The 69,552-nt window shown below is 55.7% G+C and overlaps 1 protein-coding gene across 1 annotated transcript; it reads right to left on the bottom strand.

Moving 5' to 3' along the window:
- Positions 1 to 9,726: 9,726 nt before the first annotated feature.
- On the bottom strand, positions 9,727 to 60,942 carry DCHS1 (dachsous cadherin-related 1). Its single transcript, XM_063127757.1, has 20 exons — positions 59,194 to 60,942; positions 37,559 to 37,747; positions 36,895 to 37,126; positions 36,445 to 36,681; positions 35,014 to 36,018; positions 34,342 to 34,529; positions 33,826 to 33,922; positions 33,187 to 33,344; positions 32,007 to 32,844; positions 26,020 to 26,259; positions 24,647 to 24,772; positions 23,229 to 23,438; positions 22,039 to 22,902; positions 21,103 to 21,216; positions 15,098 to 15,309; positions 14,728 to 14,882; positions 14,276 to 14,406; positions 13,738 to 14,024; positions 12,620 to 12,758; positions 9,727 to 12,365 (listed from the first exon to the last, which is right to left on the bottom strand). Exons 1-20 carry the CDS (start codon positions 60,940 to 60,942, stop codon positions 9,811 to 9,813), a joined length of 9,726 nt encoding a protein of 3,241 aa, XP_062983827.1. The 3' UTR covers positions 9,727 to 9,810.
- Positions 60,943 to 69,552: the final 8,610 nt, after the last annotated feature.

Below are 69,552 nucleotides of genomic sequence, written 5' to 3'. Positions count from 1 at the left end.
GACTGGATGAGGGCTAATAAACTGAAACTCAATCCAGACAAGACTGAGATGCTGCTGGTGGGTGGTTCCTCTGATCGGATGGGGGGTGTTCAACCGGTTCTGGATGGGGTTGCACTCCCCCTGAAGGAGCAGGTTCGTAGCTTGGGGGTTCTTTTAGATCCATCAATCACACTTGAGGCTCAGGTGACCTCAGTGGCACGGAGTGCTTTCTACCAACTTCGGTTGGTGGCCCAGCTACGCCCCTATCTGGACAGGGATAACCTAGCTTCAGTTGACCATACTTTGGTAACTTCCAAATTAGATTACTGCAATGCCCTCTACATGGGGCAGCCTTTGAAGACGGTCCGGAAGCTGCAGCTTGTGCAAAATGCGGCGGCCAGATTGATAGCTGGAACAGGGAGGTTTGAGCATATAACACCGATTCTGGCCCGCTTGCATTGGCTGCCTATATGTTTCCGAGCCCAATTCAAGGTGCTGGTCTTAACCTATAAAGCCCTACATGTCTTGGGACCACAATACCTGATGGAACGCCTCTCCTGACATGAACCTACCTGTACACTGCGCTCAACATCTAAGGTCCTCCTCCGAGTGCCTACTCCGAGGGAAGCTCGGAGGATGGCAACAAGGGAGAGGGCCTTTTCAGTGGTGGCCCCCCAACTGTGGAATGATCTCCCCGATGAGGCTCACCTGGCGCCAACATTGTTATCTTTCCGGCGCCAGGTCAAGACTTTCCTCTTCTCCCAGGCATTTTAACAGCATTTAACAACGTTAAGGTTGTTTTTAACGGCCTCCAGAATTGTTGTTTTTAAATGGCTACTGTTGTTGTTTTTATACTGTTTTTTATGTTTTTGATGGTTTTTAAATTTTGTATACTTTTAATGTTTACTATTTTTAATTGTTGTAAACTGCCCAGAGAGCTTCGGCTGTGGGGCGGTATATAAATGTAATAAAATAAATAAATAAATAAGGCATGAACTCTCTAATTGGAGCTGCTGGACGCGGAGAGTGAGTTGTAGCTGTGCTGCAGGCTGCTGGGGCACTTCGAGGAGGGGCGGGCAGGCAGGCAGGGCAAAAGGGAAAAGCATGGACACATGGCTGCGGTGACAAGGCCGAGGCAGAAGATGCCCCCTAGTGCACAACGGTCCAATCGAAGGGAGGAACCTGATGGAGCTGGCTGGGCCGCCCGCCCGCCTGCCTTGTTGCTGCGGATCTCACCCCTTCTCCCGGCGGCGGTGCGTTCCACAAACTCCCTAAGCGTCAAACTCTGTTTTGAGAGCGTGGCGGCAGCAGCGCAGGGTTCTCCTCGTGCGTCAGGGGCATCCCCACCTGCGTGTGAGTTTTGGCTCCAGTCCTGCAACGTTACTGCCCGCGCCCCTTTTTACTCAGGAAGGTTGCTCAGTTAACCAGTACCGTGTTCGGATGCTCCCCATGAGGAGACCCAGCGTATAAAATGTTGCCTCCTTCCAGCACACTGCCGAGGAGGTAGGGGCCCCTCCCTCCTTTTGGTACTCACAGGCGAGGTGAGGGAGTGGCTTTGAAGCCCAGCTGGGAAGCGGGCAGCAGTGAGGTGGGCGGAGGGGCAGGAGCAGAGAAGCGACCATCGATGGGCAGCAAAAGTGCAGGTAATGGCCAGGATCTGGCAGAGACCAAAGAATCCGCCCTGAGTGTGAGACAGGCCAATCGGAGAGATGCAGGTGATGTAGACACTGGGATTCAGTTTCCAACGCAAAGGAAGCTCGGATACCGTCCCGGCCGAGCGGGAGAACTGTAGAGGGAGGAGGGGCGAAGGCAGGGAAAATCAGCGACGCACAGGCGCTGATTGGCCCGATTGTGGGGGTGGGTGGGGTGTCACAGCAGCTTATTTTTCAGCATAAGCTACCCTGAGTAGCTTGTCGATCATCATGGTTTAAGGGGACAGGGGAGTGTGCCCTTCCTCTTGGCAAATGCGCAACCATCACCTTCGCCACCCAGGGGAGCAGGGAGCACAAGTGTGCAAGCGAGGACAGCCACGCTGCAGTCCGACCAAGCCTGGCAGATGCCACCAGCCCCCCCCCCCCATGCTCCTCGCCATGGTAGCCCCTGGTGGGCCCTCTGGGGACCCAGGCCCTGCTGCACATCTCTTCTGGAAGAAATGCTCAGTGCCGCATGGGCAGGTGCCACAGAGATATCCAGAGTGACGTCTGCGTTTCTGAATGCAGCAGCTTTGTACACTGTATGCTTGAGCTGAACAGCTGCTATGGAGCAGGGAGAGACCCCCAGTTTTTACCATTCCAAGAGAAAAGATTCCTGAAGTCCCCCAAAGTCCCCCTGGTTAGGACTCATCTAGAGTATTGCATCCAGTTCTGGGATCCACAATTCAAGAAGGACGCAGACAAGCTGGAGCGTGTTCAGAGGAGGGCAACCAGGATGATCAGGGGTCTGGAAACAAAGCCCTATGAGGAGAGACTGAAAGAACTGGGCATGTTTAGCCTGGAGAAGAGAAGATTGAAGGGAGACATGAGAGCACTCTTCAAAGACTTGAAAGGTTGTCACGCAGAGGAGGGCCAGGATCTCTTCTCGATCCTCCCAGAGTGCAGGACACGGAATAACGGGCTCAAGTTACAGGAAGCCAGATTCCAGCTGGACATCAGGAAAAACTTCCTGACTGTTAGAGCAGTACAACAATGGAACCAGTTACCTAGGGAGGTTGTGGGCTCTCCCACACTAGAGGCCTTCAAGAGGCAGCTGGACAGCCACCTGTCAGGGATGCTTTAGGGTGGATTCCTGCATTGAGCAGGGGGCTGGACTCAGAGAATCATAGAATAGCAGAGTTGGAAGGGGCCTACAAGGCCATCGAGTCCAACCCCCTGCTCAATGCAGGAATCCACCCTAAAGCATCCCTGACAGAGGGTTATCCAGCTGCCTCTTGAAGGCCTCTAGTTTGGGAGAGGTCACAACCTCCCTAGGTAACTCGATGGCCTTGTAGGCCCCTTCCAACTCTGCTATTCTATGATTCTATGAAAGGTGTGGGCAATAAGCAGGCACAGCCCCTCCCCCGCCCCAAGCCCAGGCTGTGGTCCCAGAGCCAAAGCACCCCCGAGCCTGACACGGCCCTGCTACAGACTGCAACGACACCTCCACCTTTATTTCTGTGGCTATTCCAGAGCAAAGGCCTTGTGTGGAAGCACCCGTCCTCTCCCTAGCCACCTACCAGGTGTCACCTGATGATACCCCCTTTTCTTAGACTTTCTGAATATGCCACAGAAATGAGTTTAAATCATACATTTAAACATTTAATTTAAAGGAAACACATTGTGGGAGGAGGAGTGACCTTGGTTGGGAATTATGTCATCACGCTAGCTTTGGGTGGCGCAGAGATGGCCGGTCCACAGGGCCACCTCGTTCTGGCCCTATAGACCACATCTCTTGGTAGGTCTCTCTTTGGACCAGTCTTTGGACCTGCTAAAGTCGGATCTGCACGCAGGCAGGCAGGGGTGGGCGGAGGGGATGGAACTGCTGTGGACTGTGAGCAGGCTGCTGGTTTTTGCGCCACTCTTCTATGCAAAACAACAACGGCATGACTCTCTCTGCAAGCAGCCAGCTCATTCATAGAATCATAGAATCGCAGAGTTGGAAGGGGCCTACAAGGCCATCGAGTCCAACCCCCTGCTCCATGCAGGAATCCACCCTAAAGCATCCCCGACAGAGGGTTGTCCAGCTGCCTCTTGAAGGCCTCTAGTGTGGGAGAGCCCACAACCTCCCTAGGTAACTGATTCCACAATCACACTGCTATAACAGTCAGGAAGTTTTTCCTGATGTTCAGCCGGAATCTGGCTTCCTTTAACTTGAGCCCGTTATTCCGTGTCCTGCACTCTGGGAGGATCGAGAAGAGATCCTGGCCCTCCTCTGTGTGACAACCTTTTAAGTATTTGAAGAGTGCTATCATGTCTCCCCTCAATCTTCTCTTCTCCAGGCTAAACATGCCCAGTTCTTTCAGTCTCTCTTCATAGGGCTTTGTTTCTAGACCTCTGATCATCCTGGTTGCCCTCTTCTGAACACGCTCCAGCTTGTCTGTGTCCTTCTTGAATTGTGGAGCCCAGAACTGGACGCAATACTCTAGATGAGGCCTAACCAGGGCCGAATAGAGAGGAACCAGTACCTCACGTGATTTGGAAGCTATACTTCTATTAATGCAGCCCAAAATAGCATTTGCCTTTCTTGCAGCCATATCGCACTGTTGGCTCATATTCAGCTTGTGATCTACAACAATTCCAAGATCCTTCTCGTTTGTAGCATTGCTGAGCCAAGTGTCCCCCATCTTGTAACTGTGCATTTGGTTTCTATTCCCTAAATGTAGAACTTGGCATTTATCCCTATTAAATTTCATTCTGTTGTTTTCAGCCCAGCACTCCAGCCTATCAAGATCACTTTGAAGTTTGTTTCTGTCTTCCAGGGTATTAGCTATCCCACCCAATTTTGTGTCATCTGCAAATTTGATCAGCGTTCCCTGCACCTCCTCGTCCAAATCATTAATAAAAATGTTGAAGAGCACTGGGCCCAGGGCTGAGCCCTGCGGCACCCCACTCGTTGCCTCTCCCCAGTTTGAGAAGGTTCCATTGATAAGTACTCTTTGAGTCCGATTCTGTAGCCAGCTGTGGATCCACCTAATAGTTGTTCCATCTAGCCCACTTTTAGCTAGTTTGTTAATCAGAATGTCATGTGGTACTTTGTCAAAAGCTTTGCTGAAGTCAAGATATATGACATCCACAGCATTCCCACAGTCCACAAGGGAGGTTATCCTATCAAAAAATGAGATCAAATTAGTCTAACAGGATTTGTTCCTGACAAATCCATGTTGGCTTCTAGTAATCACTGCATTGATTTCAAGGTGTTTACAGATTGACTTCTTTATAATCTGCTCCAGAATTTTCCCAGGGATGGATGTCAGACTGACTGGTCTGTAGTTCCCAGGGTCCTCCTTTTTGCCCTTTTTGAAGATAGGGACAATGTTAGCTCTCCTCTAGTCGTCCGACACCTCACCCGTCTTCCATGATTTTGCAAAGATAATAGACAAAGGTTCTGAGAGTTCTTCTGCTAGCTCTTTCATTACTCTTGGATGCAGTTCATCGGGCCCTGGAGATTTAAACTCATTCAAGGAAATTAGGTGTTCTTTGACCATTTGTTTATCAATCTCAAACTGCAGTCCTGCCCCCTCAACTTCTGCTTCACTTTTTCTAGGGAGGTCATAGACCCGCTTTTGGGAGAAGACCCAGGCAAAGTAGGAATTGAGCATTTCAGCCTTTTCTTTGTCGTCTGTTATCAATTTGCCATCCTCATTAAGCAGTTGAACCACCATTTCTTTCCTCTGTCTTTCCTTGCAAACATGTTCCCTAGTTGCACAGACTTTTGTGTTTTGTTTATCATGGGGAAGCATTCAGAAATGTGATTCCCCAGAGGGCTGCCAGCACTTTAATCAAGGGGAGCACAGAGGTGGGGTGGTGAGGGCAGAAGCTGCAGCAGATCCAGTAGGGAGGCCCAGTGTTTGACATCTAGCCCCCAATGGCACAGGACCAGGAAATGTGATGGGCCACAAGCCTCAAAACAACTCAAATATTAAATTCCTGATCTTCTAACCGAAATATGCAATATGTCCCTAAGATCAGCGTCTGTACCAGAAGGACTGGAAAATGGCCAGTGTAACATAAATGTTTAAAAAGGGATTCCTGGGGTAGGGGTGGGGATTACAGGCCAGTTAGCTTAACATTTGTTCTGGGTTAATTGGTTGAAAGCATTATTAAAGACAAAATCAGTAAGCATATAGAAGGATAAGCCCTGCTGAAAAAGATCCAGCATGACTTCTGCTCAGGTAAGTCCTATCTCACTAAACTTTTAAAGTTCTTTAAGAGTGTCAAGAAATGTGTTGACGGGGGTGATCCAATGGACATTGTTCACTTGGACTTGCAAAAGGCTTTTGATAAAGTCCCCCACCAAAGACTTCTGAGCAAACTTAGCAGCCATGGAATAATAGGAGAGGTCCTCTTATGGATCAGTAACTGGTTAAAGAACATAAAGGAGAGAGTAGGAATAAATGGTAATTTCTCCTAATGAAGTGGGGTGTATTGGGACCAATTCTTTCCAATTTTTAATAAATGACCTGGAATTAGGAGTGAGCAGCAAAGTGGCCAATGACACCAAATTAAGATGGTTAAAACAAAAAGGGATTGTGAGGAGCTCTAAAAGAATCTCTCCAAGCTGAGAGGGTGGGCATCCAAATGGCAGATGTGGTTCAATGTAAGCAAGGGTAAGGTGAGGCATGCTGGGTAAAAAAACTGAACTTCAAGTACAACCTGATGGGAGGGGCTGTAGCTCAGTGGCAGAGCCCTTGCTTTGCATGCCAAGTCCCAGGTTTGATCCTGGCAGCATCTCCAGGTAGGGCGGGGAAAACTCTTGCCTGAAACCATGGGGGAACTGCTACCAGTCAGTGTTGACAATACCGAGATAGATGGAATCATAGAATAGCAGAGTTGGAAGGGCCCTACAAGGCCATCGAGTCCAACCCCCTGCTCAATGCAGGAATCCACCTTAGAGCATCCCTGACAGGTGCCTCTTGAAGGCCTCCAGTGTGGTAGAGGCAGCCGCCCCCTCGCTCCCCTCCCCGCAAAAGACATGCCAAAGGCAGAGGGCGGCCCACGGGGTATTTTGCCCCTGCTTCCTCTGCATGCTCTGGCCACCAACTTGCACTCCTAGGCAAAAAGGAGTGCCAGTGTGGTGTAGTGGCTAAAGTGTGGGAACAGGAGTCGGGATCAGGGTTCTAGCCTCCACTCGTCCATGGAAACCCACTGGAGGACTTTGGACCAGTCACAGACTCTCAGCCCAGCCTACCTCACAGGGTTGTTGTTGTGAGGATAAAAATGGAGAGGAGGAGGATTATGTACACCGCCTTGGATTCCTTGGAGGAAAAAAGGCGGGATATAAATGCAATAATAAGTAAAATAAAGGCTGGGCGAGCTGCTCCGTCGCCTCCTTTCTGTCGTGCCCCTCCCCTAGGGGAGCTTGTCGGGGCCGGCAGGCCGCTATCTGAAGTGCTCTCGGGGGTCGCGGCCGGGGGCTGCTGCTGTCCCCCCCCCCCCCGTTTACATCAGTCGGTCGCGTTTAGTTCGGTGCAAACTGGGAGCGGGCGAAGATGAAGGATGGCTGCGCTTCAGGAAGGCGCCTCCGCCGGCTGGCACGACGCCTCGGCGCTGCGGGTCCCGAGCAGGAGGGGCCGTTGCGCTCCTGCGGGCGCCCCGCCGGGGCCTCTAGCGCGGGGGGCCGAGTGCTGCACCAGACTGCCGGGTGCTGACCCCGGTGACCTGGAGGCCTTTCCCGTTGAAGGTCTGCCTGTCCTGTTGGGCCTTTCTCTGCACCGCCTTCCCCGGTGCCCCAGCCCCCTGGAGTCTGGCCCACTCTGCAGGGCTGTCGGCCAATGCTGCAGCCGTGCACCGCTGCAGGCCATTCTGCCAGGGTTGCTGTGCAGGCTGGGCCAGCCCCGTCTCCCTTCAGGCCGCCCTTCCTCGTCTCGAGACAGGGATCAGACCCAGTCGGTACAAACATGGTGTGGTTTATTAAGGCATTACTTCAAAGAATTGGCACTTGGGATCGGGCCCCCTCCGGAGGGAGGCCACGTGGGCTGTGCCCAAGTCTCATGCTGCTCTCCGTGATACAAAAAAAAGGTACAAATGTGGAGAACGAAACAGACAATAAATAAACAGGGCCCAGGCTGGGCGGGGACCAGAATCAAGTGGACTCGGGAGTCGGGAACGCCAAGGCGAAGTGTGCGTCCACCCGTCAGACATACCCGACGGCTTCAGGCAGGGCCTGGTGGCTGACATGCCCGTGGGAAGCGGCCCTCCCTCCTGCCCCAGGGAACGCGCCTGCCCATCGCAGCGGCTCTCGTGTCCAGCTGGATGCAGCGTGCGCGCTTCCCCCCCCCCCCCCGGGAGATGGCATGAGCGGGAGCCCCGCCCCTTGCCCCCCTCCCCTGCACTGACGGGGTGCGCAGCTCTTGCCCTGGAGGCGCTGCCCGGCTTCTGGCACGCAGGGCCCATGCCTTTAACATCTTTTTACAGGCAGCAATTCAGCCGGCAAAGCTTGTCCAGAAGTTTACCCTTGCATTGATTCCCAGAAATAAATGCCCATGGAGCAGTGGCCCGGCCTCCCGTGTGCCATGTGGACTAGGTGCATGCTCAGAGTGGGATGCCAATTTGGTCTTCATCACCCCACCCCCCAGGGGCTCCTCCACTTTACCATGGCCTGAGGTGCCCCCTCCACAGACCAGCCTTTTCACTACCCTGCTACAGCCACTCGGGCGCCTTCCTTGTTTGCAGCATGCACACTTCCATGGCACATTGAGCCACTGATGGACCTGGTAGCAGAACTCTGCTCCCTGATGTGCTAACTTTTCATGTAGAGTTTTTTTATTATTATTATTTGGGAGCGGGACCATTCAAACGTGAACCTTCTTCCCACCTGGAACTGAAGAGGATGGTTTTTCTGCATCACCAAATTGTCACTTATTCTCACTCGTGTGTGTGTGTGTGTGTGTGTGTTATTATTGCTATAGCTAGTACCTTTAGCCACATACACACACGTACACACACACACACTTGACTATGGCATGCTGCTGGTCTGTGCTTTGCAGGTGGCTGTGAGGAGCACCGGGCTCCCGGCTCAGACAAACCCCAACACAGAGGAAAGGACTCCTCAGAAGACCATTGGAGCTGGGCCTGCAGTCCCAGGGCTGCCACAGCCAAAGCCAGGGTGTGCCGTCTCCTGGGCACATGCAGTGCACCCGGGGCACGCGAGCAAAGTGAAGGTCTTCTTCTTAGGGATGGGCGTGTGCGTGTGTGTGTGTGTAGGCAGGCAGGCAGGCAGGCAGGGGGGAAACCAGCCCCACCCCAATGCATGTGCATAGCCCGGAGCAATCCATCCAGCAAGCACAGGGCAGGGTGGGAGGGTCCCTGCTGGGAGGTAGAGTGTGGGCTGATAATGCCAGAAGCTCCCCAAATCCTGGCCTAGGAGGAGAGCAGCTCCGTGTCCTGCACAGGTCCGTGGCTTGTGGCCTCCTCCTGCTCTACTCCTCCATTGCCATGGGCTGGGGTCAGTGGAGCTATGTTTGTGCCATTTCCCTCAAGCTGGCGGCAGCGGCGGGTGGGGGGGGGACATCTCCTTTCATCACAGCTGCTCGCTCCATGGAACAGCAGAAAATTCCTTGTGCGTGGGTGGGAGGGAACGAAGAAGATCCAGCCATGCCAAGGAGGGAGGAAGGGAGCGAACAGCACCTTCTGTATATGTGTGTGTGTGTGTGTGTGTGTGTGTGTGTGTGTGTGTGTGTGTGCGCGCGCGCGCGTGCCCATGGGGGAGGGGCAGTATGGAGGGTGCATTGTGACAAGTAGAGTCTATTATTTGGGGGTGGGGAAGGTAAGGAGACCCTGCTGCTTGCAAGGCGGACTTTTCCGTGGCTCCCGGTGTGGCTCCCCGGCCTGCAGCCTCTTTCCTTTCACTTTCGAGCCTGTCAGACCTCTGGAGAGCGAGCAAGAGAGTCGCTCCCCCAGCACCCTCTTGACCTGCCCTTCGCAGAACCCCTTTGCAATGAGCAGGGGGCTTTGGGGGGTGCTGCTTGCGACCCACAAGGACGCGACAATGGATGGAGAGTCCCAAGCGACTGAGGGAGCCGCTGCCGCTGGGTGCAGGTGCAGCAGCCACTGTCCGGGGGCCCCGAGGAGACAGCGTGCGCCCGGGGTCCAGCTGGTCTCCTGCCCGCCAAAGCGCAAAGAGTATGTGGATGGCCGGCTAAATGCGGAGCTCTGCCTCCTCGGGGGTCTCCGAGGAGTGCTGCTCGGTGCTTATGGCGGACGCCGAAGGCCCCTGCGAGACCCCAAAGGGCGAAACCACGGGGGACCGGGCTGCCAGAGGGGACAGGGAGGGCGAGAAGCTGGGGGACATGGCTGCCGACGAGAGGGAGCCCTCATGGCTGATGGGGGACCGTCGCAGCGAGGACAGGTGCGGGAAGGCGCGCCCCACGGCGGGCTTCGGGGGCACGGACTTGGCCCCAGGGTGGGCCACCGAGGTGATGAGTGGCGGTGGGTCTATCCGGGGCTTGGGCTTGGTGGGGAAGGGCTTGCGCAGGGAGCTCTCGTCCTTCAGGCGTGCGATCTCCGTGAAGACGCTGGCCAGCGGCTGGAACTGGGGGCACCAGTTGAGGAGGTAGTCCCAGTTGTAGCTGCCACGGAGCTCCTCGTCGCTCGCCACGATGGCTGTGAGGGAGCCGTCCACGCAGGGCTTCCCGTCCTCGGGGAAGGAGTAGTCTTTGGTGGAGGAGACATTGAGGCCGCAGCCGGCGCCCAGGAATGCCCCGCCGCCGCCCATGTCGTCCCGGTAGAGCTGTGGGGGCTGGCCCGGGAGCAGCAGGCTGGGCCCCTTCCTGTTCTTGAACCAATGGGGGGCGTCCAGGGTGGTGGGCTCACAGGAGACGTCGGAGAGGCGGTCGGCATCGGTCTGGATGCCGGAGTCGGGGCCCCGGGCAGCCAGGTGCTCCTGCAGGGAAGAGGTGACGCTGGACATGCGGGGGCACTCGTTGATCATGCGGATCTCGTCATCCTCAGCTGCCTCCGCTGAGCCCCGCCCACTCGAGTGGGAGGGGTCCAGCGACCCGCCCCTGGTGGCATAGGGCCCAGCCGGTTCTGTGCCGTAGCCGGGCAGGGCCTCATGGTAGAGGCAGCCTGCCCCAGGCAGGACCGGCTCGGCGTGGCCCAACTTTTGCAAAGAGCCGCTTTGCTGCATGTGGGCCAGGTCCGCCTCCTTGTGGCCGCGGCCTTGCCGAGACCGGATGAGGGCCAGCACGATGGCCACGGCCGCCAGCACCACCACCACCCCGAGCGAGGCGGCCACGGACACCACCAGCATCAGGTTGAGCTCCGGCACCAGGCCGAAGGAGGTGTGCGTCACGTCGATGATGACCTGGGCTGAGGCGGAGCGCGAGGCAGGCAGGGGGCTGTGGGCCTGCACCTCCAGCACCATCTCCCGTGGCTCCCGCTTGGGAGGGCCTCCGGGGGGCGCCTGGCTGTCCATGCGTAGGTAGAGGATCCCGCTCGTCTGGTTGATCGCAAAGAAGGGAGACGATTTGGCCAGGGTGTAGAGCACCACCCCGTCCGGGCCCTCGTCTTCATCAGTGGCCCTCACGTACCCTAGGCTCTGTCCCCGGCGTGCTCCCTCAGAAATCTCAAAGCTGAAGGCTGGGCTAAGGAAGACGGGGTCGTACTCGTCTTCTCCAGAAACCAAGACACGCACAGTGGCCGTGGCCGAGCTGTTGCCGACATCCGTGGCTTGCACCAGCAGCTGGACGGCCTTGGTGCGCTCGTAGTCGAATGGCAGGCGAGAGCGCAGCTCCCCCGAGGTCCCGTTGAGGAGGAAGCCCTCCGAGCCTGCCGTCTGCAGCAGGGCGTAGCGCAGCTCCCCAAAGACCCCCACGTCCGTGTCGACTGCGTGCACGGTGGTGACCAGGCTCCCGGGAGGCAGGTTCTCCCTCAGGCTGGTGCTCAGCGTCTCGATCGGGAAGTACGGGAGGTTGTCGTTGACGTCCTTCACCTCAACAGTGACCGCCGCAAGCGCAAAGTGTCCGCCTGCCCCGTCGGAGGCCTGGACCACCAGCGTGTGCTGGGCCTGCACCTCGCAGTCCAGTGCTTGGGCCAGGCGAAGGGCCCCAGTGGACGGATGCAGCTGGAAGAGCCCACGGGGGTCGCCGGAGCTGATGCTGTAGTGCACATGGCCGTAGGGGCCGGAGTCGGAGTCGTGGGCGGCCACGCGCAGCAGCTCCGTGCCCGGTGCTGTGCTCTCGCTCACAGCCATGTGGTAGGTGGCACGCCCAAAGACCGGGGGGTTGTCATCGACGTCCAGCACCGTGAGCACAATGGGCACCACAGCACTGTGCTGTGGCACTCCGCGGTCAGACACGGCCACTGTCAGGTTGTAGACCGCGACAGCCTCAAAGTCCAGTGGCTCGGCCAACACCAGGCTGCTGGCCCCGCTGACCCGCCCCTCCAGCTGGAAAGCGTGGCCACTGTTGCCACTGAGAATGGTGTAATCCAAAGCTGCATTGTCCCGTGTCACATCTGCATCGGTGGCTTCCAGGGTGAGCAAGGTGGTGCCTGGTTGGAGGTCCTCAGACACACAGGCGTTGTAGCGTGGCTTGGCGAACTGGGGCCCGTGGTCATTCACATCTATCACGTGGATCTGCACGGTGGCCCATGCAGAGAGGCTGGGTGTGCCCCCATCATGAGCCTCAACCAGGAGGTCCAGGGTGGGGCGCCCTGGCTCCAGCATCAGGGGCTCAGTGGTGAACAAGGTCCCTGCAAGGGAAGAGAAAGCGCAGTCAGTCCAGAGGGAGGGAGGGAGAGAGCTGCCCCATTCCGCAAAGGTCAGGCAGCAGAGTGCCGTGCAACTGATGGTGCTATATAAATAATAATAATAATAATAACAACCACAACCTCCACCCACCTGCTGCCCATCCCCACCCTGATAGGCAGGGACCAAGCCTAGGGCCTTTCTTGGGGAAGGATCTGCTGCCCACCCACATCTCCTTGCCCTGGCGCTCTGTATGTACCGTTGCTGGTGTGGATGGCGACGTTGCGGCTGGGCTCAGTCAGTCGGTAGGTGACTTCCCCGTTGATGCCAGAGTCCAGGTCTGTGGCGCTGAGGGTCAGGATGGGGCTGCCGGCTGGGGTGTGTTCTGGCAGCAGCACCTAGAGGACATGGAGGGCGCCCCATCAGTTCTTTGAGCTGGCTTGCCATCAGATGCAAGTCAAGGGATGCCTAGAGCAAAATCCTTCTAGCGGCGATGGACCGCCTGCCTCCCAGAGACCCTCCATAGCCAAACCTCCTGAGCCCTGGGCGAGTTTTGCACTGAGGGCAGGCACTGCTGGAGACAGAGAATCATAGAATCATAGAAGAGCAGAGCTGGAAGGGGCCCACAAGGCCATCGAGTCCAACCCCCTGCTCAATGCAGGAATCCACCCTAAAGCATCCCTGACAGAGGGTTGTCCAGCTGCCTCTTGAAGGCCTCTAGTGTGGGAGAGCCCACAGCCTCCCTAGGTCATGGGTTCCATTGTCATACTGGAGGGGTGGGAGCTTGACATGGTTATCTTATGATGCCAAAGGAGGAGGAGGAAGAGGAGGAAATTTCCCTTTGCCCCCAGAGCAATTCAGATACTGTGCAAAGCGGAGCGGAATGCTTCTACCTCTATAAACAAACCACACTTCTGCCCTCGCTCACCTTCAGGCCATTTTTGGTATTTGGCATCCTTGACTCTGATTCTGCTAGTCCACGAGCACTGAAAATCTCAGTCTTCAGCAACCGCTTTGGTTTCTAAGGCTTCCCAGGGAGTGGCAACCCACTGCCCACCCTGGGCTTGGCTTGCAGCTGAAGGCGGAGCAGCTGGAGAGGCCAGATGCCGTGTCCTCCGCACCACATGCTCCACCACCGAATTCAGCAAAGCGCGCTATCCGAGTTATATCTGCCTAGAATGACCTGCGAGCCAGTTCTGCTTGGCCTCGTATCGTTTTGCCACTGGCCCAGCGCCGTGGCTTTCAAGCAGGCTAGGAGAGGCATGGCGAGGCCAGGGCCTTGCCCACTGCCCTGCCTGGTGGCGCATGTGCGGATGTTGACCTGGCAACGTGAGTGACGGGAGCATGTTGGGCAGTGCTGGTGTGAAGTGCTGGTACCTGATATAGCGCCTGGGCAAAGACCGGAGCGTTGTCGTTCACGTCCTCCACTACCACGGTGACGTTGGCCTCGGTTTCGTGTTGGGAGTCAGAGGCGCGCACCGTCAGAACGTAGCGGCTGCGCTGCTCGTAATCCAGCGGCCCCAACAGCGTAATGCGCCCTCCGTAGCGCAGGATACTGAATGTTCCCGTGGCGCTGCTGTCCAACAGGAGCACGTAGGAGAGCTGAGGCCCACAGTCCACGTCGTTGCCTGTCACCATGGTGATCTCGGTGCCCACCAGGGCATCTGGGTGAGAGGTGAGGGAAGCCGGTCAGGGCTGCGTCTCCATCTGGCTTCCAGGGGAACAAGCGAGGGGCGGCTTGGGTGCTTCCAGCGGACTGAGGGGCTCCTGGGGGTGGGTGGGGGTGGGCCTGGCAGAAACGCCGGGGCTTCGGTTCTCGAGAGCGCCCTGCTTTTGCACGGTGTCCGCGAGCACCCCGACAGGCGAGGCGAGGCGCCCTTCCCTTCCCTTCCCCTGCCCAATGCCCGCTACTCACTCTCCGGCACCCGCACCTCCCAGGGCGCAGGGATGGTGGGGCTGTTGTCATTCACGTCCATCACCACCACAGTGAGAGTGGCTGAGCCCACGAGGGGAGGGTTTCCTCTGTCAGTCGCGGTCAGCACCAGCCTGTGGGGAACACAGACGTCTCGGGGGGGGGCTCAGTGGCTCGCTAGAGCCCTGGCAGTGGGGCAGGGGCACTGCACAGCTCGTGTCTGCCCCGGAAGTGGGGGCAGCGCTAAAGAAAGGGTACTGGCCAGGTGCCTCTGTGGGGTCTCACGTGGGTGTGGCCACTCCTAGCCCTACTTCCCCCACCGGCCCCCCACTGCCTTCCCACAAGGGCCGAGGCTGGGAGCACATGGCAGAGGCGGGAATTGCCCCGGCCGGCTCCAGCAGCCTCTCAAGGCCCAAGAGAGTCCCTATGGAGGGTGGGACGAAGCACCGGCTCACCGCGTCTGGGCCCAGATCTCTCTGTCCAGAATGGCCGCGGTCGTGATGATTCCTGTCTGGGCATTGATGTGGTACAGCCCATTCATGGGCAGCGTCTGGTTGATGGTATAGGTCACCTGGCCGTTGGGGCCCTGATCCAAGTCATCGGCCACAACCTGCAGTGAAAGCACAGTGAGAGTTCCCCCGCCACTCGAGACACGCCCACTGCGCCTTCCACGACCCTCAGAGGTCCCCCCGCCCCCCACTCCTGCCCCCCCCCATGCATTCCACTTGTGCCTCCCCTGGATTCAAAGGCACATGCCGGCCCCATCTTCCCCTCTCCTTCCCTGCAGGCATTGCAGGAGCCGCCTCTCCCCACCCGAGGTGGTACCTGGATGACAGACGAATCGTAGCCCTGGGCCTCCCAGATGAAGGCCACATAGTCCTGCAGCTGGAAGCGCGGGCGGTTGTCGTTGACATCCTGCAGGTTGACGTTCACAGCCATGAAGGCGTAGGAGGAGGCTGACTCCGCCTGCAGCACCAAGCGCACGCGGGGGCTCAGTTCGAAGTCCAGGCTGCCAGGGCTGTGTACGGACACCAGGCCTGGGGAGGCAAGGAGGAGACCCGTTGCCTGGCTTCTCCGGCTGCTGGCGGCGGTGATGAGCCAGTAAGTGGTGCAGATCAAGCAGAAGGCTACATGGGGGGATGCCGGATCAAGGGGCGGGGTGGAACGAAGCTGTCCAACCCGGAGCCTAGAACTGGACGCCGCCCAGTCTTGGTGATGGGGTGGCAGGTTCTGGACAGGCCCAGGCAATGCGCCGATGTCCAGCAGTTGCTGGGGGACACAAGTGGGAGGGTGCTGTTGCACTCCCGTCCTGGTTGTGGGTTTCCCACAGGCTGCTGTCTGGACACGGTGTGAACAAAACACTGGACTAGCGGGACCTTTGGTCTGATCCGACACCAGGGCTCTTCTGATGTTCTTATTTCCTCGTGGAATTGCGTTCGTATTGCATAGAACTTACAGCCTTGGATCCAGACTTAGGGCCTTTCTAGACCTAAGGGCCTTCGGGGAGGGAGGCGGGACGATCCCAGACGTACCTGCTTCCGGGATCGTCCCTGGGTGTCTAAATGGAAGCGCGACATCCCAGAAGGGAAGAGGGACGTCGCGCCAGCCATTAAACAAAAGGAAACACCAGGCTGCGGCGCGCACTTGCACGCCAGCGAAAAGTAAAAACAAAACAGAAAAAGGCCCGCCCCCGCTCCCTGCCCCGATGTCCCTGGACTCCCCCCGGCCCGGCTCCTTCCCACTGCTGACCCCCGCTACTCGCGGGGAGGAGGGAAGAAACCAGGACCGGCACCCACACTGCCCGTGGTCCTCGGGATTGTCCCGGGACTGTGGGTAAAACTGGGATAAGCGAGGTCTCGGTTATCCCGGGAAAATGGAGGGATCGTCCCCACCCGCTTTCGGGATCCCCGGTGCGTCATTTGGATGCACAGGGATGATCCCTGGGGAAAAGGCAGGTGTAGAAAGGGCCTTAGTTGTCATGCTTAGAGTAAGTTAGTCACGGCTTACTGTTTCTGTTTATTTCAATGGGTCTATTCTGTTTATTTCAATGGGCCTCTTTAGGGTGGATTCCTGCATTGAGCAGGGGGTTGGACTCGATGGCCTAGTAGGCCCCTTCCAACTTTGCTATTCTATGATTCTATGAGTCGATGATTCTAAGCATGACGAAGTGTGGATCCAACCCATTACCCTCCTGCTTGCTCCCGTCGGTCATTAGGGTAGGCCTTTTTGGTGGGTCTTCATGCTCCCTGGATTCATCTGGTGGACGCTCAAAAAAGATCGTTGGGTGTAGTTGCCCCCTCTGCCCCCTGCCCTTTGCTGCCCCTGGAAACAAGGCAGACTGCATCAACTAGGATGAGTGTTAGGCACATGCTAAGAACATTCCTCTCTGCCAGCTTAATTTTTGTTGAGTGAGTTTGTTGCTGGTTACTCTTAGACTGGGTTTGGACAACACAATAGTCAATTGTTGATTAACTAGTCCGCAGTAGATTAAATAGTCCATCGTTTCGTTGACTATTGTGTCGTCTGTCCACCCTTTTCCACACAACGCTTGGCTATTTCCCAGAAATAACCAACGCAAATAATCAACAGTGTGCAGAATTGACTGTCTGCACAACTGTTGATTATTGTGTCGTGAAATAGTCCATTGACTATTTCACAGGCCTACAGAGTCGTGAGGCAAGAGCGGCAGAAACCCTGGCCACTCTTGCCCAGCTGGGCTCTGTAGCCGTGTGCCATTCGTCCTGGGAAGTGCTTGGGGAGCCACTGGCCCCTGGGTTCTTCCCAGGACGTGCACAAATGAAGAGCAGGGCGAAGGGGTGTATGGATCTGTCCTGCGGCTGTAACCTCAAGCTGCAGATGGGTTTCTCTTCTACGGTTTGACGCTACAGCCGCAGGAGAGATCCATACACCCTTCCGCCCCAATATCCGAAGCCTGTTTGTGGTTAACGGGACTAGCGTGAGCGACTTCCTCCGCCATCCTGTGTGATCCCTTCAGGGATATCGGCATGGCGCGGAAGAAGACAAAGTCAGAAGCGGGAGCGATGCTTCTGCCACCCCACCCTGCTATCCATTTGGATACGGGGTTGGACCCCATATCCAAAGGAATAGCGGGGCGGTGTGGATGGGTCTCTCCTGCAGCAGGGACATGATCTGCACCCGGCGCCCCTCCCAGGGACGGGATGCACACATCCCGGGGAGCTCGGGGGAGCCGCGATCGTCCCATGCAGCACTGTGGAATGATCTCCCCGATGAGGCTCGCCTGGCACCAACACTGTTATTTTTCAGGCGCCAGGTCAAGACTTTTCTCTTCTCCCAGGCATTTAACAGCATTGAACAACGCTAAGTTTGTTTTTTAACAGACCCCAGAACTGTTGTTTTTAAATGGATGCTGTTGTTTTTATACTGTTGTTTTTATGTTTTTGATGGTTTAAAATTTTGTATACTTTTTTACTGTTTACTGTTTTTAACTTTTGTAAACTGCCCATATAAATGTAATAAAATAAATAAATAAATAAATTATTTTGTTAACTGGCATGCAATTGGTTAAATAAATAAACTCATTACCACAAAGCGGGATGATAATCAGCTTAACGGTGAGACGTTTTTTAAAGGGCACATTCACAGAAGAGAAACACGACTATTGGCCACAGTAGCTACGTGGCGTCCAAGTCAAGAGGCGCCCGCATCCCTGATGGCCAGGCGCGCGCCGGCTTGCAGGTGGAACTGCAGCCCCCAGCCAGAGCAGGAGCCCGCTCTGAAAGCCTGTTCCGCTTTCTGTGGGAAATGGCTAATGCCCCATCTCCAGCTCCTGCAAGCAACTTGCATTTAATGGGTAGCCGGGCTAGAAAGACATAGAATCATAGAATAGCAGAGTTGGAAGGGGCCTACAAGGCCATTGAGTCCAACCACCTGCTCAATGCAGGAATCCACCCTAAAGCATCCCTGACAGATGGTTGTCCAGCTGCCTCTTGAAGGCCTCTAGTGTGGGAGAGCCCACGACCTCCCTAGGTAACTGATGCCATTGTCGTACTGCTCTAACAGTCAGGAAGTTTTTCCTGATGTCCAGCTGGAATCTGGCTTCCTTTAACTTGAGCCCGTTATTCCGTGTCCTGCACTCTGGGAGGATCGAGAAGAGATCCTGGCCCTCCTCTGTGTGACAACCTTTCAAGTATTTGAGGAGTGCTATCATGTCACCCCTCAATCTTCTCTTCTCCAGGCTAAACATGCCCAGTTCTTTCAGTCTCTCTTCATAGGGCTTTGTTTCCAGACCCCTGACCATCCTGGTTGCCCTCCTCTGAACCCCCTCCAGCTTGTCTGCGTCCTTCTTGAATTGTGGAGCCCAGAACTCTAGACGCAATACTCTAGATGAGGCCTAACCAGGGCAGGGGCTTCAGAGCTGGCTGCTTTGGGCTCATTGGACTGAAGGGCGCAGTGGCAGAACATGACCCCCCTTCGGTCACTTCCTGCTGGTGAACGCCAGGCTGGTTGTGGGGACATTGTGCTCAGCCAGGTGGGCCCGGCAATTCCTTCGCCACCGTGAAGATTTCTCTAGACCGAGATGAGTTTTACGACCATTATAACGAGGGAGGGGGCATAATTCATCATTGCATGTAGTTCCATCTGGTGCATGGATCTATCGAGTGCTCTTATCTATAACAGCTAAATGGAACCCCCCCTTCAATGGGGTGGGGGCACAGACTATCACTGAATACCTGGTGCTACGCCCAGCATCTGAGGCAGTATGCCTATGTACACTAGTTGCTGGAGAACATGGGCAGGAAGGTGCTGTTGTGCTCATGTCCTCTTTGTGGGCTTCCTATTGGGGCAGCTGGTTGGCCATTGTGTGAACACCGTACTGGACCCTTGGTCTGATCCCGCAGGGCCCCCCTTGTGCGCTGGCGACAAATGCTGGTGCATGGGGGGTGGGGACAGAGGGCCCATCACCTCCACGGGATGGGCCCTCCAGGTGAATATATCAAGCTGCCTTTCTCCCAAGTCAGGTTACTGGTCTATGAGGGCAGCCTTGACCCCTCTGACTTCAGGGCCTCTGGTAGAGAAAGGTCTTTCCTGCCCTGCCACCCCGTAAGCAAGCAAGCAACTGATTAGTTATAGCCTCCTTCCACAGTTGCCTTTGGCTTTCAACAAAATAAACATTCCCGAAATACAATTTAAAAAACCATTAAATGCAGTAATTTGGGTTGGATCCAACGTCGTCCGCCAGTGGAACAGGGCCTCCCCGTTCTGCCCTCCCCTCCTGCACGCCCTCCAAATGCGCTCCGAACAGTTGGGGAGCCCTCCAGAGCAGATGTGGCGGTTGCACTGGGGAGTGGGAGGGCTGAGAGGACGGGGGAGTTTCGTTCTGCCAGCAGCGTTTGTCACGCAGGCGGAGGTAGGAGCCAAGCCTTCAGTTGGAAACCCCCCCCCCCACAGGGCTAACTGACATCTTCACCCTGTGGGGAAGAAGATGCGAGGGAGACTGGAGCAGGCAGGCACCATCGGAGCCTGCTTCAGTTGGACCCCCCCCCCCACAGGGCTAACATCTTCACCTTGTGGGGAAGAAGGAGCTGTTGGTTTGCCCCTCCATTGGGAGATGAGAGGACGGAGCAGGGCCTTCCCACCAGCCTAAACAGTCTCCTTAATTTCTTTTTATTTTCTCCCTCTTCCCTCCCCATCCACTTTTCCTTGTGTGTCATGTCTTTTTTTTAGAATGTAAGCCTGAGGGTAGGGACTGTCTTCTTTATTGATACATTGTAAGCCGCTCCGAGAGCCTTTTGGCTGAGGTGCGGGATAAAAATACTCTAAATAAATAAATAAATAAATAAATAAATAAATAAAATAAGCCTTCCCAAGCAGGTCAGAAGCATAAGAACATCAGAAGAGCCCTGAGGCTGGTTCAGACCCGGGGTCCACCTAGTCCAGCACCCTGTTCACACAGTGGCCAACCAGCTGTCTGCCAGGGGCCAACAAAGCAGGACATGGTGCAACAGCACCCTCCCACCCATGTTCCCCAGAAACTGGTGCACACAGGCTTACTGCCTTGGATACTGGAGGTAGCACTCAACCATGAAGGCAAGTAGCCATGGATACCCTTCTCCTCCAGGAATTTATCCAACCCCCTTTTAAAGCCATCCAAATTGGTGGCCAGCACCACATCTTGTGGTAGTGAGTTCCATAATTTAGCTATGTGCTGTGTGAAGAATTGCTTCCTTTTATTTTTCCTGAATCTCCCACCCATCAGCTTCATGGGATAATGGGCCCATTGGGTTCGAGTGTTTTGAGAGAGGGAGGAAAAGGTCTCCCGATCCACATTCTGCACACCATGCATCATTTTGCGCACCTCTATCAGGTCTCCCCTCAGCCTCCTCCTTTCCCCCAAGTTAAACCATCCCCGCTGTTGTAAGCTTCCCTCATCAGGGAGATGCTCCAGCCCCTTGATTGTTTCAGCTGCAGAGGCAGCAGACAAATCCTTCAAACTTGAAAAGCCTCTGGAAAGAGAGAGGCTTTCAACGGGGAACAGGATCCTTTCCCTGGAGGCGAGGGTGCTACCCGGAGGCCACTCTGGGGCCGTCACCAGGCAAGGTGTGTGCTTCACCTCTGAGCCAGGGGCCGCTGGCTGGCAACGGCGGATCCTGCTGCCGGAGATGACCGGAGGCTGGGCGAGACGGGCCCACGGGATCTGCTGCAGCAAGGGTGCCGTGGCGTTCCCAGCAGGGCTTGCAGTGCTGGCTGGGGAAGGTTGTGGCTGAGTGACTCAGACCTCAGTTGGCCCACGGGGGGCCCTTGCCCACACTGTGATGCAGCTGCACTCGCCTCCCTGCTCGTTCCCCTACCTGAGCTGGGCTGGATGTGGAAGGATCCCTTCTCGTTGCCACTGAGGATGCTGTAGGTGATGCGGCCCGAGGAGCCTGCCGTGTGCGCGGCTGGGATGCTCACTACGGTGGTGCCTGTGGAAGAGACAGGGAAGAGACAGGATCACCGTGAGCCATATGCCAGAGGGGGAAGAAGAGCAGGAGGCAGATGATCCACAAAGGGGAGCCTCACGAGGGAGGCAGGCAGGGAGGGAGGCAGGCAGGGAGGGAGGCAGGCAGGGAGGAGGAGCCAGCCCTGCAGCATGACTGGTGGGGGAGAAAGGCGGAGGGCTTTGGTACGGCAGGCGTGAGGGTGGGGGGGTGGATCTTGTGCCCGGCTTCCCTGGCCAAGCCCTCCTGGCATGGGGAAGCCTGCTGCTCAGTCCACAAAGACCTTCCGGTGTCAATCAGCCCCTCGTCTCTTCATCTGCCCTCCAAGCACCCTGCAGGCTTTTCAGGAGGAACACCTCCCAGGTGAGGGCAGAGGCTGCAGCGCTGGAGGCCAGGAGGGAGCGGCCGCTTGCCTGGACGGCCACGGGAAGCGCAACAGGAATCCTCACCCACAGGCCTGCCGCGTGCTGGGCGAGCCCCCTCTTTCTAAGGCTGAAGAGCAGAGGGATCTGCCTTGCGCAGAGGCCAAGCCATCGGCCCATCGAGGCCGGTGGTGTCGATGCTGGCTGGCAGTGGCAGGTCCTCTCCCTCCGGGGTTTCAGGCAGGAGATTCTCCCGCCCTACCTGGAGAGGCTGCTGGGGACTGGCCCAGGATCTGCTGCGTGGGACGCAGGGCCCCCACCATGGCGCCCCAGGCCCTCCCCAACTAATCGTGATGGGTTCCTGGCGTGGGGGGTGGACAGGACCGCCCAGGTGTTCCCTTGCTGACGCGCTTTTGCCCAGAGACACACCGCCCTCGGCAAGTACCTGCTCTGGCGTTCTCGGGCAGTGCCACGTCACTGGTGGCGCGGGGGAAGCGCACGCCTTGGTAGATCTCGTCCTGCAGGTGAATGACCACCGCTCCAGTGGAGGACAGCGAGGGCTTGCCCAGGTCGCTGGCCAGCACAAACAAGGTGCGCTGGCGCTGGCTGAGGGTCCCCAGGGGCTGCAGCAGCTGGATGGCTCCCGTGTAGGTGTTGATGGCAAAGGCCTGGCTGGGCGTGGCCAAGCGGTAGAGGAGGGAGGCGTTGGCCCCAGCGTCGTGGTCCTCGGCACGCAGCGTGGCCACCACCCGCTTGGGCGGCGTGTTGCGGGGCAGCGTGACCGCCAGCGGGCTCAATGGGAAGGCCGGGACGTGGTCATTAACATCGTGGACGGTGACGGTGACGTGCACCGAAGCGCTCCGAGGACTCAAGGGGGAGGAGTCCACCGCCAAGGCCAGGAAGCGGTAGCTTGCCCGGCGCTCCCGGTCCAGGGGCTGTGTGCTGGTGAGGCGGCCCGTCTGTGGCTCAACCTGGAAGGTGCCCAGGGACTCGTTCGCTAGGAAGTAGGAGACGAGGCCGTTGAGGCCCTCGTCCGGATCGACGGCTTCCAGCTCCAGCACCAGGGCTCCAACGGGCAGGTCCTCGGCCACCTCCACCCCATAGGCCTCCAGCACAAAGCCAGGGGGGTTGTCATTCAGGTCCAGCACTTGCACGTGGATCTGCAGGTTGGCGCAGCGGGGTGATGAGCCATGGTCACAGGCCTGGACGGTCAGCCGGTAGCTGGCCACACGTTCCCGATCCAGCCCGCGTACTGTCGACAGCTGGCCTGAGACCGGGTCCAGGGTGAAGTCTTCCTCCGGGTCTCCAGCTGCAGGGGGGAGGGTGGGGGAGCAGAAGTGGTGGCTAGACTAAAGGTGCCAGCAAATGGCCACTCTGCCATGCCCTGCCATGCACCCCCCCCCCCGCTGCCCCAGGCAGAACACTTTTCCAGCCGATTTCTCTAAGACGTGACCGGATCCAAAGAGGAAAAACGTGGCTGTGTGGAAAAACTCTGAAAGGAGCGAGAGCGGAGATGTCCCTCCAACCGCTCCGAGCTTTACATCCCATGAGGCTGTGGCCCCGGAATATCCCCACCTTGCCCCCGTGCACTTCCTGGCCTCCAAGAGGGTCCCTCCCACTGGAGGGAGGCCTTACCTGCCAAGTGATAGGACAGGCGTCCGTTCTCTCCTGCGTCGGGGTCGGTGGCACACACAGTGGTCAACTTCGCGTGGCTCTGGTTCTCGGGCACCTCCAAGGAACAAGCATCGCTTTGGAACGTTGGGGTGTGGTCATTTTCGTCGGTCACCAGGACACGCACCGTGGCCTTGGCCTGGTGAGGGGGCAGCCCCGTGTCCCGCGCATACACTGCAGGGGGAAGGCCCAAAGCAGTCATGAGGCACTGGGCGAGGGCACGGCCGGTCCTCGTGCGTGATAGAGAACAACCTGCCTGCATTCCACACCCAGGGAGCCCAGTGGCAGGAGGGACGCTGCTTTTGCACTCGGGTCCTGCTGTGGCCTTCCCCACGGGGCGCCCAGCTGGCCACTGTGAGGGCAGAGTGGTGAACTAGAGAGGCACAGCTCTTCTTAGGTTCTTAGTTCAGTTCTACAATGTGTATAAATTATGCAAATCAAACATATCTGCATCTATTTGTTTATTATACATTATTTGACCTGGTTCTGCTAAGCCTAGGAAACGATTACTATCCTTGAAGCTCAGATGCTTCCAAGACTGCCTCCGCAGTCATGAGAGCTAGGAACTTGGCCTTTCAAAAGTATAAGCAACGGATCCAACTAGACATTACTAGACATTATTAGATTGTAAGCCTATGCGGCAGAGTCTTGCTATTTACTGTTTTACTCTGTACAGCACCATGTACATTGATGGTGCTATATAAATAAATAAATAAATAATAATAATAATAATAATAATAATAATAATACTCAGATGTTCCACTGTGTGGGCAGAGGGGATCTGATCCTTTTCACCTGGCACTATGACCCTGACTCAGATTGCACAGATGCCCTGCGAAACTGATATCTGTTGCGGAGAAGTGGACGTGCCCAGGCATTTGCCCTTCCATGGCTCAGAGGAGGCTTTAGGGCTGGGTGAGATTTAAGTCAGGGACTCAGCTCGGGGGAAGGACCAGGGATCATAGAATCGTAGAATAGCAGAGTTGGAAGGGGCCTACAAGGCCATCGAGTCCAACCCCCTGCTCAATGCAGGAATCCACCCTAAAGCATCCCTGACAGATGGTTGTCCGGCTGCCTCTTGAAGGCCTCTAGTCATTCGGTGTAGGATCTCCTACACCGAAGGCCTGGCTCAAACTGCCCGTTCCCACCCCTGTCGGAGTTGCTCTTTAGGAACGAAGGAAGGGTGCCTGACCCAGGAGCGCTCTGGTGGATCCTGAGATGCCATGGCCCTGGATTGTGCCCTCAGCAGCGCTAAATTGCTGCCTGAGGCCAGCTGGAGCCCCCCCCCCCGAGGCAGCCACGGTGTAGGGAGGGGTGGGGGAAGAACACTTCCTTGGCCTCAGCTTTCCTCCTGCTCCCCGCCCCACAGCAGGGCCCATCACCTGTCAGCACGTGCTCTGCCCGCTCCTCATGGTCCAACGAGCGCCGGGTGCTGATGACGCCTGTGTGTGGGTCGATGGCGAAGTCCTCCCCAGAGATGCCACCATAGGACACTTGCCCACTGCTTCCTGTAGACAGATGCTAATGAGGTAGAGGAAGGTGGTCTGCCCCACCGGAGGGGTTGGAGGGGCCCTCTGCTTCCCACCCACACCCACCCACAGTGTGCCCTGAGTGCGCATGCATCTCTTCCAGACCCCCACCCCCATTGCAGGCCTCTGCACCTCAGCACTGCATGGACGTGTACCGCTTCGCAACTCCCACCCCCAGTGAGTGGGCTTGCTTTGGGTGTGCCAAAATCCATAGCCCGGCACAGCCCTTCCTGGTTGCCTGGTTGGCCTCCATGGCCCACATGGGCATCAGGATGGCAGACCAGCACCACGCCTGCGGAGCCACAGCCCCGGATCCCCCACGAGGACGGGCACAGGAGGCGCTGTACACTTGAATCAGGCCTTGGCAGGAGACATGTGGGGTCAGCCTGGCATGGGAAAGGGCCGCCCGCGTTCCAGCAAAGGACACGTCATCACAAACTGACATCCAGCTATGAAACGGGAGGCCTTGGCCACGCCGGAATTGCAGCAGGACCAATGAAGTGCGGGGGGGGGGGGGAGAGGGGGGAAGTAGCATGCGGCAGCAGGATAGGCTCTAGCCTGGGGATCTGTGGAGGGGGCTGGGTGGGCGGTGGGAGGAAAGCACCCGGGATTTCAGGCATTGCACAGGAGGGCATGAAGGTGCCGAGTCAGGCAGCAAGTGGGGCTCCCTCTGCCCCTTGGCTTTGGACAGTCAGCGGGGCTTGGACGGGAAGCTCAGCCGTCTCTCCTGCTGGCGGGGGGGGGGGGGGGCAAGGGGGAAGCATCTCCTGGGCCCACCTGTCTATCCCCCACCTGCATCCCACCCCTTCCTCCAAGGAACCTAACAAGGTGCCCATGGCTGCCCCCCCCCCCCGCTGCACCTTATCCTAGCAACGCCCTTGCGAAGTAGTCTAGGCAGAGAGCTGCCGCCCATCTGGCCCGAGGCCTCCCTGTGCGCACCCCAACACTTTATTCTTTGGGGGGGGCTCTCCCCGGCAGACTCTTTGCCTTCAGTGCAGCTAGAAAAGACCCACCGCCTGCCCAGGCCCATCCTGCCCTTCATGGGGACTGCTGTGGGTGGCCCAAGAAGGGCACCGTTCCCCAGGCTGAGCCAGACCCATGGCAGCCGTGCCGCCTGGCCAGGTACGACTTCCCGCCCCTTCCTCCTCCACTCTGGAGACCAATGGGATGGGTCCAAATTGGGGGGTGGAGGCGGGAGGGAGGAGCGGGGCGAGTCAGGCGGTTACCTAGGTCCCGGTCCGTGGCATGCAGTTGCAGCACAGGAACACCAGGAGGCAGGTTCTCGGCCACGCTGGCCTCATAGTGGCTTCTCTCAAAGGCAGGCGTCTCGTCATTCACGTCTCGCACGTGCACCAACAGGAGCTGTGTAGCTGAGCGCCGTGGGGATCCGTGGTCTGTGGCTACCACTGTCAAGTTATGCTGGGACACGTCCTCCCGGTCCAGTGCTCGCACGATGGACAAGGCCCCTGAAAGGAGAACGGGAGCCTGAGATTTGGACGAGGGCGCTGGAGGGCTGAGGCCCCACGGGGCTTCCTCTGCTGGCGTTGAGACAGCAAGCAGGGCCCTGTGGTCGCCCAGACACGCCGTGGACCCCATTTGGAACGTCTGGTTCAGGCCGGAGGACGTCGCTGCCCTCAGGCTTTCCCTTCCTGTGGCTGCCCACTGCTATTCCAGCCAGAAACAGGAGGCATCCCTATGCAGAAGGCTCGGGTCTTCAGGCTGCCGCACAGACAAGGGAGAGGCAGGGGCCGTTATTAACCCACGGCCCGGAAGACGGCTGCAGAAGAGTCACTGCCCAAGGGAGAGTGGTCCTTCCGCGGCATCCCTGGCCAGGGGAGCTTTGGCTGAGGCCCAGAAAGTCTGCTCCCCCGGAGGCAGCAAAAGGCACATCGGCTACAGCTTCTGCCCTTGGGGATACATTACACTCCACCCCACCCCACCCCCAAGGTGTTTGGCTTCTGAGAGGGCAAGCTGGAAGCAGGAGGCAGGCCGAGGGCCCCAGAAGGGAGCCGTGCCCTGGGAGGGAGTTTTGCAATTGCCACGGCATCACAGCCCTTCCGGGGCTGTTTCTGGATGGCGGGTCACTCTCGGAGGGTGGCAGGGAGCGGGAACGGCCCTTTTGGTGCTTGGCATGAGGGCAAGCTCCCCCCCCCCCAGCCTCTCTGGAACCTTGGCTTTCCGTGCATTTTATCTGCTGGGGGTGGGTGGGTGCTGGACTCTCTCACATGCTGGCAACGATGGGAGCACTGGGAGCATCCTTCTCCCAAGACAGGCTCACGTCCACCTGGTTCGTGATGGCTCTCCTGGCTGGCAGCTGGGACTTCCCTCTGGGGCTTGCCAGCCCTCCCCAGCAATCCTGCTGGGGGCTGAGCCCAGGCCTTCTGCATGCCGAGCAGGGACTCCACTACTGAGCCCCAGGCTCTGAGCGCTATGAATAGTGGAATTCTGGCAGCGGGGAGTGGCGGGGAGCGGCGGTGGCGGCAGCGGAGGCAGTGGGGGGAGGGGAGCTCCTTCCACCGACTGCTCATTGCCCCGGTCCCTTGAAGACTGGGAACGGAGTGATGCTGGCAGGAGCCGTCACTCCTCCGAAACGCTTCTTGCTGTCAGCTCAGGTCTCCAGACCCTGAGGTGGGTGAGCGCATTCCTTAATTAAGCTTATCAGTCTGAGAAGGGTTGCTTTTATTCTTGCCTTCCAGAGTTGTGGTTTTGCTGCACTCCAGAGTTACCCGAGTGATCCCCCTTCGCTTCCCAGGCTGAGCTTCAAGCCAGAGCTCTGCACCCAAGGGAGGCCACGGGCTTCATTTGCTGCCACGCTTCCTCCTACCAGCACTCCTGAGATGCTCCCCTAGTAACCAGTCAGAAAAGAAAATGTGGCCAAATTCTACAGCTTGAACTAACCTGGCAAATTAAGCTATTTCCAACCATATGCTAAGGCAGGAGTATGCAACCATTTAAGACCCAGGGAGCATGGCCAATTGCGAAGGATCATGGGAGTTGTAGTCCAACACTTCTGGAGGTCAGCAGGTCCCTGACCCCTGTGCTAAAGGACTTTGTGGTGGCAGTGAAGACTCTGCTCAGACTGGCTAAGCAAGTGTAATGTCTTGGAATGTTCACAAACATTCCATCTTTTGGGGGACGTGCTCAGAATCTTTGCATCTCTCCAGCTTTATGAGCTGATGTAAAGGTGGCCACTTGCCCAGCCTTAGGGAAAGGGCAACTACCCGCTACGCCCTGTGTGCAGTGAGCAGTGTCCCCAGGAGTAGGAAAGTCAAGGTAGGGGAGCCAAGATGGAGGGGCCCCAGATGGAAAGGAAAGAATTTGGAGGAACGATAAATGGGGGAGACATGGGCATGAGGAAAAGTAAGGCAGAAGGAAGGCCCAAGGAGAGAGGGTGCTGAGGGAGAAAGGGCAGGCAAGGCTGGCGATAGGAAAGGTGGCAGAGAGACGGGACGACGTGGAGCGAGCAGGAGGTCAGGCTGACGAACGGGCAGGAGTGGGCAGAAGCAGCGCTCTGCAGGGCACGGACTGGCATGGGCGATGGGAGCTTGACGTTGAATGATGGAGGGGCCAAAGAGAGGTGGGGCAAAAAAACCCATGGGCCCCAGGAGCAGGACAGGCTGCAAGCAGATGGCAGGAAGGAAGAGAGGCTGGCAAGCCAAGGGTGGGGGCGAGAAGTCAGGCGGGCAGAGGCTTGCCAGGCCCATGAGCTGAGGCACGCTTGACACCTTTCCACCCGCGGCACCGCTGGGACCGCTCTGCTAGTACTGCTCTTCTCGCCACCCACACCTGGCAATGCTCTCTCTGAGAGGGAAGGGGGCTCCCAGGGGGCCCCCAGAGGCGGAAAGCTCAGCTGGCGGAAGGGAGTGCACAGATGCCGCTGGCAGACAGACCCGTGGCAGTCCGGTCTCCCTTTTACAAATGAATGAGATTTCCAATCAGTAAAGAAATAAAGTGCCAAACAAGCAGAAAAGTGCTTCAATATTCACACGGCATCTTTAAGAAAAAGAAAAACAAAGCACACCTGGCTACTGAAAGGTTGCAAAGCCACCCCAGAACAGACTGCCGTTGCCACCAGGCAGGATCGGGCCCAGCTCCACAGCAAAACTGGCAGCACATGAGAGGGGGGAGGAATGCAGCCCCCTCCCCCCCCTCAAGTCCCTGGCAGGGACTGACGCTCCCCGCTCCGCCGTGACGCACCCACAGGAGCCCTGCGCTTGCCCATGGCGGTTCTGCCCTGAGGGACACCAGCCCACCTCCCCTTGGCCCCATGGGCTGCTAGTGGGCTACAGAATCGGACTCAAAGAGTACTGATCAATGGAACCTTCTCAAACTGGGGAGAGGCAACGAGTGGGGTGCCGCAGGGCTCAGTCCTGGGCCCAGTGCTCTTCAACATTTTTATGAATGATTTGGACGAGGAGGTGCAGGGAACGCTGATCAAATTTGCAGATGACACCAAATTGGGTGGGATAGCTAATACCCTGGAAGACAGAAACAAACTTCAAAGGGATCTTGATAGGCTGGAGTGCTGGGCTGAAAACAACAGAATGAAATTTAATAGGGATAAAGGCCAAGTTCTACATTTAGGGAATAGAAACCAAATGCACAGTTACAAGATGGGGGATACTTGGCTCAGCAATACTACAAATGAGAAGGATCTTGGAATTGTTGTAGATCGCAAGCTGAATATGAGCCAACAGTGCGATATGGCTGCAAGAAAGGCAAATGCTATTTTGGGCTGCATTAATAGAAGTATAGCTTCCAAATCACGTGAGGTACTGGTTCCTCTCTATTCAGCCCTAGTTACGCCTCATCTAGAGTATTGCGTCCAGTTCTGGGCTCCACAATTCAAGAAGGACGCAGACAAGCTGGAGCGTGTTCAGAGGAGGGCAACCAGGATGATCAGGGGGTCTGCAAACAAAGCCCTATGAAGAGAGACTGAAAGAACTGGGCATGTTTAGCCTGGAGAAGAGAAGATTGAGGGGAGACATGATAGCACTCTTCAAATACTTAAAAGGTTGTCACACAGAGGAGGGCCAGGATCTCTTCTCGATCCTCCCAGAGTGCAGGACATGGAATAACGGGTTTGCTGATGAATTTTTCTTCCAAGTAAAAGGAGTAGCGATGGGGAGCCCATTTGCACCTAGCATTGCAAACTTATTTATGGCTAATTTGAAGGAATTATATATCTGCCATCCTACAACAAATCCCTTTTATAAAGAGATAATTGTCTATAAATGTTTTATAGATGATATCGTTTTTATTTATAAAAACCCAAACTCGTTCGAAGCCTTTAAAAATTGGATGAATACACTTCATGATCATATTAAATTTATCTTTCAGAGTGATATTAGGTCAATATCTTTTTTGGATACAATTACATATCGGAAAAATAATGTGTTATGCTTTAAGACCTTTGTAAAACCTACGGATAGGAATTCTCTCTTTCATTTTTCATCTTTCCATCCTCGTCATTTACGAAATAATTTTCCGGTGGGTCAACTTTTTCGCTTTAGACGCATATCAACGGATCACTCAAATTTCAATGATCAAAAAGTAACATTTCGCCAATCACTCCAAGATAGGGGATACCCCCATAGGGTGATTAATGAGGCTGAACGACGCGTGAATGCAGTTTCCAGGAACTCTCTTTTGACCAGATCTCCACGTCCAATCACTGACCGACTATCATGTGCATTTGAGTATTCACCATCCGCAAATGTTATTATGAGAATTATTAATCGTCATTGGCATATTATTAACCATCTTCCAGGATGTGCGGCACCACCACGGATTGGTTGGAAAAGGACTAAGAATCTTAAAGATTATTTAATACGTTCAGATATAGATCCACCATGGTACCCCACACGTAGTATAAAAGGACATTATAGGTGTGGGGGCTGTTCAGTATGCGATTTGGCATTACAAATTAAGAACTTTCAACATCCTACAGAAAATCGCACCTTTGATTTAAAATATTTTTCCAATTGTTCTACAGAGAAGGTGGTCTATATCATAATCTGTCCTTGTCGTTTAATTTATGTGGGCAAAACTATGCGGAGTGTACGGGCACGAATTATTGAACATCGTTCCAAACTTAGAAATGGTACAACGGAGGCACCACTAGTTCAACATTTTATTGAGCACCATCATCATTATAACGATTTCCAGTTTTTTGTTATTGACAGGATCTTTCCCCTTCAGTATAATCATCGTGATTTGAATAAGGAGCTTCTCCAAAGGGAAGCCGAGTGGATACATCGACTGAATTGTATTCAACGTTTAGGACTAAACGCTACTTTAGAGCTCACAGCTTTCCTCCCTTGAGGTGATTATTAGCCAATTAAGTCACTTTAACTATACTATAAGAACTGGGAGCTTTTTCGAAATCTCTTTTAAGTTCTGAGAGCATTTCTGTCGGCTTGGAGGACGTAAGAATTATATGGTGGTAAGCTTAGACAGTTTTTTTTAGCATACCTGTGCATCATTTACTGAGTTTGTGAATTGTTTACAAATGATAAATCTCACTATCTTTCTCTTAGATAAACCCTGGTGGGTTCCTTTCTAATTGTGTAGCCGTGGCTCCTTTTGTAAACCAGTGGGTGAGGACAAAAATTTTCTGTTTTATTTGCATTGCATAACGATGTATGTGATTGGTTTATAAATGTTGAGTATGGTGTTTTTGAATTATCTTTCAGCGTCATACTGAGGAAGAATCTTCGAAACAGCTATTTGTACCGGACTACTGTATATATATATATAGACGCTTTATGTGAATAGTTCATTATATGTATTATATATATATAGACACTTTATGTGAATAGTTCATTATATGTATATTAGGAGTTTATATTGCAGGCTTTGTTGTGAATGTTAGTGTGAATATCCTAGAAATATTGTTGATGTGCCTGTTCTTTGTACATTTGTAAAGTTTTTGAATTATTCATCTATGATAGTTGTTTTGATGTTTTTGTGGTTTGAGTGTTATCACTCCTATTATACTGTTGTTAGAGCAGTACGACAATGGAACCAGTTACCTAGGGAGGTTGTGGGCTCTCCCACACTAGAGGTCTTCAAGAGGCAGCTGGACAAGCATCTGTCAGGGATGCTTTAGGGTGGATTCCTGCATTGAGCAGGGGGTTGGACTCGATGGCCTTGTAGGCCCCTTCCAACTCTGCTATTCTATGATTCTATGCCCTCCCCTCCCCCTGCTTACCTGTGCCAGGGTGGAGGTGGAAACGGCCGTCGGCATTCCCTGCTCGCAGCGTGTAGCTGACGCGCCCGTTCTCGCCCAGGTCCCGGTCCCGTGCCACCACCTGCAGCACCAGGAAGCCCGTCGGCTGGTCCTCAGGAACCTCGACTCCCAGAGGAGAGAGGAACTCGGGTGTGTTGTCATTCTCGTCCATGACGAAGACGCGTGCCGTCACAGCTGCGGAGAGGCGCTGGCTGGCATTGACAGCCTGGTCAGTGGCCTGGACAACCAGCAGGTAGGCGGAGCGCATCTCTCGATCCAGAGTGCTCTGCAGGCTCAGCTCCCCACTGCGTGCGTCCAGCTGGAAGGCCGGGTGCGCGGCCTCTTGGCGCAGGAGGCTGTAGTGCAGCTGGCTATTTGGGCCAGGGCCGTCTCCGTCCACGGCCTGGAAGGTGAAGAGGGAGGTGCCGGGGGTGGCGCTCTCAGGCACCACCACCGTGATGGGGTCCTGTGGCCAGGCGGGGACGTGGTCATTGCTGTCCTGCACATGGATCTCGACCAGCACCAGGTGCTGGCTGGGGTAGCCGTGCCGGAAGTCTTCCACTCTCACTTGCAGGGTGTGCCGCATCCCCGCCTCGTAGTCCAGCTCCCGGGTCACGTAGATCTCTCCCGTGCTTGCATCCACAACGAAGAGGCCATCCTCGCTGCTGCCCCCCACCAGCATGTAGGTCGCCGGCCCACGGGGGAGTGGTTCCGGTGGCGCCACGGAGCCGATGGGAGAGCCAGGCTGCAGCCCCTCCATGGGATAGAGCGTCAGCACGGTGGGATCAGGCCGGGGGAGCGCACGGGCCGTGGACACCACCTGTGGAGGAGACGAGGGGTGGGAAGAGAGCGCTCGGGGGAGGTGGGACATTGTTGTGGACATGCCATGTGGGGGGAGGGGGCCCTTAGCGCCAGCCCCCACCCCCAGGTCCACAGTGCACCTATGTGCAAGGCAGCCAGCCTGTGTGCCCCAGTTGCTGGGGAGCATGGGTGGGAGGGTGCTGTTGCACCGCATCCTGCTTTGTGGGTCGCTGGTCAACAGCTGGTCGGCCACTTTGGGAACAGAGTGCTGGACTAGGCGGGCCCTTGGCTTGATCCAGCCTCAGGGCTCTTCTGATGTCCTTATGTGGGCTACTGAAAAGTCATCAGGAGAAGCCTCTACCTGGATGCGCACAGCTGCCGTTGTGCTCCGGGGCGCAGCTCCTCGGTCCGTCGCTGTCACTGTGAAGATGTATTCACCCCTGTCTGCCTGGCGCAGTTTGGTGGTTGTACGGAGCTCCCCCGTGGCCACGTGCAGAGAGAAGCGCTCTGCCCAGACACCTGCCAAGAGAGGAAGGAAGCAGGGAGGGCGGGAGTCATAGAATAGCAGAGTTGGAAGGGGCCTACAAGGCCATCGAGTCCAACCCCCTGCTCAATGCAGGAATCCTCCCTAAAGCATCCCTGACAGATGGTTGTCCATCTGTCAGGGCCTCTAGTGTGGGAGAGGCCACCACCTCCCTGGGTGTGGTCACACATCTTCTTATGGCATAACGCATTTGTGCTGCTGCTCACAAACGCATCAGTTGCCACCAGACTCTTTGGCCACTTTTGCTGCAACTGAGCGCCACGGCGGTGACGGCTGTTGCCTCTCCGGAATTGGCCACATCTGCACGTGGATCATGGGTTTGGGTGGGGTGGGGGGCAGGAGGCAACTGGCTCCTTCACCAGAGGATCAGCCTGAAACCTCAGGGATAACAGACAGGGGGTGGGGCGGGGGGCGAATCACATCAGATGCCAGGCTTGGTGGTGGTGGGATCTTTACCTGACAGCGAATAGAAGATGGTGCCGTTCTCGCTCTCATCTGGGTCCTTGGCCTGCAACGAAGCAACCAGCAGCCCTGCCGGCTTCTCCTCTGGGACCTGCCACAGAGACAGTAGGGAGGCAGGGGTGTGTGTGTGTGTGTTGGCAGCCAACTTCCCCCTCCAACCCCCCAGACTGGCTCCCCATGGCACTCTGGACCCTAGCAGGCTGCCTCTGTCCTCCCGCCCTGCCCCCTCCCATGGCTCAGTGCTCTCCCGAGATTCCCTCCACGAGCACAAAGCTTCACACATCCGCGACGTGGCCCAATGAGAACCACGGCAATGCAGGGGGTGGCACCACCCCTTCAGTGATGGCCTGGAGTCTCTCAGGCCTGCCTCCCACCCCCTTCTCCTCTGCCTCCCACTTGAGGAACGACTGAGCCCTCTGTGCGCGAGCCAGAGAGGAGTCCCAGTGTGCCTTCCCTGAACCTCAGCCCTTTCCGTGGGTTGCTGCCTGCCCATCCGCCCCCTGCCCCTACCTGCAGGAGGAGCTCGCGCCCCTCGGCCACGTGCAGGAAGGTGGGGGCGTTGTCATTTTCATCCAGCACGGTGACGTAGACGGTGCCCGTAGCGCTGCGTGGGGGCGTCCCCCCATCCTGCACCAGGACTTGCAGCTGGTAGCCGGCTTGCTGCTCCCTGTCCAGGCTCCTCCGAATGCTCAGTTCTCCTGGGGAACATGGGCCCAGTTCAGCGGAGGTCAGGGGCGGGGACCTCCGGAGTCCACTTTGGAGGAGTTCTCGGGGATGCCAAAGTGGCGAGGCCAAAACACCCCGAACACTCAGCATAATGCAACTTCAGGCTCTTCCTGCCTCTCACTCGAGGATTCACTCCGCCGTTGGAGAGGCCTTTTAGAACGAAGGGGTGGGTGGGGGGAGCCGCGCCAAAGCTGTCAAACGACCCCGTGCTTCAGGGAAAGGGGATAGGGCGAGGGGGGTGTGGCTGCCTGCGGAGCCCCGGAAGGGCAGATTTGACCCCGTGGTTGGAAAGCCCCCTCTTGCTTAGATGACCATGCTGTGCCTAGCAGCGCTCTCCTGCCCAGTCAAAGCACACATACACACACAGCCCTCCCTCCCTCCCTCCCTCCCAGAGGGGGCAGCTGCTGAGAAACAGGTGCCTCCCCTCCCCCCCCGGCCCACCCCCAGCTCTCTCACCGGTCTGCGTGTGGATCAGGAAGTGGCCCTCGAGCGGCACCAGGCGGTAGGTCAGGCGGCTGTTCTGCCCGGCGTCCCGGTCGCTGGCCGTCACTCTGCCCACGCTGCTGCCAGCTGGCCTGTTCTCTGCCACGGTGAAGAAGTAGCGCTCCTCACTGAGCCGGGGGCTGTTGTCGTTCTCGTCGGTGACAGTGACCCGCACCGTGCTGGTGCCCGTCTGGCGCCCCTCGCCCTCGCCAGCCACCGCCAGGACTGTCAGCAGGTAGAGCTCCTGCCCCTCCCGGTCGAGAGTTGTGCGAACGTGGAGCCAGCCGGTGTCGGGGGCAATGCCGAAGCTGGCGGCATCCCCGTCGGCACGCAAGTGGTAGGTGAGGGGAGCGCTGGACTGCCGCGCCAGGGCCCGCACTTGCAGGAAGTGAGTGCCCGCCGGCACCCCCTCCCGCACTTCCACCCGGTAGGTGAGCGTGTCGAAGACCGGCCCGTGCTCGTCCTCCGCCTGCACGTGCACCAGGAGGGCGAAGGTGGCGCTGAGTCGGGGGGCTCCGCCGTCTTGCGCCAGAATGACCAGCCTGTAGGGGCTGCCGGCCTCCTGCTGTAAAGCCCCCATCAGCCGCACCTTGCCTGAGAAGGGCTCCACAGCGAAGGCGCCCCCGCCGCCCGAGGCCAGCTCGAAGTGCACCTGCCCATTGGCGCCGCTGTCACGGTCCCCAGCCCGGACGGTGTACACCACAGTGCCCAGCGCCGCCCCCTCCGGCAGCAGCACCGAGTCGGAGGGCACGGGGAAGGTGGGTGCGTTGTCATTCACGTCAGACACGCTGATCTGCACCCGGGCGCTGCTGTAAGCTGGGGGAGAGCCGCTGCGCGCCTGGACTTCCAGCGTCAGGGCAGGATGGGCCTCGTGGTCCAGAGCCAAGCTGGTGTGGAGATGCCCTGAGCCCGGGTCGATGGAGAAGTATCCGTGGGGGTCTCCCGAAGAGATGGAGTAAAGCACGCTGTCCGTATGGCCTGGAGGGAGGAGAGAGCGGGAGTCCGCCACCACTGGAACGACGAGGCCCCTCCCCTGACCTCTTCTCCCCAGTCAGAGGGGTCAGGCCCCGCCGGGAGCCCTTTCGCCTTTGGCCCCCGGTCAGCCCAGAGAAAGGCATTCAGCATGGCCAGCAGTTCAGCTCTCGCCCCTTTCTCCGGCTTCACGGTGTCGGGGCTCAAACAGTGAATGGCTGCCTTTCATTCCCCCACCCCAGACGGTCTCGAGGGCTGGTTTGAAGCCTCTCTGATTCCGAAGGGGAAAGCTTTGCACTGAATCTCTAGAAGCGAACGGACGTCGCGTCGTATCTGGACATGCCTCCGCCTCCCAGGTTCTTGCTAACCTGCCCTGCCAGTGTGGGTTTTGGGCTGGGCCAGGGAGAGGAGGAGGGTCCCATGGTGGCACACCTGGGGGGTTGCGGGCATAGATGGCACCCACGCTGCTGCCCGGCCGGATGTCCTCTGGGATGGTGAAGTAGTACTGGGCACGCTCAAAACTGGGTGGGGAGACCGTGCCGGCTACGATGCTGATGTTGACGTGAGCATTGGGCTGGGCGGCCAGCCCTCCGCCGTCCCGTGCGGCGACCTCCAGCTGCACGAGCGTGTGGGCTTTGCCCATCAGAGCCCGGAGCAAGGAGATGGCACCTGTGGAGGAGGAGGAGGAGGAGGAGGGAGAGAGAGAGAGAAGGGGGGAAGCTGCTTGGGAGGCCGGTGCCCCTCCCCCACCAGGGTCAAGCAGCCCCTCCCTGGGGGACGGGCAAGGACTGGCAGCCCACCAGGGTGGGACCCAGAGGGGCCGCTGCGCCGCCCCTCACTTCCTGCCTGGCTCTTGGGGGAGCCACACCCCCCATGCCTCACCAGTGTCTGGGTTGATTGCAAAAAGGGCGGGGGCACTGCCCGTGGCAATGTGGTACGTCACCCGCCCGTGCAGCCCGTGGTCCTTGTCATGGGCCGTGACCTTCAGCACTGCCGTGCCGGGCTGGCTTTGGGTGCTGATGCTGGTGGCGTACTCCAGGGGGTAGAAGGCCGGCGCATTGTCGTTGACGTCCTCCAAGAACACCTTGACGTAGGCCATGGAGCTCAGCCCGCCCTGGGGAGAGAGGGGGGGGGTGTTGTCGGTGGACGAGCCAGACCCACCAGAGCGCAGCCAAGCCTGCAGAGCCAGGGGTGGCTCTCGGCTGCCCTCAGAGCTGGTGCCCAGATGAGTTCTGCTTGGGTGGGGGCAGAGCCCCAAGCCCCTAGTGTGGTTGGCAGGCAATTGTGGGGCAGGATCAGACCCTGAAAGGGCAGTGGTGAGGCATGCAGGGCACAGCACGGGAATGGCCCTCAGCAGTTGGGAAGGCCTCAGCCAACGGGCCTCCTTTCAGGCAGGCAGCAGCAGTTACTGCAAACCCCTCTGCCCAGCATCCTCCGGAGACACCCCCCTACCCCCGCCCCCGTGTGGCTCTTGGGCTGGCCTGGCAGGTCCCTCCCGCTGCCAGCTGCCTGTCCCCCCCCCCACAGCACCTTGTTCCCTGCTCACCCCATCAACAGCTGTGACGGTGAAGTCGTAGGAGGCGATGCCCTCGTCGCGGTCTAGGTCCCGTGTGGTGCAGAGCTGGCCGGTCTCTTCCCCAAGGCTGAACGCCAAGGGGGCCGAGCTGCTGAGGCCGGTGCCCAGCGAGTAGGAGAGAGCACCCAGGGAGCCACTGTCAGCATCTGTAGCTGAGACCTACGGGCAGCGAAGGGGAACCCCAGCTGTGATGCAGGAGATCGCAGGAGCATTGCCAAGCCCCCAGCTGCTCAGACTGTGACCGTAATTCTGATCCAGGAGGTGGATCAGAATTAATTGTGTTTCATAGGAGTGCATTTTGTGAAAATCTGCGCATGCGGAGTGTAAGTGATCAGTAAACGGACGAGTGCTCTGTGTGTTGTGAGATAACGGTGAGCACGGGGAAGTATCCTTAGAGCTGGAGCGAGGAAGCTTTGCCCCAAGTGAGTGGGTCAATTCTTGGCAGTAAAAGCTCATTGCTTCAGGAGGGAGATAAACCTTCACCAGGGGGCTTCTAAAGCCACCAGGAAACCTGGCTGCACCCAGGAGAGGCGCTACCGAGGTCAAGGGCAGAAGTGACGACTGCATCCCAAAAGTCAAGATGCAAAGAGGTGTGATTAAGTGACGAGGACAAGACCCTATTAGGGTTAGAGGGGAGACCTAGGAGTAGTGCCAGGGTGGCCTCCATAGCACGGCGGGGGTCATCGCTGCAGGACAAAGCTTGCGGGAAAGAGATTCAAGAGTAGCATTCGACACCCCCCCTCACTCCCCCTCCTGGGCAGTATTCCAGGACACTGGAAATAAAGGAGCTCCCAAGAGCTCCCTGCCCCAACCGGGTGGCGGTGGGCAGGCTGTTTGCCTTCCCAGAGAGAGTGGGAGTGACACAGTGTGTGTGTGTGTGTGTCTGTGTGTGTGTGTGTGTCGGGGGAGGGGTGGGGAATGCCAAAGGTCTGTGTGCCCGAGACCCACCCCTCCCCCGCCCTATTCCAGGCCAGGAGGCCCAGGACGCCTGGATTCCTGCTGCCCCTCCTTCCCTGGGCAAAAGCTCTCTACCCCTCACCCTTGCTTTCCACCCACACTTCATCTGTCCCCTTATCTGTGTGGGTGAGAGCTCTGTGGGGCTGCGGAGAGGAGGAGGTGGAAGAAGCAGAAGAGCTATGGGGCCCACAGGATCCCTGCAGCAGCCCCAGAACCAGCCAGCTATATTTTTTGTGTATTTCATGTTGTTGTGGTTTTGTTTTTTTGTTTTTTTACTGATTTCTGTAAGCTGCCCTGGGAAACTTTTATTGGAAGGGTGGATATTCATTCATTCATTCATTCATTCATTCATTCATTCATTCATTCAAGCAACTGCCCCCTCCCCCACCCCACTCCGCAGCTGTGATTGGCTTTGACCTCTCAGCTCTTCCTTGCTTGGGGCCAATAGGTATGAATGGGTGGCAGAAATTCAGCTGGTAGAGAACCACACATTCAGATAACAGAGGCCTTGGCAGACCGAAAATCCTCTGCGAGTTTTGGCAAGGCCTCAGTTTGGCTGCCTGGCCTTCGGCTGGCCTGGAAGCCGGGACCCGTGAAGCGACATTTCAGGCCAGGTGGGTCTGCGCGGGGGGGGGGGGGGCGTTGCCCTCAGGCACTCCATACTTTGAAGCATCTCCTCATGGCCTTCAGAGCTCTTGAGAAAGAAAATGGAAAGCCAAAACCACCAAACTACACTTTCTGCGACGGGTCTCCGGGCATTTTGGACTGCATTAATAGAAGTACAGCTCTCAAATCGAGCAAGGTACTGGTTCCCCTCTATCCGGCACTGGTTAGGCCTCATAGAATCATAGAACAGTAGAGTCGGAAGGGACCTATAAGGTCATCAAGTCAATGCAGGCATTTTGAGTACTTCATCCAGTTCTGGCACCACACTTCAAAAAGGATGCAGACAAACTGGAGGGGGTTCAGGGGAGGGCAATGAGGATGGTCAGTCTGGAAATAAAGCCCTATGAGGAGAGACTGAAGGAACTGGGCATGTTTAACCTGGAGAAGAGAAGCCTGGGGGGAGACATGATAGCACTCTTCCAAGTTGTTGAAAAGTTGCAACACAGAGGAGGGCCAGGATCTCTTCTCGATCCTCCCAGAGTGCAGGACACGGAAGAACGGGCTCAAGTGACAGTTACCTAAGGAGTTTGTGGGCTCTCCCACATTAGAGGCATTCAAGAGGCAGCTGGACAGCCATCTGTCAGGGATGCTTTAGGGTGGATTCTTGCATTGAGCAGGGGGTTGGACTCGACGGCCTAGGCCCTCGAGTCCAACCCCCTGCTCAATGCAGGAATCCACTAACAGTCAAAACACCCTGACTCTTAGAGCAGCACGACAATAGAACCCATGGCCTAGGGAGGTCGTGGGAGGACCAACAGTTGTCTGTGCTGTTTTCCATGGGACCTACAGCAGTGGAGATGGGGAGTTGGGGGGGCTTTTCATTGGGGAAATAGTGTGAGGGAAACTCTTAAGTCTCCCAGCTTCACTCATGCTGGCCACCTCTCCCCACCCCCAGCTCAGGGGCTCGATCTGGATGTGGGACGGAGACCGTGTCCCAAAACGAACGCCCCTCCCCCCACTGCTAGTTGCCAGTAAAGGCGATATTTACTCTGCACAGCAACCTCCAGGGGCAAATAGCAATGTGGGTGGGGTGGGGTGCTTAGGGCTTTTGGTGAGGGTAAGGAGTGCAGTGATGAATTGGAGCACGGCTGCTTTCCCCCCCAAATAAAAGTGGCAGGAGAAAGCATTCTTTAGAAGAATGGCTAATGTAAGTTGCCGTTTGGCCTTCACAGGAGACGTGGCCAGGAGACCCGTGGCCCTCTTCCCTGCCTGCCAGAAGCCCTTTCTAAGCTTTTGCATGAACTGCCCGGTTTGCTCTACATCACAGAACAGAATAGCAGAGTTGGAAGGGGCCTAGAAGGCCATAGAGTCCAACCCCCCTGCTCAGTGGTGGGGTCCAGGGTCTTGCTCTGTGCAGAGGGAGCGGCTCTGCCTCTGGAGCCCCGGAGGGATTCAGAACGGCCTGTTCGCGCCTGGGACTGCCTGGCTGGGGGTCAGCCCCAAGGAACGGGCGTGCTGGGATGGGCGAGCGAGGTGGGAGGCTCTGCAGGCTGCCTCTCATTGTGGTGCAGGAGCGGAGCAGCCAAGGGGAGGGAGGGGGAACCGTCCTCCTGTCACTGCCTGTCCCTGCGGTTCCTCTCTGAGCTCATGCCGCATGGAGGGGGCCGGCAGCGGCCCAGGCGTCCATCCACAAGCAGATCTCAGGTTTCAGAGCAAACTGCTGACGCTGGAGCCCTCCCAAGGACGGCATCCCGGAACTGCCAGGGCCGCACACAACCCCCTGGCTGAGCTGAGAGGCTTCCATGCCCTCCCCCTGCAGACCGCCCCTGCCGCTGAGTTAGGGCTCCTCGGTCAGTCAACACCCCATGTTCTGAGCTCCCCCCACCATTTCCCGTTTGTGCAACTAGTAGGTACAAAGGTCCGCATGCCATGCACCTGGGGATCCCCTTTAGTCTCACAGGTACCCTGTGGTGGAGGCGACTGGGACAAATGCATGTGACTTCCTAGCTGGTGGGCTACGATTTGAACCCAGGTCCCCTCAGCCAGCCACGAGACTTAGCTGGCTGGTCTTAGTGATCATTGAATCATAGAATAACAGAGTTGGAAGGGGCCTACAGGGCCATCGAGTCCAACCCCCTGCTCAGTGCAGGAATCCACCCTAAAGCATCCCTGACAGATGCTTGTCCAGCTTCCTCTTGAAGGCCTCCAGTGTGAGAGAGCCCACAACCTCCCTAGGTAACTGGTTCCATTGTCGTACTGCTCTAACAGTCAGGAAGTTTTTCCTGATGTCCAGCCGGAATCTGGCTTCCTTTAACTTGAGCCCGTTATTCCGTGTCCTGCACTCTGGGAGGATCGAGAAGAGATCCTGGCCCTCCTCTGTGTGACAACCTTTCAAGTATTTGAAGAGTGCCCTCATGTCTCCCCTCAATCTTGTGGGGCATTGCTCTACACAGAGCTGGGGAGGCAGCGCAGGGGGTCTTCTTCCTCGCCCTCATTATTCTTATTTATATCGCATCCCATCAGGGTGTGTGGCTCCTGACAGCGTCAGCCAGGCAAAGTGGCCCTCAGGGTTTCCCAGTCTACAACAGTGAGGAGCAAATGCCATTCCACAGCCATCCAGCGTGGCCGTGGTTGGGAGAGGCATCTCTTCTTGTGCAGCAGCAGCAGCAGCAGCAGCAGCGGAGGGCATCCGTGGCCCAGGCCAAGAGCAGTCCTTCCTGAGCGTCGCTCCTCGCACTGCCCGCCCAGCCATTCACAGGCCCTGCATGGCAGGCTGCCCAGGAGGCCTGGCTCTGCAGATGTGTGCAAAGCCACAGCTCCACATCTGGCTCTGGTTCAGGCCCAGGAATGGTGGGAGCTTGGCGCCAGTGTGGCCAGTGATCCCACACACGCTCCCGGCTCGGTGTGTTGCTCAGCTGCCCTTCCCAGCCCTGGCACAGTGGCTTAGAGGCTAAAAGCGGCGACGGAACAGCCAGCTGGGCTATTTCAGGAAATGATGGTTTCCAGCTCGCAGGCTGTGGGCCTCAGGGGTCAGCTGGGGAGCGGCTGCCCTGCACGGGGCTGGGTCAGGAGAGCAAGGTCCCGGGGGGAACTGACAGCAGCAGCAGCCGCTGCTGCCGCCAGCCATGCGCAGTCAGGAGCAATGCTGGCGTCCTTGTAGTCCGGAGGCTGTTACGCACAGGGCCTGGAGGCCAGCCGGAAGCTCTGCTGAGTGATGTGGGGAGGAGGCCATGCCGAGATTTCAGCTGCGCCCCAATGTCCCAGCAGCCGCTCCAGGCCTATCCAGGCAGCTGCACCGCAGAGCCAGGATGGGGCCAGTGGCTGTGCACCTCCTACAGCCAGGCAGGGTCTCTGCTCCTTTGCAGCACAGGCCATCTGCATGGCGAGGGGGATGCAAGGCCTGCCTGGCCACTGGCACAAGGTGGCATGGTCCTCCCCAAGGCAGCTGAGAGCTGCTGTGGCACTCCTCCTGGGGCGCAGATGCGGCACAAAAGGCCCAGGATCAGAGGCAGTAAGCCTGCATACACCAGTTGCTGGGAAACATGGGCGAGAGGGTGCTGTTGCACCATGTCCTGCTTGTGGGTCCTTGGAGGGTGGGTCGATGTGTGATCAGCATGCTGAACTGGATGGGCCCTTGGTCTGATCCAGCCTCGGGGCTCTTCTGATGTTCTTAAGAGAGGGACACAGAAAGAGGCATGCCTGGAAGAGTGGCCATTTTGTGGCGGCCACTGTTGCCCTGGCCCAGCAACACTGTGTGTGGAAAGCCCACGGCTTCATTCAGAGGACAGCCAGCGGCTGCCCAGCCATCAGCACCAGCCAGTGTGGCAAGGGATCCAGGCTTGCTTACGACTGGAACATAGCATCAACTGTGCATGATCAGGGGTCTGGAAACAAAGCCCTATGAGGAGAGACTGAAAGAACTGGGCATGTTTAGCCTGGAGAAGAGAAGATTGAGGGGTGACATGAGAGCACTGTTCAAATACTTGAAAGGTTGTCACACAGAGGAGGGCCAGGATCTCTTCTCGATCCTCCCAGAGTGCAGGACACGGAATAATGGGCTCAAGTTAAAGCTGGGCAAGCATCTGTCGGGGATGCTTTAGGGTGGGCTCCTGCATTGAGCAGGGGGTTGGACTCGATGGCCTTGTAGGCCCCTTCCAACTCTGCTATTCTATGATTCTATGATTCTAAAGGAAGCTAGATTCTGGCTTGACATCAGGAAAAACTTCCTGACTGTTAGAGCAGTACAACAATGGAACCAATGACCAAGGGAGGTTGTGGGTTCTCCCACCCATGAGGCCTTCAAGAGGCAGCTGGTCAGCCACCTGTCAGGTATGCTTAAAGGTGGATTCCTGCACTGAGCAGGGAGTTGGATTTGATGGCCTTATACCCTTCCAAGTCTAGAATCATAGAATAGTAGAGTTGGAAGGGGCCTATAAGGCCATCGAGTCCAACCCCCCTGCTCAATGCATCCTTGACAGAGGGTTGTCCAGCTGCCTCTTGAAGGCCTCCAGTGTGGCAGAGCCCACAACCTCCCTAGGTAACTGGTTCCATTGTCGTACTGCTCTAACAGTCAGGAAGTTTTTCTACTATTCCATGATTCTATGAAACAGCAGCAGTCGTAGGAGCACCCATGTTTCCCATCCACGGGTCCGGTAGGATGAAGCGAACTGGATCTGTGCACCCCACCTGCCCGCCCCCACTGTGGACATGGGCGCTTTGTATGCGTGAGCACAAATGGGACAGAGAAGAGACTGTTGAGCAAAGGAACCCACCAGGGCACCTATTTGGAAATACTCAGCCCCAAAGGGACACAGAGGTGCTGTGGAGGTGCTAAGGGGCCGGTGGGATGCCAGGTGTCTCTGTCTCTGTGGGTATCCAATTCCAGTAGACATTCAGATTTGGCCTGACTGCTCAGAGCAAGAGGACAGTCAGTTTTCCTCTGCTCAAGAGGTGCCAGTGGGGAAGGCCCAGCTTCTCTCGGGAAGCGTTTCTGAGCTACGTGACCATGGATGCCTCTTCCTTCCTCTGCGGAGACAGGATCACTTTGAAGGGAGACTCATGAGCACAACGCGTGGATTCAGGAGGGGGTGGGAATTAGTCTCATGACTGGAATGCCAGCTCTGGGGGTGGAGGTGGCTGGATGAGGGGGATGGGTGGGGCCCTCACACTGCTCATCAGGAATGTCCGTACTTGGGATGCGGGGTGCGGGGGGGGGGGGGAGAGAGAGAAGTGAGCTGGTTTTGCAGAAATCCCCAGAAGAGAGGGTGGGGTGGGGTGGAGCAGTGGAGGACTCCATAGCCTTTCCCTAGCTGGAGAACAGCAGAATAAGCCACCCTAGGAAAAATATTTTTGAATGGCAGGATATAAACTATATGGTCAATAACAACGCAAGATAAAGAAGACAAAGACATTCCATTCCTGAAAAATGCATTCAGTGTAAGAACGTGCTGGGTGGCAAACAGGATTCAGAATTATACTCCATCCCTGCCTAGAGGCTTATTCCCCAAATGGGAATGGAGAGGAAACAGGCCCTGTGCCCATGGTGAAATATGGCCTACAAGCCATAGTAGAAGATGCACATGCCAGAGACATCTGGGGAGGAATACCACGTAGAAATGTTTCTATGCAAATAGAAATTAGAGAGCCAGTGTGGCGCAGTGGCTAAAGTGTTGGCCTGGGAGATCTGAGTCCTAGTCCTCACTCAGCCATGGAAGCCCCCTCACAGGCTCTCAGCCCAGCCTACCTCACAAGGTTGTTGTTGTGAGGATAAAATGGAGAGGAGGAGGATTATGTACCCCGCCTTGGGTTCCTTAAGGAGGAAAAAAGGCGGGATATAAATGTAACAATAAAAAATGCTAGAAGCCTCCGAGCCAAGTTGGGAGACTTGGGCCTAATCTGCACCAAGCAGGATATAGCGGTATGAAAGCGGTATGTTGTATGTGTCAATGTGCCCCCACAGTTGTCAGTGCACTTCAGTCCTGCTATAAAGCAGTTGTGTGGCTCCTGCCTTTTATATACCGCTTTCATAGTGCAATATCCTGCTTGGTGTGGATTAGGCCATGGACTGCCTGGTTTTACAGGAGAAGCTGGATGCAGTGGGCATTATGGAAACCTGATGGAATGGAGACAACCAGTAGGATACGGTGCTCTCCGGACATAAACTCAGGGAAGGGGAAAGGAAGGGCACACGGGTGGGCATGGGTGGGGGAGGTGTTGCTCTGTACGTCAAAGAGGGCATAGTGTCAGACTAGGAAACCTAAAAGGGGGCCGACTCTTCCACTGAAGCACCGTGAGTGACAACACCGGGCTCCAAAACTGATTTAGTATTGAAGACATGCTACGGCCCCTCTGCCCAAAATGCTCTTGAGATGGAAACTGAAATCAGGGAGGCATCAAAAAGGAGAAAGTGTTCTAGTAATGGATGACTTCAATTACCATTACATCGACTGGACAAATGCATGTTCCAGTCATGACAAAGAGGTTACATTTCTGATGCCTGGAGACAGAAACCCTATTTTCCCTGGGCGAGCATCCCAGGGGCCAAAGGATGGTTCAAACCGCCCTACCTTCTAAGGTTAGAGACGCCCCTCTGACCTCAGAAGGGGGAGCCGGTGTCATGGCCCCTCTGGAGAAATCTTCTGCAGGTGGTGATCTGGCTCCTTGTGAGCCAGATGGCCCCAGGTAATCCTGGGGCTAGCTGAGGAGGTGCTGGGCCCTCAAGAGGGAGGGCGTCAGATCCGAGTCACAGGGTCGTGCTGAGCCACCACTCAGCCCCCGGGAGCACCAGTGCCTGAAATACAGGCTGCTCAGGCCAGGGCCAGGCGAAGGAATGCCTGCTGGCAGAAAAGGTCCCCTTGGGAGCATGATCCTCCTCACAAGAAGGGTTTTTGCCAGCGGGCCTGTAACACACTGCAGCTGGGGCTCAGGAGGTTCTGGCAATATAAACCTTTAGTTTCAGCTAGCCATTGAAGGAAACAATGTCTTCTAACAGTCCCCTTGCCTTGTACCTTTGATGTTGTGCTGTGATTGGGTCTTTGTGCTATTGACCTTGGACTCCTGCTTGGCTCTGCTTCTTGGACTGAGCATTGCATCTGACTGCTTCTCTGTATTGAGGCCTTGGCTGCTCCTCAGACCTCTCTCTTGGATCTCTCCCTCTTGCCTGGTAAGAGTGTGCCTCTCACCATTGCCTATTCGTTGACTGGCTTTTGGATTGAGCCTGATCCAGCCATAGCAGGACAGTTGGAGATTCACCCCACCCCCCGCAGACCTTGGAGAGAGCGGAAAGGGCATGTCCTGGGGAGAGAGGAGGAGACTGGAGAGGCCAGGATATGAGTTATCCTGAGCCTCCTGCAGCTCCTCCCCCCCAAAAAAAACACCCATGCTAGGTTGGCTGAAAAGTCCATCTAGGGGAAATTATGGAGATTGGAGGGCGGAGAGGCAATGTAACCACTAGAGCTATGTAACTGCTTTCAAGTACTGGAGGATGAGACTGGAGGACAGTCTGTGGCGGAAGAATTACAGGGGACCCCATGTAGTAGTGAGCAAGAGGCAGATGGTCAGTTGAGGAGAGGCAACAATACCAAGGCATAGAACAACAAGAAGAGGAAAGTTGTCATAGTGGGAGACTCCCTGCTGCGTGGGACTGAAACCCAAGAATGTCGCGAAGACCCATGGACTCGCCAGGTATGCTGTCTCCCTGGAGCACAGATTAGAGACGTGACTGAAGGGCTGCTGACGCTCATACAGCCTACTGACCCGTAGCCCTTTCTTTTCATCCGTGTGGGGACAAATGATACTGCCAAGCGGAGTTATGAAGAAATCATGTCAGACTTTGTTCAAAAAGAACAGAAGAAGCAATGCTGAATGCTGAGTCAAGGGATGTGTCCTGAGAGTTGCTGCAGGGCCTAAAGGGGTGTGGTTTGATTGATCTCAGCAGCTTTGTGGTTGTGGAGTCTCATTCTGATTCCTGACTCCAAGCTGAGCAGAAGCAGAGAAGAGGAGCTGCCCCAGCTGGACTAGAAGCTAGAAAAGTAAGCCAGCTCCCAGAGAGCGAGCGATCAGAGCGAGCAAACAAGGATGGCAAACAGGAGTTTGGCAGGGGAGGTCAAGGGGGAGGCCCCTAAAAAAATAAAATTATTATTCTCGTAAGACATACTCATATAGTAGGGGAACTTGTTGTGCACCTTCAGAGAGGACAGGACAAAGCACAGGCAATTCCAATACAATCGGAAAGGAAGAAACAAAATGGAAATAGACAATATGGATGGAAAGGAGTCTCTAGTGGTGGTGACCTGCAAAGTGTGTGCAATGTTTGTGTTTCTGCCTGAGATCGACGTGGCGTACACCTGTAACAAGTGCAACTGGTTGTGCTACTGGAAGAAAAAGTAAGAGGACTTGAGCAGCAAGTGTCCACCCTCCAAGGAATAAGAGATGGTTAAGAGTTCTTAGACAGAACAGTCAAACTGCAACAGCAACGAGAAGCACAAGAGATTGAGGAGCAACAGCAAGCTGAAGCAGAAGTGAAGAATGCGGAGGTGAGGAAAGACAATGAAGAGGAAACTCCCTGGAAAAGAGTGACAGGAGCAGAAGAACTAAAAGACAGGAGCAGAAGAACTAAAAGACATTCTGCACCAGTGGAACCATTGGAGTTCCACTCCAACCAGCCAACCAGCAGCAATTTGCAAAAAACATTTTAATTACTTTTTAATATGTGCCTGGGGAGCTCTGGGGGATATGCAGATGCCCACATAACTGTGGTCACGGGTAGGGGGAGGTCTGGTGCTAGGGGAGGAACAGGCCAGATGAGGAGAAGAGGGGATAGATTCCTTACAGCTATTCCCTCTTCTGGTTCCTACCCCAACCGGATAGTTCCTGGTGGCCCTATCAGCTTGCTCCCGGGTCTGGTGCTGCTGCTGCTGAACGCCAGGTCAGTCCAGAATAAAATCTCCCTCATCCATGATCTGATTGTGGATGAGGGGGCTGACCTGGTATGCATCACGGAGACCTGGGTGGGTGAACTGGGTGGGGTTGCTCTCACCCAGCTCTGCCCTCCTGGGTACTCGGTGCAGCACCAGCACAGACTCGAGGGCCGAGGAGGGGGGGTTGCCGTGGTCTATAGGAATACAATCTCCCTCTCTAGGCTTCCTGTTCAGTCGAGTGCTGGTCTGGAGTGTTTGTACTGTGTGTTGGGTACTCGAGACAGATTAGGGATTCTGCTGGTGTACCGTCCACCCCGCTGCCCAACAGTCTCCCTGCCTGAGCTGACGGAGGTTGTCTCGGACCTGGTGTTGAGGACCCCCAGGATGGTGGTTCTGGGGGATCTCAACTTCCATGCTGAGGCTGCTGTATCCGGAGCGGCTCAGGACTTCATGGCTGCCATGACAACCATGGGGCTGTCTCAACATGTCATCGGCCCAACACATGCAAAGGGACACACGCTTGATCTGGTTTTCTCAACTGGGCAGGAAGATGGTGATCTGGAAGTGGGGGAACTAACATCTACCCCCTTGTCATGGTCAGATCACTTCCTACTGAGGTTTAGACTCTTGGTGGCCTTTCCCCTCTGCAAGGGTGGGGGGCCTATTAAAATGGTCCGCCCCCGGAGGCTAATGGACTCCGATGGATTCCAGAGGGCTCTGGGAGATTTTCCTGCTGATATGGCCGGTGCTCCTGTCGAAGCCCAGGTCGCTCTGTGGAATGCAGAGATGACTCGGGCAGTTGACACGATCGCGCCCAAGCGTCCTCTCCCTCTGAGCAGAGCCCGGTCAGCTCCTTGGTATACACCTGAGCTGAGGGCGATGAAGCAAGAGGGGAGACGGCTAGAACGCAGGTGGAGGAAAACTCGTGCTGGGTCTGATCGAACACGGGCTAGAGCTCACTATCGAGCCTACTCTGTGGCGGTGAGGGTGGCAAAGAGGCAGTTCTTTTCCACCAGCATTGCGTCTTCTCGGTGTCGTCCGGCGGAGCTTTTCCAAGTGGTTCGTGGCCTGTTACACTCTGGGCCAGGGCGTGAGATAGTTGAACCCTCGGTAGCACGCTGTGACGAGTTTGCACGGCACTTTGAAGATAAAGTCGCTCAGATTCGTCATGAATTGGACACCACACTTAATGCAGCACCACTAGTTCAGAGCGCCGTCCGGCTCAGTTTTATTTGATGAGTTTCAGTTGGTGAGGCCCGAGGATGTGGACAAGGTGCTTGGCCAAGTCCGGTCGACCACCTGTGTGCCTGACCCTTGCCCCTCGTGGCTCATTACATCAAATAAGGAGGGGATCGCCGGCTGGGTCCAGGAGGTTGTAAATGCCTCCTTGAGAGAGGGAGTGGTGCCGGCCTCTTTAAAAGAGGCGGCAATTAGACCACTCCTGAAGAAGCCTAATCTGGACCCGGAAGATGTTAACAACTACAGGCCGGTGGCTAATATCCCTTTCCTGGGCAAGGTGCTTGAGCCGGTGGTTGCAGGACAACTCCAGGCACTCTTGAATGAAACGGTTTATCTAGATCCATTTCAATCAGGTTTCAGGCCTGGTTTTGGAACAGAAACTGCCTTGGTCGCCCTGTGGGATGACCTCTGTCGGGAGAGAGACAGGGGGAGTGCGACCCTGTTGGTTCTCCTAGACCTCTCAGCGGCCTTCGATACCATCGACCATGGTGTCCTTCTGGATAGGTTGTCTGAGCTGGGAGTTGGAGGTACTGCGTTGCAGTGGTTCCGCTCCTACTTGGATGGCCGCTTCCAGAAGGTGGTGCTGGGGGATTATTGCTCTGTGCCGTGGCACCTAAGCCATGGGGTTCCGCAGGGCTCTATTTTATCCCCTATGCTGTTTAACATATACATGAAGCCGCTGGGGGAGGTTATCCGGAGATGTGGACTGAGGTGCCATCAATATGCGGATGATACCCAGCTCTAGCTTTCCTTTTCATCAAACCCAGGTGAAGCAGTGACTGTTCTGAACCAGTGCCTGGGCACGGTAATGGACTGGATGAGGGCTAACAAACTGAGACTCAATCCAGATAAGATGGAGGTACTGTTAGCGGGTGGTTCATTTGTCCGGTGAGGTGATGTTTGCCCTGTCCTGGACGAGGTTGCACTCTCCCTAAAGGATCGGGTCCGTAGTTTGGGAGTGCTCTTCGATCCAGAACTGTCACTTGAGGCACAGGTGAACTCAGTGGCAAAGAGCACCTTTTATCAGCTTAGGCTGATATACCAACTGCGCCCTTATCTGGACAGTGATAGCCTAGCTACAGTTATCCATGCTCTGATAACCTCTCGTTTGGATTACTGCAATGCGTTATACGTGGGGCTGCCTTTGAAAACGGTCCGGAAGCTTCAGCTGGTACAAAACAGGGCAGCCCGTTTACTAACAGGGACTGGCCGGCGAGATCACATTACGCCAGTCCTTTTACAACTTCATTGGCTGCCAGTCCAGGTCCGGGCCCGATTCAAAGTGCTGGTATTGACATTCAAAGCCCTAAACGGTTTGGGGCCAGGTTATTTGAAGGAACGCCTCCTCCCATATGTACCTACCCGGACCTTAAGATCATCTACAGGGGCCCTTCTCCATGAGCCCCTGCCAAAGGAAGTGAGGCAGGTGGCTACTAGGAGGAGGGCTTTCTCCGCTGTGGCACCCCGGTTGTGGAATGAGCTCCCCAGAGAGGTCCGCCTGGCGCCTACACTGTACTCCTTTCGTCGCCAGCTGAAGACCTTTTTATTCACTCAGTATTTTAACACTTAATTTTAACTTAAATTTAAATTATACTGTTTTAACTCTGTATTTTAACCTTATATCAATTTTTCTGCGTGGCTTTATCCTGGTTGTGCTTTTTATACTGTATTTTGTATTTGTGTTTTTAACCTGTTGGTTGTTTTATGATGGTTTTAATTTTTGTGAACCGCCCAGAGAGCTTCGGCTATTGGGCGGTATAAAAATGTAATAAATAAATAAATAAATAAATAAATTAGAGTTAAGCAACCGCTTTTAGCTACTGGAGTATGAGACTGGAGGACAGCCTGCAGAGGAAGAATTACAGGGGACCCCGTGCAACAGTGAACAAGAGGCAGAAGGTCAGTCGACCAAGAAGAAGAGAAGAGTAGTTGTTGTGGGAGACTCCCTGCTGCGTGGGATTGAAACCCAAGTAAGTCACAAAGACCCATGGACTCGCCAGGTGTGCTGTCTCCCTGGAGCACAGATTAGAGATGTGACTGAAGGGTTGCCAAAGCTCATAAAGCCCACGGACACATACCCTTTTCTTTTCATCCAGTTGGGTTTCAGGACTGGTTTTGGTACGGAAAAAGCCTTGGTTGCCCTGTATGACCTACAGTATGTTGGGAGAAAGCGAGGGGGAGTATGACTCTGTTGATTCTCCTTGGTCTCTCAGTGGCTTTCAATACCATGGTATCCTTCTGGAACAACTGGCTGAGTTGAGAGTGGGACGTACTTTATTGCATTGGTTCCACTCCTACTTGGCTCATCGGCTCCAGAAGGTAGTGCTTTGGGAGCACTTCTCAGCCCCATGGATTCTCGGTCAGTCTTGTTCCCCCATGCTGTTTAACATTTACATGAAACCATTGGGTGTGGTTTTCTGGAGTTTTGGAGCACATTGTCATCAGTATGCTGATGACACACAGCTCTACTTCTACTTCTCATCTTCATCAGGTGAGGCTGTGGATGTGCTGAACCAGTGCTTGGCTGCGACAATGGACTGGATGAGGGCTAATCAACTGAAGCTCAATCCAGGCAAGACTGAGATGCTGTTAGTGGGTGGTTCTGTTGACCAGATGGAAGGTTCTCAACCTGTCCTGGACGGAGTTGCACTCCCCCTGAAGGAGCAAGTTCATAGCTTGGGGGTCCTCCTAGAACCATCTCTGTCACTTAAGGCCCAGGTGGCCTCGGTGGCACAGAGTGCCTTTTACCAGCTTCGGTTGGTGGCCCAGCTATGCCCTTATCTGGACAGGGATAACCTGGCTTCCGTTGTCTACACTCTGGAAACCTCCAAATAAGATTACTGCAATGCACTCTATGTGGGGCAGCCTTTGAAGACGGTTCAGAAGCTGCAGCTTGTGCAAAATGCAGTGACCAGTTTGATAATTGGGACCAAAAGGTTCAAGTATATAAAACCCACTCTGGCCCGCTTGCATTGGTTGCCTGTATGTTTCCAAGCCCAATTCAAGGTGCTGGTTTTAACCTATAAAGCCTTACACAGCTTGGGCACAATACCTGATGGAACGCCTTTCCTGACATGAACCTACCCGAACACTACATTCACATCTAAGGTCCTCCTCCGGGTGCCTACTCCCAGGAAAGCTCGGAGGGTAGCAACAAGAGAGAGGGCTTTCTCTGTGGTGGTCCCCCAACTGTGGAACAATCTCCCTGATGAGGCCCGTCTGGCACTGACATTGTCATCTTTTCAGCACCAGGTCAAGCCTTTTCTCTTCTCCCAGGCAATTAGCAATATGTAATAAGCCTGGGTCTGTTTGAGGTTTTTGGCTCATCATTTCTAAAGTTGATATAGTGGTTTTAAATGTACGTTAATTTTGTATGTTTTTGTTGTTTTTAATTTTTGTATAGTGTTTTTAAATGTTTTATCTTATGTGAACCACCCAGAGAGCTTCAGCTATAAATAAATAAATAAATAAAATAAATCCATGTGAGAACAAATGATGTCACCAAGTGGAGCTATGAAGAAATCATGTCAGACTTTGAAGCTCTGGGAAGGAAACTCAAGAACTTTGGGGCCCAAATAGTTTTCTCATCCATCCTCCCGGTTCTTGGAAGAGGATTAGAAAGGGAAAGAAAAATACTCCGGCTGAATGACTGGCTATGAAGGTGGTGCCGATGTGAGAGTTTTGGATTCTGGGACCACGGGCTACGCTACTTGGATGATGGACTGCTGGCAAGGGATGGGTTGCACCTCACAAGGGCTGGAAAGAATGTGTTCGGCCACAGCATGAAGAACTTGATCAGGAGGGCTTTAAACTGAATGTTACGGAGGCGGGAGATGTAAACTTCAAGACAACAATGGTTGAAGACCCATGCACCATAACACAGAGAACAGCTCCAATAGTGCCCCAAAATAGTGTCCGCAACAATGTAGGAACACAGCCAGACTACAAAGCACATGGTCTTCAATGTCTGTATACTAATGCCCAGTGTATGGGAAACAAACAGAATGAACTTGAACTCTTAATACATGAAGGCAAATACGACTTGATAGGTATAACTGAAACTTGGTGGGATGACTCCCATGACTGGAATATAGCAATTGAGGGATATAACTCGTTCAAAAAGAACAGAAGAAATAGAAAGGGAGGTGGAGTTGCACTATATGTTAAAAATACCTATCCCTGCACAGAAATACAGAAATACAGAAACACAGAAATACAGGCGGATGAGACTAGGAGCCCCATCGAGAGCATCTGGATTAAAATAAATGGGGCAAGGAATAAAAAGAACATGATAATCGGAGCCTACTACCGACCGCCCGATCAAGGAGAAGATGAAGATGAAACTTTCGAGAAACAAATTGCCAGTGTTTCAAGGAAGTCTGATGTAGTAGTGGCTGTGCTCTGCTCCAATTCGAATCAGCCCGACCTGCCTCCACTAAGGTCGGATCCGAATCGGGTCGGTGGAGCTGCGTAGTTGGAGCTCCGATCACCATTTTGAACGTTTTTTTCCATTGGATTGCATTGGACGAAAAAATGCCTATAACTTCTTTATTTTTAAAGATAGAGCCCTGAATTTTTCTGAGGTTAGAGATTGATCATTTGGAGTCATTTGTGTCAATATTCATAAATATACATTCAGCGGTTGGTTTGCTATAAATTTTTATTTAATGGGTAAAAGGTAGCAGGGGGAAAGCCATTTTCGGGGCTTCATCTCCCAATTGTGCTGTTAAGTGATCAGCCCATGTGAAGCATCCTCCAATCCCAACGTTGGAGGGGGGTGGGACTAAGCCAGAGGCATACAGAGACACTTTTCTTTCTCTGTCTTTTTGGGGTAGGACTTCGTCAATGTGGAGTGAAATTTTCTGGAGCTGTTTGGAGGAGTTAGTTGGAAATATTTTTAAAATTTCCCCCAAAATCAGGGCATGATCTGATTTCCTTCAAAGTGGCCATGCCTAAGGTCCTATGTTGAAGGTACCCTGGTGCCCAGTTACATGTGTGTAGCTTGGAAAACAACGGAGATAATTGCATTTCTGTAAATGGGCAGGAAATCATTTAAAATTTTCCCCAAAATCAGGGCATGATCAGATTTCCTTCAAAGTGGCCATGCCTAAGGTCCTATGTTGAAGGTACCCTGGTGCCCAGTTACATGTGTGTAGCTTGAAAAATAACGGAGATAATTGCATTTCTGTAAATGGGGAGGAAATCATTTAAAATTTTCCCCAAAATCAGGGCATGATCGGATTTCCTTCAAAGTGGCCAGGCCTAAGGTCCTATGTGGAAGCTATCATGGTGCCCAGTTACATGTGTGTAGCTTAAAAAATAACGGAGATAACTGCATTTCTCTAAATGGGGGAATCTTTTAAAAATTACCCCAAAATCAGGGGATGATCCCATGTCCTTCAAAGTAGCCATGACTAAGGATCTATTTATAAGCTATCATGGTGCTCATTTTCATGTTTCTAACTTGAAAACTAAAAAAGTTATAGGCATTTTACATTTTCTATGGGGGAAAAAATGGAGGTCTGGATACACAGCTCTGCAGTGGAGCAGAGTGGAGCGGAGACCAATCGACCTGAAGCAGAGCAGACCCAATCCGAAAGGAGCAGATCGGGATCCAGAGTGGATCAGGGGGTCCATGCACAGCCCTAGTAGTGATGGGGAACTTCAATTACCCAATATCTGTTGGGAGACAAATAATGCCAAAAGCGGCCCTTCCAAGAAATTCCTGACATGTATGGGCGATAACTTTCTCCTACAGAAAGTGGAGGAAGGAACTAGAGAATCAGCAATCCTTGACTTGATAGTGTCCAATAGGGATGACTTAGTGGATAAAGTGGCAGTTACGAGAACTCTGGGGGAAAGTGACCACGTCATACTTGAATTCTTGATTAGGAAGGAGACAAAAGTTGAGTGTAGCCATACATGTACTCTGGATTTTAGGAAAGCTGATTTTAATAAGTTCAGAACTATGATAAGTATGGTCCCATGGCAAGTGAGCCTAATGAGAAAAGGAGTGCAAGATGGGTGGGTTACAGTTACAAATAATTCCAACAAAGAAAAATGATATAAGACAACAGAAGAAACCAATGTGGCTCCACAAAAAACTTAGAGGTGACCTGGAAAAAACAAAAGGGATATATATAAGAAGTGGAAGGAAGGCCAGGCCACAAAAGAAGAGTACAGACAGGTAGCACAGAAGTGCCAAAACGTCGTCAGGAAGGCTAAAGCTGAGAATGAGCTGACACTAGCGAGGGATGCTAAAAGCAATAAAAAGGCTTTCTTCAGATACATGAATAGTAAATGACAGAGGAAAGAAATGGTGGTTCAACTGCTTAATGAGGATCACTCTGCTTGACCAAGGGCCCAAAGAGTGGGAGGGAAATCTGATACACCCAGTGAACCCGAACCCAAACTGATCCTCACAGCTGTATGGGTGCTGCACGGAAGTCCTGGGAGGGGACAGCTGGGTCCGACTAAACTCATCCAGCACATCCACCAGTGTCTCAGTAATGCAAGCAAGTTGGCACCACATCCCCCACTAAAGAGCAATCATTAGCAACCCAGACTTCTTCCCTCGATTTAGCTCTTTTGTTAGGATGAGGGGGGGAAGGGGATTACCTTTGCCAGCACCCAACCTACAATAGCATTTTTCTAGTGGAAATATCTGTTGCCCAGATATAGTGACAGGCGAAACTACATATTATGTTAAGCGTGCATTTTTTAAAGCTCAGAATTGGCCACTTCCTTAATTTCAGAAATAGTAGACACGTGGGCTGCTGATCTGGACTGGGACCACAGCGTGTGAGACATAGAGAGAGGTATTTAACTCTTTCCTCCCTGTGCTGTTTTCCCTCTGAAAATCACCCTGCATCTGTTATTTGCACCCAAAGGTTGTATTTGCAATGAACAGTCCCTTTGGGGGAAATAGCAGCTGCAGGGTGGGGAGGGGGGTGTCTGTAGGGGGAAAGAGTTAAACTGACATGTCTGCACACTGGGGATCTGATCCAGATCATTGTCCCCACAGCAGTTACTTCTGAAACAACCCCCTCAACCTTCTCTTCTCCAGGCTAAACATGCCCAGTTCTTTCAGTCTCTCTTCATAGAGCTTTGTTTCCAGACCCCTGATCATCCTCATTGCTCTCCTCTGAACACGCTCCAGCTAGATGGACATTTGGCCTGATCCAGCATCAGGACTCTTCTTATGGTCTAAAACAATGCATGCTTAATGTTTGCCCCTCTGTAGACTGTGCCTGTGTGGCACCCTGGGGAAAAGCAGTTCAAATCCCACCCAACCTCCCACCTATGCACTCACCACCAGCACCACCACCATCACGACCTGTGCCATCTGGGGAGGAGGATTTTTGTTTATTGTTTATTTGGAAGCTTGACTTAACTTGGTTTTCCAAGCTGTCTCTTCCTGGAGAAGAGAAGATTGAGGGGAGACATGACAGCACTCTTCAAATGCTTAAAAGGTTGTCACACAGAGGAGGGCCAGGATCTCTTCTCAATCCTCCCAGAGTGCAGGACACGGAATAACGGGCTCAAGTGAAAGGAAGCCCGATTCCAGCTGGACATCAGGAAAAATTTCCCGACTGTTAGAGCAGTATGGAATCAGTGACCTAGGGAGGTTGTGGGCTCTCCCACACTAGAGGCCTTCAAGAGGCAGCTGGACAACCACCTGTCAGAGATGCTTTAGGGTGGATTCCTGCATTGAGCAGGGGGTTGGACTCGATGGCCTTGTAGGCCCCTTCCAGCTCTGCTATTCTATGATTCTATGATTCCTAGGCTGGCTCAAGGGCTGTTCAAGGGCCAGAGTACTTGTGGAACAAGAGCAGCAAGGCTGGCACTCCCTACCCTAACAAGGCCAACCATTGCTATTTATCTCTGTGAAGCATTACTTGTTTGAAAGATGTGTGCTCCCTTTTCCCACACTAAAGTGTTCGAGAAAAGGAAGGAAAAGGAAAGGGAACGATGCTGCCCAAGGATTCCCCTCTCTGGCCTGCAGAAAAACCACCAGCCACTTCCCCATCCTATGGTGACAGGTGCTGGAGCTGGGGCTGCTGCAGTTGTGCAGCCACACAGGGAATCTGTGGTTTGCTTCCTCTCATAACATCCCAGACGTTGGCAGCATAAGGACAGGGCTGCAGTTAGCCAACAGGAAAAGCTATTCCAGAGGGCTGCAGGTCCGAGACAGGCAACGCCATGGACCACTAATATAAGTGCTTTGGGTGCAAAGGAAAGGAAGAGAAAAACAAATATGCATCATACATTCCGCATCCTGAAAAACAACCGGAAAAAACCCCACAGGAAACTGGAGAAGAGTTACGGTAGCAAGGGTGGGTCTGAAGGGAACCACGCTGGTAGTTTTAACCCTGCAGGGCCACATACATCAAATGTGCAAAAGGAATAAGGCAAAGGTTTGCACAAAGCCTGACCCACGTCTCCCTTGTCTGTGTCGGCAGCAACCAACAACCTTCTATGCATCCCAAAATGTTTGTGATGTTGTAGATGTCCATTAAATGTTCAACCGCGTGCAGGTGAACCTCAGAGGCAGACCTCAGAGGCAACCCACAGGGCTGATGCTGTGCCGCCCCCCCTCCACCCGCACTGTGGTGAAGAGGTGCCTCTGCTCTTGCCCACGTCCACCCGCAAGGACCGGGGCTGCCTGATCCCCACTGACGACAGAGCTGTCCAGACGAGGCCATCATGTGGGCGGGGTGAAGCTACATCGCTGTGGCGCTGGTCACAGGCCACGCTTCTAGGCACATCTGTCCCGGAGAGACCTGCCTGGCGTGGCTGGAGGCAAGTCAGGCAGACGTCAGGCAGATGTGAATTGGAAGAAGCCCAAGCTGGCATGGGCTTCTTCAGATTTGCCTTTGTGGCAGTCAGGCAGAGGGACCGGTAGACCCTGTCAGGTCTGCTCAGCAAATCCCGGCTGGCCCGGCCCTGCTGAACTCACTGCCACGAGCACCGGTCTTCTGCATCCTTGGCCCATCTGAGCCCAATGCTGCCTACTCTGACTGGCAGAGGCTGTCCAACCGCCCTTCTCCTTGTTGCTCACTTTCCCAGCCCTTCTCCCTGAGGCCCGTCCAGGGCAGCGGTGGTGGACTGAACGTGGGACCCCCTGCATTCAAGGCACCACATCCCTCTAGACCTGCGCAGAGGTTCCCATAACTAAGCTCTGCAGTGGAAAACCTGGTGAAACTGAGCTGGGGCCGTGTGGAGGAACGTGATTGCCACCGGCTGGTTTTTCTTCTGGAAGAAGACCCCCCTAAAGTGAAACCTGCAAGCATGAGGCTTCCATGCACTATTGTGGCCCTTGGCCTCTGCCCGATTGGCAATATGTCAAGAGGAGGGATCATCAGAGGCCACCCCTCTGCCCATGGTGAACCGAGAGTGCAGGGGGGGTACTCGTGCTCACAGCAGAGGAAGGACCTATGTGCCCTTCCTTAGCCTTGCTGACCACCAGGAAGGGTGGGAGGCAAGTGGGATCAGAAGTGAGCTGCCATCATCAGCGGAGATTGCCCCTGGTGGGGCTGCAGCTGGGACCAGCAGCCTTAGCCTTGGCAAAAGAGAACAGAGGTTCTGAGCAGATCTCTGTGCCGCTTTGGGGTTAGGGTGCAAATTCCCACCACCAAAAAGAGGGAGTCCAGGCCTGTGTCCCAACAGGCATCCTCACAGATCTTGACGTCATCTCCTCCAGCGCCACAGCTCTCCTCTGCATGACCAGTCAAAGGGAAGCGCAACCTAGACCAGGCACCAGGGTGAGCTACTGTTTCTAAGGCCCCCATTTTGGCCGTTCTTACAACATAACCACCCTTCTGTCCCCCCACCATCCCAAAATGCTGGTCCCATGGTCCCAACGTCACCCTCAGCCTTGCTCACCTGGAGGAAGCAGGTGCCAGGAGGCACATTCTCTTTCAAGGAGATGTTGTAGAAGTTGCTCTCAAAGACGGGCTCATTATCGTTGACATCCAGCAGCGTCACACGGACCACAGCTGTGGAAGAGAGTGGTGGCTTGCCCCTATCTGTGGCCAACACAGTCAACTGGGGCTGGGGGCTGATCTCATAGTCCAACGAGGAGGCCGTCGTGATGATGCCGGTGGCAGGGTCAATGGCAAACCAATGGGAATGGGTGTGATGCGTGTGCAGGATGCTGTAGCGAATCTCGCCATTAGGGCCCTGGTCTTTGTCCCGCGCAGTCACCTGCAGCACAAAGCTACCTGGATAGACCACCTCAGGAACACTCTGCTCATACTCCTGAGTGTCAAAGAGGGGTGGGTTGTCATTGACATCTGTCACCTGGAGCACAAAGGCGGATTCAGCACGCAGGGGTGGCGTCCCCGCATCCGTAGCTGTCACACGCAGCTCGTAGGAGTCCCGTTCCTCCCGGTCCAGCATTTGGTCCACACAGATCAAGTAGATGATGTTGTCTTTCGTCGTGAGCGCAAACTTCCCTTCGCCCCCCTCCAGGGAGACATTGACATTGGCGTACTCCCCATAGTCGGGGTCCGAGACGGAGATGCGGGCCACAAACTGGCCGGGCTGGGCCCCTTCTGAGATGCGAGGAGAGCCGTCCTCGCTGAGGAAGATGATGGTCATGGTGGGCTGGTTGTCATTGTAGTCCCGCACCTGGATGGTGACGAAGGCCGTGGAGACCTCAGGGTGCACCGCCCTGTCCCGTGCCTGCACCACCAGCTCGTGCACCTTCCGGAGCTCGTAGTCCAGAGCCTTGTTGAGCTTGATCACTCCTGTGGCTGCGTCGATCGTGAAGTACTGCTCAGGGTCGCTTTGCCGGCGGTTGATCTCATATACCACCGCACCGTTGTCTCCCTCGTCAGCATCCGAGGCAAAGACCTGGAGGACGCTGCTGCCAGGCTGGAGGTTCTCAGGGATGAGGGCGTGGTAGCGGCTCTGGTTGAAGGCCGGGGCGTTGTCATTAATATCCTGGACGGACACATCCAAGGTCATCTGGGAGCTCCGGGGTGGGGACCCGCCGTCATAGGCCTCCAGAAACAGTGTGTACTTGGCACGGACCTCCCGGTCCAAGATGCTGCTCACCACCAGCTCTGGGTGCAGCACTCCATTGGGCCCACGGCGTGCCTCCATGCGGAAAGCCTGTCCCGTGCTTGCCCCCTTGATCGCGTAGCCCTGGGTGGTCAACAAGCCGCTGTCTGCATCTAGGGCTGGCTCGAGCGGGAAGTGGCTGCCCAGCGGGGTGTGCTCCGGGATCTGGAGGGAGCCATGCCGCTTGGGGAAGGTGGGGGCGTGGTCATTGATGTCGTTCACCTGCACATTGACCTCCACCGTGGCCCCTTCCGGGGTGACGGCAATGAAGCTGTAGTGGGCGCGGCTCTCGTGGTCCAGTACGCGGGCCGTCTTGATGATGCCCGAATTCTCGTCGATCTCTAGGTCTGTGGCCACACCACTGCCCTCCTGGGCAGAGATGAAGTACATGTAGCTGGTGGTGCCTGGGGAGAGGCCGGCACTGATGTCCCCAATGATGGTGCCAGCAGGCTGCTCCTCGTCAATCTGCAATTCCAGGCTGCCCAGCACCGCTGAGCCCTGCCCAAGCGCCAGGCTCCCAAGCAGCAGCAGCAGCAGCGGCACCACTGGCAGGACACGCAGAGCCATGGCTGGCTGCTCTGGGCCACTTCTGCAAAGGGAGCAGGTGGTGGGCAGCTGGGGGTGCTCTGTCTGCCGAGCAGGCGCCTTAATCCTGCAAAGAATGCAAAGAAGAAAGCTGGTCAGGAATGGAGCCGGGGCAGGCGGCTGGCCAGGGGGGCGGAGAGAGAGGACAGCAGCATTGCCACAGAGTGTCCCCATCCATGCTCACCCCACCATTGCCGACTGTGGCTGAACGGACGCAGCGGGCCAGCGCAGTGAAACGTTGGCTCACCCTGTGGGGAGTGGTGAGGAGGCAGAGCAATGGGAGACCACTGTCTTCCCAACGCCCACTCCCGCGGAGCCTCAAAGGTCCGGGGCGTTTCCTCCTACTCCTCCAGGGGGAGCAGGGTACTCGGGAGGGGGCCTCAGAGCAGGAGCTCCTTGGAACTGCCTGCGGGGAGTGGGCGGGCGCACTCCCGGGCCCCATGGTCCCCGGGATGCCCCAGGGCTGCCTCTCAGATGGGACACACCTGGTGCCCCGCTGGCAGGTGACCGAGAAGCTCCCGCCTGCCCCGGCTCTGGCGAAGCCTCCCGAGGCCCAGCCGGTCCTGGAGGGGCTCCCAGGCAGCAACCGCAGAACCGTCCCCCGCCCCTGCCCGGAGTTTCCCCCCCCCCCGCTGGCAGCCACCGGCCTGGGGAGCCCAGCAAGGAGCGGGGGCGGGCAGGCAAGCGAGCACTGGCCACGGCCCCCCTTTGTCTCGGCGCTGCTGCTGCTGCTGCTGCTGCTGCCGTGGCCGCGCTGCTCCCCCGCCCGCTCGCCCGCCCGTCCGCCGGCCCGCCTCGCTTTCGCTGCCTTTGTCTCCGGCTCCTTGGCTCCGGCTCCTCCGGCTCCTTGGCTCCCGCCCCACCGCTCGCTCCCCCTGCCGTGGCTGCTTTCCACTGCAGGGCTGTGGGGGAGGGGCGCGCTGGGGCGGAGGACTGGTGGGTGGGGGTCTCTCTCCCTCCCTCCCTCCCTCCCTCTCCCCGAGCGCGGGGGTGGGGTGGGGACCCAGGACAGCGCTGCCCTCCCTCGGGAAGCTCCGGGAGGCCCCGCGCGGCGCGGCGCCGGGCTTCGCGGTCGGCCGAGCCCAGAGCAGCAGCAGCAGCAGCGCGCCTGAGCTCATACTTGGCCGCGCTTGAAAGCGCCGCCTCGGCGCCCCACGACCGCACTCGGGGCAGGCTCCGGACCGACGGATGGAGGGCACGCACCTCCCGGCGCGCGCGGACGCCGCCTCCAGCCGCGGCCGGGGCAGAAGCTGCCCCAGGGCCGCGGAGGGCGCCCTCCCGCGCCAGCGCAGCCGTCCCGCACACGGGCCCAGGGTGGAGGGGGCCTCCCCGGCCGGGCCCGGCATCTCGCCTGCCAGAGCAAGCTCATTCAACGGCCTCAGCCCCGAAGGGCCCCCGTTTGCCGACCGGGCGCGAGCATCACGGCCAAGTCCGGGGGTGGAAGTGCGGGCGAACCCGCGCCGCGGCCGAGTGAGTTCGCCCCCTTCCTCGCTAGCCGGGGTCGGGGGCTTCCTAGGGGGGAATGCCGCCCTCAGAACCCCTTGGGCAGGGGGCCTTGGGAACGCATGCGGCGCTTCCACCAACGCTGCGAGCCTGGGAACCGGCCAGGACTCCTGGGATCAATGCCGAAGGCCGAGGGGGAGGCGTAGCTCTGCAGCTTGAGCAGGGAGGCACCGATCCGGCCAGGGAGTGGGGTACGGCACCCCTTCCCTGCGGGAGGGATACCCCCCCCTCCAGCATCTTAAGACGGCGGAGGGGGCTGACTTGGATCAGTCACCCTGGGGCTCAGCCCAAGAGCAGGGGAAGCAGGGGCCAGCCGCCGCCCCCCCGCCGCCCTTGGGGGAAAGGGGCTGATGCCGGCCCGGAGGGGGAGGCTGCGGGCAGCAGTGACCTCAGCGGCGGCGGCGGCGGCGGCGGCACCAACAGCGGGAGGCGCGCAGTCGCCAAAGCGCCGCAGCTGGTTCCAATTTGCCCAGCGCCGAAAGAGGGGGCAGGGGGCAGGCGGGGCGGGGCCCGGCCCGGCCTCTGGAATCTGAGCCGGGCGCCCCTTCCCCTCGCTGAGCCCCTGCAAGCGGTGCGCGCGCAGCCCGGCCCGACGGCAGCCTCCCCCCACGCCGCCGCTTCCTCGCAGTACAAACGGGGGGGGGGGGGGGTTGGGTCCCTGCAGGTCGCGGGGAGGGGGGCGTTGGGCAGTAGCAAAGCGGGGGCTGGCCAGGTGTCCCGGCAGTGCCGGACCTGGGAGGAGGCGGCGGCCCCGTCCAAAGCGCGGCGCCGGAAAGGGTCGGCAGGACCCTCCACCCGCCGTCGCGGGAGGCGCCCGCCGGGTCTGGCGCCCGGGCCAGGCGGACGGGGCGCAGCGCGAGGGGGCGCCCGGGCCCTTGGGTCACCTACGTCCATGCTGGCTCCTGGCCATCCGCGTGGCGCTCGGGCCGTGGACGGCTCCGACTCGGGCCGCGGAGAGACGCCCGTCCCGCCACCGAAGGATCCGTGCTCCGCTCGGCTGGGAGGCGAGAATGGACGGCGCCGCCGGAGGACGGGCGGCGGCGGCGGCGGCGGCGGCTCCGCTGAAACCCGATCCGCGCCGCCCGGCCCTTCTTTCGCCGCGCCCCCTCCTCGCGGCCCCCTCTCGCGCGCGGCGCCGCCAGCGCCCCCTCCCTCCCCGAAGGCGCGAGCGAGGGTGGGCGGGGGCTGCGGCGGCTCGCGGAGCATCTACGTGCCTGCCTCGCTCGGAGCGGGGAGCAGCTGCCCCCTCCTCCGGCCGACAGGAATGGCCCTCCCGTGAGCCAGGATGGCGCGCCCACCCCCACCCCCCGCGACGCTCTGGAGGCGGCGGGTGCGGAGGGAGGCGGCACACGGCACATGCTCAGAGGCCGCCGGCCGAGGGGGCGAGTCGTGGCGCGCCCGAGAGCCCGCCGCGGATGGCGGCCTCAGTCCACTCATGCGCCAGCGGCTCCGCCTGCAGGGCTCGAAGGAGCGGCCCGAAGGAGGACGCTGCTGCGGCTGCTGCCGCGAAAGCCCGCCGCGTCCGCAGCCTCCCTCCGCGGCCAGCTCGGCGGTGCGATGCGATGCGATGCGATGCGCGACAGGAAGAGCCGTCTGGTCCTGCAAGGGTGAGAGGAGGCGAAGCCCCTGCTAGCATCAGGCCACCACGCCGACCCGCCACCTCCCCTCCCCCCGCCAGCCCCCAGATAACAGGATTTACGGGTGTGATTAGGGTCCAGAAGGACCCTCCATGGCGGCAGATGTCGCCGCAGATGGGGCGGAGGGGGGCAGTATACACAGCCAGCCCAAGACATTTTGCTGCCACCCCGCGTATTCCATGTGCAAAAGTGCACCCGTGTGGTGTGGGATCTCCCTTCAACAGAGGGCACTTAGGGGGAAGGGACACACACACACACACACACCGCTGTCTTCCCATCCCTTGATGTCACTCACTGGTTCCCCCCCCCCCGCCGCCGCCTGACGTGGCCAGTGATAAGGGCAGCCCTGGCAGAGGCCCCTCTGCCCTCCGGGGGCTGCGTTTGTGCCTCCCCCCCCCCCCCACGACCTGCCCTGGCTGTGCAATCCCCTGCCCTGCTTTTCCTGGCCAAGGGCACCCTCCCGAATCTGTTGCCCACCAGATATTGTGGACTTCGACTCCCACCAGCCCCAGCTAACGTGGCCATTGGTGGGGAATGCTGAGAACGACTTAGTGGCCGAGGTGGTGGTGGGGCAGGGATGGAAAAGTTTCAGCCACTTTGTCTCACTGGTTGCACTTTGCAGCCCTTCTGAAGACTCCGCTGCAGGGACACGGCACAGCTGGGGCTGTGGGCCTTGTTTGCCGCGAGGGAAGGGCACTCTGCACCCGCTCAGGGGCACTTCCAGCTGGTTATGGCACACCCGCACAAAGCCACTTGAGGTTAGCCCTTCCCTGAGCCTCATTGCCCATCCATACTTCCCACCTGGGCTCTCTGGGCTGACTTGTCCCCAGCAGAGGCGCCTCTGCAGCCCCAAACCAAGCACAGGCCCCCAGGAGGAGATGGGGAACTCATGCACACACACACACCCATTTTGCGGCCCAAGAGATGGGTTCCCTGCTCCTCTCCTTCCCACTGTTTTTCAGTTCAGAGGCCAGGAGGTGCGTGGGAAGGCACCCTGCCTTGCTTCCCTGGAGGGGCTTTCAGAACAGCTGCCCTCAGCTCCCACCAGATCACCAAGGCTGGAGTGCCCAGTGGCAGAGATTGGAAGTGGTGCAGGCGTGGCCCCAGTCACACCATCACTGCCAAGCGGTGTGCTTCACAACTGCAGTCAGGCACGTGGTGGTCCACACCCCCTCCCGCCACAAGGCCGTGTAGTCCAGAGTCTAACATCTAGTTGTGCCACTAAGTTCAGTTTCAGTTTATTGGGCCGTGACAAATACATCCATAGAAAAGCATACAACTTTAGGGTGGATTCCTGCATTGAGCAGGGGGTTGGACTCGATGGCCTTGTAGGCCCCTTCCAACTCTGCTATTCTATGATTCTATAAAAGTACACAACAGTTTAAAATAACCAAGAGAACCATACAGACCACCTTAAATTTACTGTGACTAAAGCTCTCATTTCGCTCAGCACTCTGAGTCTCTGTGGCAGTTTATAGCAATTTTATCTAGTTCTCTCTTCCTAATCTTTTTCGCTGCCAGTGCAAACAGGGCCTCTTTATGAGTGACATAACTGTTGGTATCGCTAAGGGGGAAGAGAACTGTTTCCGCTTGGGCATTCCTGCCTCCACATGTCAACAGCGGTTTCAAGAGTCTCTCTCTTGCGTCCCTATACAGAGGGCAAGTTAACATGTAGTGTGCTATGTCTTCCACTTGTTGTTGACCACAGATACATAATCTCGATTCAAATGGTACCTTGTGGTAGCGTCCATCCAGCACTGCAGTTGGCATCACTTGAAACCTCAATTCAATGAAAGCATTTCTCAGGGGCAGTGGCCTCAATTTGGACAGATAACATGCTCTATAGTATTCTGTTTTTAGAAGAGGGAACCACCGAGAGAATTTAGATTTTTTAATAAGTTGCAGGTCCCTCTTGGAATCTATCCAAAACCACCAATCCCTTAGTTGCTTCTTATCCATGCCTAGAGCAAACTTCAATTCAGAGAGATGATAACTATGCAGGAGCTTTTGGAATATTGCCGTCCAATAACAATTGTTATCCATTTCTAGAAAACACTTAGTAGGAAGACGCTCATTATGCAAGATGGCGATTTGTTTAAAATATTTTAGCTGAGCACTATCAATTCTTGCCCTAACTGATGGACTACCAGCTTCTGTGTGCAAAAGAGCTGCAGGGGTACCAGATGGAAGAGAGAAAAGTTTTCGAAGGAAGTTGTTCTGCACAATCTCCAAGGCTTCAGTCATGGTGTTGTCAGACCCCCAGATTTCAGACCCATAAAGCAGCTGCATTATTACTTTGGTGTTAAAGATTTTTAGGGCAGGTTCGATCAACTGTCCCCCTTTATTATAATAAAACTTCATTAGAGCCCCTATAGTTTTTTGTGCTTTCAATTTCGCTGCCTCCCTGTGCCCTTTCCACGAGAGGGACTCACTAAAGAGAATGCCCAGATATCTAAATGAGCGAACCTGGTCAATGACCTGTTGGTCCAAAGTCCATTTGTGTGTAGGTCTGTGGCTGCTGAAGACCCTTATCTTTGTCTTAGTATAGTTTATTGCCAGTCTTTCAGATTTGCAATAAGAGCTGAGAGTACCTAGAAGCTTTTTCAGGCCCAAACGCGCAAGAGAGATAAGTGCTACGTCATCTGCGTACATTAAAGTAAAGATCTTTCTGTTCATGATTACTGGGGAAGGGGAGTTTACATGGGCTAACTGTGACACTAGGTCATTAACATAGATGTTGAAGAGGGAGGGGGCCAGGAGACATCCTTGTTTAACTCTCCGGGTTGTTTTAAAGGGTTCTGTTAGAAAGCCATTTAGGCCAACTCTAGCCCTCATTTAGTTGCGCCACTAACAGGGCTGGCAGTGGGGTCTCCTGGGTTTTGGGCCGGAGTTCATTCCCAGCCCTGCCTGGAGATGGAACAACTATTAGGTGGATCCACAGCTGCCTACAGAATCGGACTCAAAGAGTACTTATCAATGGAACCTTCTCAAACTGGGGAGAGGCAACGAGTGGGGTGCCGCAGGGCTCAGTCCTGGGCCCAGTGCTCTTCAACATTTTTATGAATGATTTGGACAAGGAGGTGCAGGGAACGCTGATCAAATTTGCAGATGACACAAAATTGGGTGGGATAGCGAATACCCTGGAAGACAGAAACAAACTTCAAAGTGATCTTGATAGGCTGGAGTGCTGGGCTGAAAACAACAGAATGAAATTCAATAGGGATAAATGCCAAGTTCCACATTTAGGGAATAGAAACCAAATGTACAGTTACAAGATGGGGGACACTTGGCTCAGCAATACTACAAACGAGAAGGATCTTGGAATTGTTGTAGATCACAAGCTGAATATGAGCCAACAGTGCGATATGGCTGCAAGAAAGGCAAATGCTATTTTGGGCTGCATTAATAGAAGTATAGCTTCCAAATCACGTGAGGTACTGGTTCCTCTCTATTCGGCCCTGGTTAGGCCTCATCTAGAGTATTGTGTCCAGTTCTGGGCTCCACAATTCAAGAAGGACGCAGACAAGCTGGAGTGTGTTCAGAAGAGGGCAACCAGGATGATCAGAGGTCTAAAAACAAAGCCCTATGAAGAGAGACTGAAAGAACTGGGCATGTTTAGCCTGGAGAAGAGAAGATTGAGGGGAGACATGATATCTTCAAATACTTAAAAGGTTGTCACACAGAGGAGGGCCAGGATCTCTTCTCGATCCTCCCAGAGTGCAGGACACGGAATAACGGGCTCAAGTTAAAGGAAGCCAGATTCCGGCTGGACATCAGGAAAAACTTCCTGTTAGAGCAGTGCGATGGTGGAATCAGTTACCTAGGGAGGTTGTGGGCACTCCCACACTAGAGGCATTCAAGAGGCAGCTGGACAACCATCTGTCAGGGATGCTTTAGGGTGGATTCCTGCATTGAGCAGGGGGTTGGACTCGATGGCCTTGTAGGCCCCTTCCAACTCTGCTATTCTATGATTCTATGTCAGCGATGGAGCCTGGGATCTTCTGCATGCAGCCCCTTCTCCCAATGGCTTCTGGATCTTCTGCAGTCTGAGGTGTGATGGAATGCTGGGGGTTGTTCTCTTATTTATTTGATATTTATTTATAAGCTGACAAAACAATAACATACAACAATAACTTAATAAAAATAATAGCAATACAACAATGGCTTAATAAAAAGCAGAAGTGATCCATAAACAGCCCTGAAATGGCTGGGAAACAGACAGATTTTGAACTAGTGCTGAAATGATTTCAAGGTTGTTGCCAGTCAGACTTCCCCTGGGGACATGGTGTTCCACAAATGGCTGCTATGGCAGAGAAGCCCCTCCATCCCATTGCCACTTGGGGAACAGCAGGCACCTTGAGAAGAGCCTCCCCACAGATCTCAAGGTATGGGCAGACTGCTACTGGCCTAGGCGTCCCTTCAGGCGTTTGTATCCCATGGTGTCTTCAGCACCAGGACCTTGAATGGGCCCCAGGAGCAAACAGGCAATCTGAACAGATCTTTTAAGATGTCATATGATCCCACCTGGCTGCACCTGCTAACCTTCTAGCAGTCTAATTCAGCACAAATTGAAGCTTCCAGGTTGTCTTCAAGGGCAGCCCCACATGCAACACATTACAGCAGTCCAATTGTGAGGGACACGGTGCTCAAGGCCTGACATTCAGAACAGGTTCTGGGGCTAAGCAGGATCCCTGCTTGATGTGTTTGTACCTGCTCCAAGTGGTGTTCTGGTATTCTGGGGCTTCAACTATTCCCCACCCCACCAGCCGAGAGAAGACCCGGGATGAATGAGAATAAGCTATCATGCACACGCCAGCCCAATCGTTGCCTCTCATATTTACACAGAAGTAGGTCACAGTGTGCCTAGAGAGATTCATTCTTCAATCACTTTGGGATTGCAGCCTCAGGGCATGATCCTGTACTCAAGTTATAAAAGCTTTGAGATGTGGCCAAGCCCTGCTATACCAGAGTGACTCCAGATACGCTACCAGGAAAGGCATGCCCACGGAACACTCCACCAGTGCAGCTGCTGTGCCAGTGGAACAGCTAAAATGGAGCAGAGTTGTGGATGAGCTGGAGTGGCACAGGAGAGAGTACACTCATGTGGGGTCCCCTGCTTGGAGGACCATGCCCCTGTCCGCTGCAGAACTTTACACTGACCACTGAGCTGGTGCAAGGATTTCTATCCCATTGAGTCCCATAGGGAGGGGTCAATAATTTTAAAATAATCACCCACAACCACATCACTTTGGCAGAATATAGGATGTGTGGTGCAAGCCGGCATCCAAGCACAGCCCACCACCACCAGGAGATCCGCCCCCAGGGAGACACTGAGCGTCATCAGATGGGGGAAATCACGTTTCCTTACCTTCACTTTCCTCCCCACTTCTGCTCTTCAATACTTCCTCTTTCTTCATTCAGGAGAAGAAAGAGGAAGTAAACGATGACCACG

The sequence above is a fragment of the Elgaria multicarinata genome, chromosome 5 (genome assembly GCF_023053635.1).
Source record: "Elgaria multicarinata webbii isolate HBS135686 ecotype San Diego chromosome 5, rElgMul1.1.pri, whole genome shotgun sequence".
In the NCBI taxonomy this organism is placed as follows: domain Eukaryota; kingdom Metazoa; phylum Chordata; class Lepidosauria; order Squamata; family Anguidae; genus Elgaria; species Elgaria multicarinata.
Note: the sequence above shows the minus strand (reverse complement) of the source record. Positions and strands in the feature narration are given on the sequence as shown.

Excerpts from the sequence above, each read along its gene's own strand:
- DCHS1 (XM_063127757.1), bottom strand. The coding sequence starts at position 60,942 with ATGGCTCTGCGTGTCCTGCCAGTGGTGCCGCTGCTGCTGCTGCTGCTT. Across the intron at positions 24,773-26,019 it reads TGCCACGGACCGGGACCTAG|GAAGCAGTGGGCAAGTGTCC; the intron begins GTAACCGCCTGA and ends ATCTGTCTACAG. Across the intron at positions 22,903-23,228 it reads CCTGTCCTATCACTTGGCAG|CTGGAGACCCGGAGGAAGAC; the intron begins GTAAGGCCTCCC and ends TCCCCCCTGCAG.